The sequence below is a fragment of the Solanum lycopersicum genome, chromosome 10 (assembly GCF_036512215.1).
Source record: "Solanum lycopersicum chromosome 10, SLM_r2.1".
Lineage (NCBI taxonomy): Eukaryota > Viridiplantae > Streptophyta > Magnoliopsida > Solanales > Solanaceae > Solanum > Solanum lycopersicum.
Window position 1 is genome coordinate 6,240,387 of NC_090809.1, and position 70,535 is coordinate 6,310,921.

The following is a 70,535-nucleotide window of genomic DNA, read 5'->3' on the forward strand; positions in this document are numbered from 1 at the left end:
TATAAATTTTACACATTTTGCCATAAATATTTCAGTAAAAAATTAGTTACATTGTTCACGTCTTTACATGAAAACTCTTCATGTTTTCAAGCAAAGAGGGGCATACTGTGAACACCTAATTTTTTACCAAAATATAAAGATTTCACACCAATTTTTTTTTAAAAAAGTTATATTTAACATAAATAAAAATAAATAAATTGTGTAAATTACTTTAATAATAAAAAATTATGAATTTATGGTATTTGTTTTAAATTTTCAATTTTTAATTAGTTTAAAAATAATGGTAGAAGAAGAAAAAAAGGAGTCCTAAATATTCAAATTACCTTCCCCTTATCCTAATTATTCCCAACTTCCTAACTTATTTTACTAAAAAATCTCATCCCATTTATTTTTTTTCTCTCTCTTTGGACGTTTCTTTTGAAATTTTACACATTTTTTATTATTATTTTTATTTTGTTAATTTTCTATTATTATTATTTATTTATTTTATATCCTTATCTCAACCCCAATTTTCTCAACTAATTTTCAAATTAAAATCCTAATCCCACTCTATTACGTTCCTTTTAATTAGCACCAAACTCTCACCCAAAAAATATTATATAACCCACTTTCAGTTAAAATTGAAAAATACAGAGAGAGATGTAAAAAGAGAGGGAGGGTACAGAGGATACATAGAGAAATACAGATACAGAGAGAAATATATAGAGCAAACACAAAGAGAAGAAAAGTGAGTCATTCTTTTGAGAATTAGGTCAGAGTTAAAGTTTTTTGTCGTGGTTCCAAATTTGTGGCTCAAATCAGTAGATCATAGAAGTTATTTTTCGTGATATCCATCTTCGCAACGAGGTAATTATAAACTCTCGCATTATTTAAATGTAATGTTGTATGAAAAATTTGAATCTAATAATATGAAGTTCTTTAAAAAGTATGTTATTATTATGCAATATCAATATGTGATGCATGTTAAGATTTTTTTTATTTTTTTTCTCGATATGAAAAACGAAAAAAAATGTTTATTGCTAACAAAAATAATATAAAATAAAAAACGTATCATACATTTTTTTTTGCATTATTATTAGTGTCTGTTATTTTTTTTAGATGCAATTTATATTAGAATTTATTTTGTGATATTTAATAGCTAATGTTTTTCTGGAGCCTAATTTTCACTAAAAGATAAATAAAAAAAATTTATAAACTTGTTAGATTAGGATGTAAACTAAATTTTTTAATTGATTAAGTAATTTAAAAAACTTATATGCAATATATTTCAATATTTTAACACCTTATTTTAATTAAAAATTATCTTTAAAATAAGTATAAGATGGTTATCTAATTCGAATTATTAAAAAGTTTATCATTGAGAGAATGTGTAAATATTAATCAGAGTCATAACTAAAATTAAAAATAATGAGAAAGAATAAAAAAAAAGTATAAAACTAAAAAGAAAACAGCTAAAAAAATGGAAAATAACAGATTTTTTTTTTAAAAAAAGAAAAAACGTGAAAAAATTAAAAATCAAAAAATAAATTAAAGAGAAGCAGAATAAAAAAATAATAGAAAACATAATATTGATAAAATCAAAATGTGAAAAAAAATATTTAAAAAAAACGTGTAAAAGAAAAAAAAATGAAAAGAAAAGAAAAGAAGGAGAAATAAAAAATAAAAAGAATGAAAAAAAAGAACGTGAAAAAGAGTAACAAAAATTATTTAAAAAAAATAAAAAAGGAGAAGAAGACAAATTTTATAAAATAACAATACAATAAAAAAGTTAACAAAATAGAAAGTTAAAAAAAATAAAAGAAAAAATGAAAGGAAAGTAGAAATAAAATAATAGTAAAAAAGTTAACAGTAAGTTTTTTAAAAATAAAGTAAAAAAAAAAAAGATAAAGAGTGAGTTTAAAAGAATGTCAACCAAAATTAAAAATTATTACTTTATTATAAAAAATTTAAAAAAAATACAAAAAAAATACCAAAGATAATAATAAAAAAAAAAGAACGTGCAACATTAAAAAAAATTAAATTTTTTCCTTGTAAAACTAATAGTAAATCTCTTAAAATTTTACCTCTTATTTAAAAATGTAACTAAAAAAAAAATCCTAAAATTACTCAAACACTAAAACCTCATTCGTATATAAATTCTACTTTAAAAATATTAGATATTTAAAAATAAATGGACATACCCTGAAAGAAAAAGATCATTTCAAATAAATTAGTCACTTTCAAATAAGTTAAACAATAAATTTTGGTAAATAAAAATTTATTATTAAGTTTAAAATATATAATATCCAAAATTAAGTCAAGTCATATCAAAGTTAATAAAGCGACCGTGTTAGAACCATGGGATTCGAGGGGTGCCTAACACCTTTCCCTCGGTCAACAGAATTCCTTTCCCGAATTTCTAGTTTGCAGATCAATAAAAAATAGAGTCAAATTTCCTTTTGATTAGGGATTTAAATAAGGTGACTTGGAACACCAAAACTCAATCCAAGTGGCGACTCTGAATAATAATTATTCCTTTTCAAAATGTCACTTTAATTGGAAAAACTCTTTTTCTTTCGAAACAAATAAAAAATCAAAATATTGAGAGAGAAAAAAAAGGGCGTGACAGTTGTCTAGGTATACACAAAAGTTCGACGGTTCAAAGATATCGCATCTACCGATTGACCGAGTATATCCGACATATGTTCACTACGAAAAGTCCAAGGGAAAACCTACTTATCCAGATGCAATTAATTCTTGCTTGTAAAGTACACATACTTGTCCGTTTCTTTGTCTTCGAGTCATTCCCCATTCATGCGGGATTGTTGGATTTTGAAAATGTGTGAATGGAAAATGAAGAGTTGCGACTTTTATGAAGAGTTGTGACTTTTATGAAATATTGCGACTTTTTGAAAAGTTGTGACTTTTATGAAAAGTTGCGACTTTTATTAAAAAGTTGTGACTTTCATGGAAAGTTGTGACTTTAATGAAAGGTGACGACCTTTCTGAAAGATTGTGACTTTTCCAAAGGTTTGTAACCTTTCCGGTAAGGCACAATAAGAACCTTTTCGCACTACCCTTTGTTTTCTATAAATTGAGGGATTTCCTCTCATTTTAATATAGAATTCATGAACTTCTTCTTCAACTACTAAATCTAGTATTCTAAGTGTACTTTACTGCCATTGAGTGGTTCGCTGACACCGAAGTTTTTGGTATCTATACTCTGGTGATTGAGATCATTTTACCCTTTGAGGTCATATTCCAAATCATACCTCGGATATTAGAGGGGAATAATTTCCTTAAGGGGATATTGTGAATTCAGTGGACTTGATATTTTTTCCTATTAAAAATTTTCCAGATTCTGGTATGTGTTTTACAAATATTAGATTTGTGAATTAATTTCAGTTCTTCTATTCTTTTGTTCTTCACTGGTTCATTAAACTTGGTAACTTCGTGTTTCTGCAAAGTTTGTTGGAAACAGTAAGATTCTTTAGACACATATTAACAACAATTCTTCTTTAAAAAAATTATTTCGTATATTTTTTAAAAAAATCTGTTTCTGATTCTAGTTTCGCTACTAGTTTTAATTTTCTAGTTGTGAAAATGTTCTTAAACTTTGTTTTCTTACAAAGATGTTCAAAGTTTTGTTCTAAGTATGTTTGCAATACAAGATGAACAATAAAGAGAGGGCTCAGATGCGCTGTTTTTTATCGTCTGTTATCAGACAAGGTGAGGATCCCGAAGTTCTCATAGGCTACACAATTTATCTTCACAGCACTCGAATAATGCACCAGCCAGGAATCAAACCTGGGTTGTACCATGGCAGGGTACTACTCTACTACTAGATCACGGTGTTAGATGTTTTAAGAATTCTATTTTATATAATTAGTGACAAAGTACCAACCCTAAAATATATGATATCAATTAACTGAAACATGATATTAAGTGTAGTAGATCTCTTTTTATCAATATAATGATATTAGTAAGAAACTACTGAGGTCGATGAGGATAATGATTGCTCTTATGAGTAGTTCCCTACTTAAACTATACCGTTGTGCCATGCGACCTGAAGCAATGTCCATTTCATTTCTACGACGCCTAGTATTGTTGACTCCAGAAGTTCTCAAATCTTGAGTATTACAATCAAATTGAATGAAAAAGGTGGCAAATATGGCTCATTGCCCCATGGAAAATTGCAGTTCTAAGAGCAATACTCAATTGCAGTTTCAATTGAGTATTTTTTTTAAAAAAAACAATTAATTTGTATGAAATTTTCGTTAGATCTATAAGCATCACTATATATGAAAAATAACAAAGATGTCACATATTTTTTGAAAGATATATTCAATTGCAGTTCATGAATTTTTGGTGTTAATTTTTTTTTCCTTCATATTCTTCTTATTTTTTAATAATCAATTACTCATTTTAGGAATTTATCGAAAAAAATAAAAACTAAACAAAATTGTTGAAAATCGATCGGATAACTTATTTAAAAGTGTGTTGATTTATGCGTCGGATTAGGTGTTTATGAGTCCGAATATCTTTCCATTTCATATAAATGTCATGTGGTAATGTCAAAATGACATGACGATTCCATGTGACATTTAAAGAAATGAAAAATGAGTTGGATACGTCAAACATGATAGCTAACGCCCATAAGGGCATATTTGGACCAAAAGTTGGACGGCGTAAACATGAGTGGACCAATCTTTAAACGGAGAGTATATCTAGACCTTTTCGAATAGTTTAGGGGCATATTTAACCCTTTTCCCTAAATATAATCAGTTACACCAATTCGTCATTTTCTTTAATCGATGTAATTTTTGACATTCTTGGTAAAACTTCTGGCTACGCCATTGTCTAATAATACTTGCTTCAAAAACCACCAATGAGAATACTTTAAATCACATTTTGTCGATATTCTTTTGGTGCAAATACAAATTTATTACTGCAAAATTAATCCATCTTTGAAAATGGCTGAGGTATCAAGAATATGTTGGTAACAAGAATTACTAAATATTCAAGAATACTTTTGCTTGGTAACACGAATTACTAAATATTCAAGAAGCAAAAAAGAATTTCACAAAAACATTTTAACGAATGTTTTGATTTGTGAAATAGTTTGCTTCTCTTAAGTTGGTGTAAATAGGGTTGGAGAAGACTGAGCTAAATAAAATACTAATACTAAAAAAATATTGGGAAAAGAAAACTAGGTTCGTTTGCTTATAGTGTATTAAGCTTGTCTTAGTTATGTACAAGTTGTTTTTTATGCATTGTTTGATTATTAAAATGGAAAAATTGTATAAATTTACTAGTTTACGCCCTAAGATTTATGATATATAGTTTCAAATATTATTTCCTCTATCATATTTTGTGATTAGGATACATGAGTTTAAATTCGTGAGATATATGTATTTGCCAAATTTTAAAATCGAGATACATATGTTATTTATTTAAATTAATTGGTTGTAACGGATTTTCTTAGATTAGGAGATTTATCGATAAATTTCAAAATACATAAACGACTATTTTGAAAATTTAAATCAATTAATTTCCTTAATATAACGCGAAAATCAAGGATTATATCTATGTTTAATTAATTTCATTTTATTATATCATCAATAAAGACAAAGACGTGTTTATCTTGATCATGTAATCTGATTAGATTCATTTTATTAGTCTTAAAATAATGAATTTATTATTTTGATGTATTTATTATTAATATATAATGTATCCAACCAACTAGACACTTAGATACATGAGTACTATAAAAGTACATTCATATGTATCATAGATATCTAGTATTAATTTGGTGTATCTATTTATGTGATTTATATTAATTTCATGTATCTATTTATATGACCTAACATTATTTGATGTATCTTTATATGTATATTTTAATGTATCAAGTATCAATTTGTCTACTTTAATTTATCTATATATCAAAAGAGAGAGAAAAATGACACCTGTCAGCAACACAATTATTCTTTTTGTCCAAATCAAACATGAGAAAATTGAAAAATATTCCTTCATACAAAACACACCCTTAATCTTTATGAAATAATTAACTTAATTATACAGTAATTTATTCAGTAAAACCAAATCCTTCGAGAAAAACCTTCATATATTCTTAGAGTATACTAAAATATATATAAAAAATAAGATTATTTAAAAATAACTTGAAAAATACTATATTTTTTAAAATAAAATTCAGTATTTTAAATAAAGCGAAACTCAAAAATTAATATATATTTGTGGAGGTTTAAAATAGAATGTCAACGACACTATGTTTGTTTCCTCCGATCCGTAGATTTTCTATAAACCTTTTTAGTGGACTAAAATCTATATATCTAATGAGAAAGAACAAAAAAGAACATTCAAGGAAAATACAGTTTTTGTAGTTAAGAGTGTTTTGACGAAATTTTCTCATCCATATTGACATGAAGAATAAATGTAATGATGGCTTCTTATCATCTAAACAAGCCTTTGGTGCATGGTCAGTTAATTAACAAATTATCTCATTTGAGGTGTAATAGACCACTATAATCCTTTATATATTAAGCTTTGAAGTGATGTACCTTTGTTAGTTAAATTGTGGTCTAAAACAATTGTGAAATTATGTCTTAGGCCTAATTCACACTTTAAAAGCTAGCTCAAAGGGAGGAGGATTGTTCAAACCTTATAAGGAGTCCACACATCTCATTAATCATCGATGTGAGACTTTTGTCATTCTTTAACAACAATCTTTAATTAGATATTTGTGTGGTTGTAAATCATTTTATATAGGGAAATTTTAAAGTTAAGTTCTTACTAAGTAGAGAAATGTGTTTTTTTTAGACTGACTAAAAAGAATGTGAGTCGTGCCTAGGGGTGACAATTTCAGCCCATATTAATAAAATGAGCACATTTTGACCATATATAATGACTTGGATCGCTCATTTATAATTGGTCAAATATGGGCGTAAAACTATTTTAAAAGTCTCTTCAAATATGGTTAAAATGGATTCAATATGGGTATCCATTTGATCCACATTAGATATCTTATTTTCACTTTCACTCAATAAAAAAAATTTTTAGAGGTAGGTTGGTGGAAGTTGGGGTAGAGTGGGGGTGGGGGCAGAGAATGCCGGGGAGGAGAGGGCAACCTTTTTTTTTTTTTTCAAAAATAGATTTTTTTTTTTTTGAAAAAAATTAGAGTATGTTGGTGGAAGGTGGGGTGGGGGCAGGGGGTTGCCAGAGGGGCGGGGTAATTTTTTCTATTTTTGAAAAATAATTTTTTTTAGGGGTAGGTTGGTGAAAGGTGATTTGGGGGGGGGGGGAGGTATGTGGAGAGGGGTACATTCATGTTTTTGAAAAACAAATTCGAGTAAATGGGTTATAACCATTTTGACCAAACCATATTTGACTCAATCCATATTTGACCATATTATATTTGGATGGATTATAATCTAACCCATTTTTTCTCAAACCATATTCAGGCCATGCAAAACCAATCCAATTTGACCGTTTGACACCCTTGATCGTGCCCAACACGAGCATCGCTCATTTAGTTACCAACCAAATGAATAGTGAGAATTAATGAAATAAATGATAAGTTACTTCAACTTCTGGACAAATGTCCCAAACAACTCTTCAAGCTGAATTTTCAGGCCCTATTAACAATAAAGAAACACATAACACAAGATCTTGTGAGATAAACTTGCACAACCAATTAAATTTCGTATCTAATCAGGTAAATGTGCATGTATAAATGCACCCCTTGCTTACTCGTTGTCTCAACAAATTCTCAATATATTTCTCAAATTGCTTTTTCCTTTCTCTATACACTTTAAGCGTTTGTTTGCAACTTTCTTCCTTGTAACAATGCTGCTTTTGTCCACTGGTTTCTCTTCTTTCTTCATATTATTTAATTTTCTCATATAGTTTTATAATATTCGCTCTACGTCAAAACTTAGATCAATGGGAGAAGATTTTTCAATTTATGTTCAGAGTCTTAGTCCTCTCGTTCAAACTACTAAAAAAAGGCCAAAAAGAGACCTAGAAAAGGAGACCTCAAAAATAGGTCTATAATAACAGACCTAATGAGGTCGCTATTTGAATTAATATTTTTTAATTTTTTTTAATGTAGGAGAACCTCGTGAGGTCAATTTAATGAATTTACTTTTTCCTATACCTGAATTATTTCAAATTTTTAAATTTTTAATCTAATTCTCATAAAATTACAGACCTCACGAGGTCTGTACTTGTTAAATTAAAAATAATAATTTAATTTAATTAAAGACTGAAACAATGAGAGGCCTCATGAGGTCTCTTAAACAAAAGAAAACCCTAGCCAAATTTATCTATCTCTTTCTTCCCTCTCTCTTTCTCATCGTTCATCTCTCTCTCATCATCCCTCTCTCTCTCTCATTGTTCCTCTCCGTCAGACTTCTCAATCTCCTCTCTCCGCCGTCATCTTCTCTATCTCCAAACGCGCCTCCATCTCCAGACGTGCCTCCATCTCCGCCTTCATCTTCTTCTGATGAGAAAGTCACCCGTCTCCATCTCCGCGCCATTTGCAGTAGGGCCTCAGCAGGTGGAGGTCGCCCGCCTCCATCTCCGCCGGGCCGTGCAGCAGCAGCAGTGGTTGGCGTTCCCAACCCTTTGACTCCAGGTGAATTTTTTGAACAAACTAGTTGATTTTCGTAATTCTAAGTGCTTAAAATAATTAAACAGTAGCAAGTAGATTGAATGTTATCTTGTTGTATTAGTAATTTAATCATTCCCAATGTGGTTATCTTTGAAATTTTTAAAAGAATTTGTGTCAAATAGATATTGAAAAAGTTTCCCAATCAATAATAGGGTACATGATTTTCTTTGAAAATAAGTTAGTACATCGGATCAAATACTTGATTTTCACCATTGGAGTTCAAACTCTATTCTAGTGTTAACTTTTTTCCCCATTTTCTTGCTAGGCCACTAAGGAAGCTCAAAATCAAAAAAAGTTGATACAAGATTATACTACTTCTTTAATTTAATCAAAGTAGGAGATAAGGTATGGTAATTCTAAATTTAATAAAGTTGAAGTACAATTGTTTTCTATAATATGTGTTGTACCCATCTAATATTGATACTTAGCTTTAAATATGTGTTGACACTTAGCTTTAAATTTAGAAATAATTATTTGTTAAGCTTAAGTACCAACACTAGTTGATCCTATTGATGACAAAATTGATTTTCCTTGAAAATCAATTTGTGTCCATCTAGTGTTGACACTTACCTTTAAATTTAGAAATAATATATTGTTTAAGCATAAGTACCAACACTAGTTGATCCTATTGATGACAAAATTGATTTTTCTTTGAAAATCAATTTGTGTCCATCTAGTGTTGACACTTAGCTTTACATTTAGAAATAATTATTTGTTAAGATTAAGAACCAACACTAGTTGATCTTTTTTATGACAAAATTGATTTTCTTTCCATCTAGTGTTGACTCTTAGCTTTAAATTTTAGAAATAACTATTTGTTAAGCATAAGTATCAACACTAGTTGATCCTATTGATGACAAAATTGAAAATCAATTTGTGTCCATCTAGTGTTGACACTTAGCTTTAAATTTTAGAAATAATTATTTGTTAAATTTGTAACTATCGTGTTAGTATTAAGGTAAAACTAAACTAATTAAACTTAGAAATTTGTTAAGTTATTTGGTAAGTTAAACTTGTTACAATAGTATAAGAAATTAAGTTAAAAATAAACTAGTTAGATATAGAAAGTTGTTAAGTTGGTCAATAAGTTACATTGGGTACTATAGTCTAGGAATTAAGTCAAAACTAAACTAATTAGACTTAAAAATTTGTTAAGTTGGTTAATAAGTTAAATTTGTGACTATAGTGTTTGAATTAAGTTAAAACTAAACTAATTAGATTTAGAAATTTGTTAAGTTGGTTAATAAGTTAAACTTGTTACTATAGTATTAGAATTTAGTTAAAACTATACTAATTAGACTTAAAAATTTGTTTAGTTGGTTAATAAGTTAAATTTGTAATTATCGTGTTAGTATTAAGGTAAAACTAAACTATTTAAACTTAGAAAGTTGATAAGTTGTTTGGTAAGTTAAACTTGTTACTATAGTATAAGAAATTAAGTTAAAAATAAACTAGTTAGACTTAAAAAGTTGTTCAGTTAGTTAATAAGTTACATTGGTTACTATAGTGTTGGAATTAAGTCAAAACTAAACTAATTAGACTTAAAAATTTGTTAAGTTGGTTAACAAGTTAAATTTGTGACTTTAGTGTTTGAATTAAGTTTAAACTAAACTAATTAGATTTAGAAATTTGTTAAGTTGGTTAATAAGTTAAACTTGTTACTATAGTATTAGAATTTAGTTAAAACTAGACTAATTAGACTTAGAAACTTGTTAAGTTGGTTAATAAGTTAAATTTGTGAGTATCGTGTCAGTATTAAGGTAAAACTAAACTAATTAAACTTAGAAATTTGTTAAGTTGTTTGGTAAGTTAAACTTGTTACTATAGTATAAGAAATTAAGTTAAAAATAAACTAGTTAGTCTTCAAAAGTTGTTAACCTGGTTAATAAGTTACATTGGTTATTATAGTGTTGGAATTAAGACAAAACTAAACTAATTAGACTTAAAAATTTGTTAAGTTGGTTCATAAGTTAAATTTGTGACTACAGTGTTTGAATTAAGTTAAAACTAAACTAATTAGATTTAGAAATTTGTTAAGTTGGTTAATAAGTTAAACTTGTTACTATAGTATTAGAATTTAGTTAAAACTAGACTAATTAGACTTAGAAATTTGTTAAGTTGGTTTATACGTTAAATTTGTGACTATCGTGTTAGTATTAAGGTAAAACTAAACTAATTAAACTTAGAAATTTGTTAAGTTGTTTGGTAAGTTAAACTTGTGACTATAGTATAAGAAATTAAGTTAAAAATAAACTAGTTAGACTTAGAATGTTGTTAAGTTGGTTAATAAGTTACATTGGTTACTATAGTGTTGGAATTAAGTCAAAAGTAAACTAATTAGACTTAAAAAATTGTTAAGTTGGTTAATAAGTTAAATTTGTGACTATAGTGTTTGAATTAAGTTAAAACTAAACTAATTAGATTTAGAAATTTGTTAAGTTAAATAATAAGTTAAACTTGTTACTATAGCATTAGAATTTAGTTAAAACTAGACTAATTAGACTTAGAAACTTGTTAAGTTGGTTAATAAGTTAAATTTGTGACTATCGCGTTAGTATTAAGGTAAAACTAAACTAATTAAACTTAGAAATTTGTTAAGTTGTTTGGTAAGTTAAACTTGCTACTATAGTATAAGAAATTAAGTTAAAAATAAACTAGTTAGACTTAGAGTCTTTTTGACTTAGCTTAAAAGCTGGTCAAACTGACTTAAAAGCTGGTTTTTGACTTATTTAGGTAACGACCTGTTTAGTCGTTTTGAGCAGCAGACTTCAATTTTGGAGAAACTGGCAAAAACGACGGACCCCACGACGGACCGTCATGGGCACGACGGACCATCGCAGGGTCTCGTTTCAAAACACTTAGAAAAACTGAAAATTGGGTACTGAAATCGACTCTCTGAACTTCGTAACGGAATGGCAGGACGGACCGTCACAGGTGTGACGGACCGTCACAGATTCTTCAGAGAAATTGAGTCTCTGAACTCTCTGACGGGTAGCAGGACGGACCGTCGCAGGCGCGACGGGCCGTCACAGACTGCGAAATCCCAGTCTGGGTCGGATTTCTTGATACGTTTTAAGGGACGTTTTTGACTATTCTTGCCTTAATTATAAAGTTAGTGGGTTAATGTTAATAAGTCTAATTACTTGGGGGTTAAAAGAGGTTACCTTAAGTTAATTAGTGGGGCATTATTGCCATCTTTTATTCTTAATTATATACTAATTAGGGTAAAAGAAAGAGGGTTTGAATAAGAAAAAGAAAAGAACAGAAAGAGAGAGAAGAGAATCGATAGAGAGAGAGACGATTGAGAAGGGGAAACACAAAGCTTTGGAGAAAATTTGCTTGCTTGATCACTAATCTTCGGTGGAGGTAGGTTATGGTTTTCATGCTTTCATAGTAAACTCTTAATAGAGAATGATATGTATTGGTAGTATTGTAAAACCCTGCTATGTGCTTAATTGTATGCATGCATGAACGTGATTATATAATTGTGATTATATTAAGCATGATGAAGTTACTGAATCCCAAATCTTGATAAAAACCTAATCTCTTTTAATGATGATGCCTTGGTAAGGAAGAAGGCTTGATGAGTTGATAGAATGAGATTAGGGGATCGGGTGTCACGAACCGACACGTAGAATTAGGAGATCGGGTGTCACGAACCGACACGTAGAATTAGGGGATCGGGTGTCACGAACCGACACGTAGAATTAGGGGATCGGGTGTCACGAACCGACACGTAGAATTAGGGAATCGGGTGTCACGAACCGATACGTAGATTTAGGGGATCGGGTGTCACAAACCGACACGTAGATTTAGGGGATCGGGTGTCACGAACCGACACGTAGAATTAGGGGATCGTGTGTCACAAACCGACACGTAGATTTAGTGGATCGGAGTGTCACGTACCGACACAAGAGGATTAATGGATATGAGGGAGCAGAGTGTCACGTACCGACACAAGAGAAATAAAGATAATGAATCTTGAAAGATGTTAATATACTCAATCTAATGAACATGATTCCCAAATGAGTATGGTATTGAGGCTTGAGTCCTCATGTGTAAACTTGACGGTAATTGTTAATGATATAGTGCTTGTTGTTGCTACATGTTGAGTATCATAGTTGATTTTATGATATTACTTTGTATATATTGTTTTCTATTTTGAGTTGGCCGATGATATCTACTCAGTACCCGTGTTTTGTACTGACCCCTACTTTTATATTTTCTTCTTGTTTATTTGTGGAGTGCAGCAAACGTGCCATCGTCTTCAACTCAACAGTAATTCAAGCCAGTCTTACTACATCGGAAATTCAGGGTGAGCTAATGCTTCTAGCTTGGACTGGATCTTCTTCTTCAAGTCTTGATGCCTTCAACTTCCGGCATGGACTAGCTTCTTATGTATTTTTAGCTTTTAGAATACTCTTAGTTTAGTCATTTGATCGTAGATGTTCTTGTGATGATGACTTCCAGATTTTGGGGAATAATAGATGTTGAATTTTAGAAGTTAATGAATTGGTCTTTATTTAATGAGTTTAAGTTTTCCGCATTACTTTCTGTTGATATTATATTGAAATGTTAAGGTTAGATTGGTTGGTTCGCTCACATAGGAGGGAAAGTGTGGGTGCCAGTCGCAACCCGGTTTGGGTCGTGACAAACTTGGTATCAGAGCATTAGGTTCGTTGGTCTCATCACACAAGAACGAGTCTAGTAGAGTCTTAAGGAACGGTAGGGGGACGCCTTTACTTTTCTTTAAGAGGCTATAAGACTTTAGGAAAATTCCATTCTTTCTTTCTTTCGTGCTATTACTTGGGTCCAATTGGTATCTAGGTGATACAAATTGGTATCTGACCATCTTCACTCTATTTTGCAGATGGTTAGAACTAGAGCAACGACTACGCCAGCACTAACACCAGCACTGGCGGGACAGGGTGCGTCTGAGCCAGCCACTGGGGCTGTAGCTCGAGGAAGAGCAGCGGCAAGAGGCCGTGGTAGAGGTCGTGGGAGGACGTCCTCTAGGGGAAGAGGACGAGCACCTAGTCTATCTGATACTAGGGCAGTGACTCCTCCACCGACTGAGGAGGTAATAAGAGAAGGGGAGGATGGGGAAAATGAACAAGTGCAGAATGAGGGATTGCCACCCCAGCCTACCCCAGAGATGATAAATCAGGTGCTCGCGTATCTTAGTGGGTTGTCCGATCAGGGTCAGGCACCTCCAGTGTTTTCTGCACCAACACCTTCGGTTTCAGAGGTACAACATGCAGCCACTATGGCTCCTCGTATGGATGCCTCATTGGACATAGGCACGTTTCCACGTCTGACTACTAGGCCTATAATGACAAATGATCAGCATGAACTTTTTCAGTAAGTTCTTGAAATTGAAACCTCCAGTCTTCAAGGGTGCGGAATCTGAGGATGCTTACGATTTTCTGGTTGACTGTCATGAGCTACTACACAAGATGGGTATAGTAGAACGGTTTGGTGTTGAGTTCGTGAGTTATCAGTTTCAAGGGAACACCAAAATGTGGTGGCGGTCACATATTGAGTGTCAACCAACAGAGGCACCACCTATGACTTGGGCCTCATTCTCTAGCTTGTTTATGGAGAAGTATATCCCCCGAACTTTGAGGGACAGGAAAAGGGATGAGTTCTTGAGCCTAGAGCAAGGTAGGATGTCGGTCAATGCATATGAAGCTAAGTTTCGTGCATTATCCCGGTATGCCACCCAACTATGTTTCAGTCCACAAGAGCAGATTCGCCGTTTTGTGAAGGGGTTGAGGTCAGAGTTGCGGATTTCAGCCTTACAGGTAGCGGCTACGGCAAAATCCTTCCAAGAGGTGGTAGACTCCGTGATAGAGGTGGAAGGAGTGAAGCCAGATGACTTCACCACGACATTGACATCAAAAAGGTTTCGAAAGGGAGGTGGGTTTAATGGTTCTTACTCTAGAGGACAGGGTTCCGGAGGTTACTCAGTTCGACCCATTCAGTCTTCACTACAGACCGTAGTTGGGGGTCCACCTCAGACCGGTCAACACTTCTCTAAGAGGCCTATGCTTGACTCTAGAGAGTGTTATGGATGTGGGGAGACTGGACATATTAGGAGGAATTGTCCAAAACAGAGTTATAGACCCCCAATGGCTAGAGGTAGAGGTGGTCATGGTAGAGGCCGTTATTCTGGAGGATGTGGTGGTCGAGGTAATGGTGGTCACCAAAATGGCCGAGGTGATGGGCAAACTGGAACCACTACATCACAACATGGTAGGGGCAATGGACAGACAAACGATAGGGCCCGTTGTTACGCTTTCCCTGGGCGGTCTGAAGCGGAGGCATCTGATGCTGTCATCAGAGGTAATCTTCTGGTTTGTGATTGCATGGCTTCTGTATTGTTTGATCCTGGATCCACATTTTCTTATGTATCTTCCTCATTTGCTAATGGTCTAAATTTACATTGTGAATTACTTGATATGCCTATTCGTGTTTCTACTCCGGTGGGTGAGTCTGTGGTAGTTGAAAAGGTATATAGGTCCTGTTTGGTGAACTTTGTGGGGAGAAACACTTATGTAGATTTGGTTATCTTAGAAATGGATGATTTTGATATAATCCTGGCTATGACTTGGCTTTCTCCACAATTTGCGATCTTGGATTGTAATGCTAAAACGGTGACGTTAGCCAAGCCTGGGATAGATCCGTTAGTGTGGGAGGGTGACTACACTTCCAATCCGGTGCGTATCATCTCCTTTCTTCGTGCTAAGAAAATGGTTAGTAAAGGGTGTTTAGCTTTCTTGGCACATCTCAAGGATGACACTACCCAAGTACCTTCGATTGAGTCGGTTTCGGCGGTCCGCGAGTTTCTGGATGTGTTCCCTGCAGATCTTCCTGGTATGCCACCAGATAGGGATATTGACTTCTGTATTGATCTTGAACCGGGTACTCGCCCCATTTCTATACCCCCTTATAGAATGGCTCCCGCGGAGTTAAGAGAGTTAAAATCCCAACTTCAATAGTTGTTAAACAAAGGCTTTATTAGACCAAGTGCATCTCCTTGGGGTGCTCCGGTTTTGTTTGTGAAGAAGAAGGATGGGAGTTTTCGAATGTGTATAGACTACAGACAACTAAACAAGGTAACCATAAAGAACAAGTATCCTCTTCTTCGCATTGATGACTTGTTCGATCAGTTACAAGGTGCTTGTGTCTTCTCTAAAATTGACTTGAGATCCGGTTATCATCAATTGAAAATACGGGCAACGGATGTGCCAAAGACTGCTTTTCAAACGAGGTATGGGCATTACGAATTTGTAGTGATGTCTTTTGGTCTTACGAATGCCCCTGCTGCTTTCATGAGCTTGATGAACGGGATTTTTAAGCCATATCTACATCTATTTGTTATCGTATTTATTGATGATATACTGATATACTCTAAAAGTAAGGAGGAACATGAAGAACATTTGAGAATGGTATTGGAAATGTTGAGGGAGAAAAAGCTTTATGCCAAGTTCTCTAAGTGTGAGTTTTGGCTAGATGCAGTGTCCTTCTTGGGGCACGTGGTTTCTAAGGATGGAGTGATGGTGGATCCTTCTAAGATTGAGACAGTAAAGAATTGGGTAAGACCTACTAATGTGTCAGAAATAAGGAGCTTTGTTGGGTTAGCTAGCTACTACCGCCGATTTGTCAAGGGATTCTCTTCTATTGCTTTCCAACTGACTAACTTGACTAAGCAAAATGTCCCATTCGTATGGTCGGATGAGTGTAAGGAAAGCTTTCAGAAGCTCAAGACTCTGTTGACTACCGCACCAATTCTCACCTTGCTAGTGGAGGGTAAGAATTTCATTGTTTATTGTGATGCATCCTATTCTGGTTTGGGTGCAGTGCTAATGCAAGAGAAGAATGTGATTGCTTATGCTTCAAGGCAATTAAAAGTGCATGAATGTAACTATCCAACTCATGATTTGGAATTTGATGCGGTAGTGTTTGCATTAAAGCAATGGAGACACTATTTATATGGGGTTAAGTGTGAGGTCTATACTGATCATCGTAGCCTACAGTATGTCTTTACTCAGAAAGATTTGAACTTGAGACAGAGGAGATGGATGGAACTACTGAAGGACTACGACATCACTATTTTGTATCATCCGGGGAAGGCGAATGTTGTAGCGGATGTTTTAAGTAGAAAGGCGGGAAGCATGGGAAGTCTAGCTCACTTGCAAGCTTCTAGACGCTAATTGGCTAGAGAAGTTCAGATTCTGGCTAACGACCTTATGAGATTAGAAGTAAATGAGAAGGGAGGATTGTTGGCTTGTGTGGAGGCAAGATCTTCCTTTCTTGACAAGATTAAGGGAAAGCAGTTTAATGATGAAAAATTGATCCGGATCCGAAATAAAGTGTTGCAAGGAGAGGCTAAAGAAGCGACAATCGATGAGGAAGGTGTTTTGAGGATTAAGGGAAGGGTATGCGTACCCCGCGTCGATGATTTGATCAACACTATTCTGACAGAGGCTCATAGTTCAAGGTATTCGATACATTCGGGTGCAACCAAGATGTACCGTGACCTAAAGCAACACTTTTGGTGGAGTAGAATGAAGCGGGATATTGTGGATTTTATTGCCAACTGTCCAAACTGTCAACAAGTAAAGTATTAACATCAAAGGCCCGGAGGAACACTTCAGAGAATGCCCATTCCTGAATGGAAGTGGGAAAGGATTGCAATGGATTTCGTGGTTGGTCTTCCAAAGACATTGGAAAAATTTGATTCTATTTGGCTAATTGTTGATAGGCTAACTAAGTCTGCTCACTTCATTCCGGTCAAGGTGACTTACAATGCAGAGAAGTTAGCCAAACTTTATATCTCGGAAGTGGTGCGATTGCATGGGGTTCCACTCTCCATTATATCAGATAGAGGTACGCAGTTTACTTCTAAGTTTTGGAAAACATTGCATGCGGAATTAGGTACTAGGTTGGACCTTAGTACTGCGTTCCATCCTCAGACCGACGGTCAGTCTGAGAGAACGATTCAAGTGTTGGAGGATATGCTTCGTGCATGTGTGATACAATTTGGTGGTCATTGGGATATCTTCTTACCCTTAGCAGAGTTCTCCTACAACAATAGCTATCACTCAAGCATTGATATGGCCCCATTTGAGGCACTATATGGGAGAAGATGTAGGTCTCCCATTGGGTGGTTTGATGCATTTGAGGTTAGACCTTGGGGTACTGACCTTCTGAGGGAATCGTTAGATAAAGTGAAATCTATTCAAGAAAAGCTTCTAGCGGCGCAAAGTAGACAGAAGGAGTATGCAGATCGGAAGGTTAGAGACTTGGAGTTTATGGAGGGTGAACAAGTCTTGTTGAAGGTTTCGCTAATGAAAGGGGTGATGCGGTTTGGTAAGCGAGGTAAACTTAGCCCAAGGTATATTGGTCCATTTGAAGTACTTAAGCGAGTAGGAGAGGTGGCTTATGAGTTAGCCTTGCCTCCAGGGCTGTCCGGAGTGCATCCAGTATTCCATGTGTCGATGTTGAAAAGATACCATGGGGATGGAAACTACATCATCCGTTGGGATTCATTTTTGCTTGATGAGAACTTGTCTTATGAGGAGGAGCCTGTTGCCATTCTAGACAGAGAGATTTGCAAGTTGAGATCAAGGGAGATTGCATCCATCAAAGTTCAATGGAAGAATCGACCCGTTGAAGAAGCCACTTGGGAGAAGGAGGCGGATATGCGAGAAAGATACCCACATCTGTTTACAAATTCAGGTACTCCTTTTCGCCCTTGTTTTCCTTCTTGTGATCGTTCGGGGATGAACGATGGGTAAATTGGTATCTATTGTAACGATTTGGGTTGTGACAATTTAGTTGTTTGGCAATACTCAAAATAACTTATTTTAAGTTAAAAAAAACTTATTTTAAGCCAAAAGTTAAAAGCTGGGGTAGGGTGCTTTTTTTTAGCTTATAAGCTGTTTTAATTTGACCACATTTTTATCTTTTTGCTCTTAATATTTTTATACAATCTCCAAATTACCCATATAACCCTAACATTTCTTTCTTCCATTTTTCCCTTTTCACGTTTGACATAACAATTTCAACACTTTTATCCAAACGCATAACTGCTTATTTTAAAAATAAGTTTCAGCACTTTTAAAGGTACTTTTTTAAAGCTGCTTTTATTAAGCCCATCCAAACGGGCCCTTAGAAAGTTGTTAAGTTGGTTAATAAGTTATATTGGTGACTATAGTATTAGAATTAAGTCAAAACTAAACTAATTAGACTTAGGAAATTGTTTAGTTAGTTAATAAGTTAAATTTGTGACTATAGTGTTAGAATTAAGTTAAAATAAACTAATTAGATTTAGAAATTTGTTAAGTTGGTTGATAAGTTAAACTTGTTAATATAGTATCTAGAATTTAGTTAAAACTAGACTAATTAGACTTAGAAATTTGTTAAGTTGGCTAATAAGTTAAATTTGTGTCTATAGTGTTAGAATTAAGTTAAAACTAAACTAATTAGATTTAGAAAGTTGTTAAGTTGTTTGGTAAGTTAAACTTGTTACTATAGTATAAGAAATTAAGTTAAAAATAAACTAGTTAGACTTAGAAAGTTGTTAAGTTGGTTAATAAGTTAAATTTTTGACTATAGTGTTAGAATTAAGTTAAAACTAAACAAATTAGACTTAGAAATTTGTTAAGTGTGAGGAGGAAATTGGTGTGTATCATTTTTCTTTGTGTTTATATATTTTATGTATTAATATTTAATTACTCATTATTATAACTTTATTTTTTTATGTAGGAAAAGGAACTAGGAAGACCGGTAACTCAAGCTGAGGCATTTAAGGCAACACACATTAGAAAGAAAAAAAATCCTGAAGATCCAGACGTGTGGGTTGAACCGCGAGCTGAAGTGACCTTTGTAAGCCTCTAATTTTAAAAAATAATTACTTATTTTCTAAATTTATATTCTCATATGATACCATTCAATTTAGAATCGATATCTTCAACCTTTGAAGTATTTACAACAAACTCTACCGGAAGAAAATCGAGGTATGCCACTTACTCAAGAACAGGATGAGAGAGTTTGGTTAGACTTGACTTGTGGGCCGAGTAGATATGGGTATGCATATGGAATGTCGCATAAAACCTTTCGTGAATTTTCTTCTGAGTTTGAAGGCCTAAATAGTTCAAATCATGATGAATTGATGAAGAAAAATTTGGCTATGGAGAAAAATATTGTTGAGCTATCTAGCCAAGCCGAAGAATCACGGGCTAGGGAAAGGCGGTTGGAATTACAGTTTGCGGGTCTTAAGGCTCAATTCGATGCATTACTTGCTTCAAAAGGGATTCCCCCTTGTTCTGGTGATGTCACTTTCCCTCCTCGACCTCCTCAATCGCAACCTACTCTATATCCAATGTATGGTCAACAAAGAAATATGACACATGAGTTTAGTAGTGATGAAGAAAGTGGTGATTATGTGGCAAACACACTACCACATTAGTGAAGTTTAGACTTGTGATAGATAATCTAAGTTAACTTATGGATAATTTTGTTAACTTTATAATTTTGTGATGGGAATTCTTTGTTTTGTGAATACATGATAACATTGCAATGTATTATATAACTTATGGTTATTATGGTTTTTGTTTAATATATAATTATGTTGAAATGAGTTGCAATTGAGTTGATAAGAGAATATTTAGTAAATGTATTGCTTCAATTGATTTTTGGAAGCTCTTTGAGCTTGATTTGAGTACTGAATTAAAATGACAGGTGATGAGAAGCCGCAGAAATAATAATTAGCTGCTAGTTTTTTTTCCAGAAAAAGAGACCTCATGAGGTCTCTTTTTTGCATTAATTTTCCAGATATTTCATTATAGAGACCTCATAAGGTCTCTATTTAACATTTTATATTTTATAAATGCAGAAAAGAGACCTCATGAAGTCTTTTTTTTGCATTATATTTTCCGTAAATTTCATTATAGAGACCTCATGAGGTCCCTAATAAATAAATGCAGAAAAGAGACCTTATGAGGTCTCTCCTTTAAAATAATATAAAATTAAATTAAATAATATCTTAGCGACCTAATGAGGTCTTTTTTATTAAAATATAAAATTAAATAATATAAAAAATAGTGACCTCATGTGGTCTCTATATATTAAATAATACAATAGTGACATCATGAGGTCTCTTTTTTTAAAAAAAATCTGACAATTTGTTGCTGACCTCGTGAGGTCTCCGTTTGGTGACCTCATGAGGTGTCTTTAAAAAAGTGACCTGCATTTTACTGACCTACCGTTGAGGTCTCTTTTTCCCGAAAAAAGACCTCATGAGGTCTCTTTTTGGCCTTTCTTTAGTAGTGTCATTCAATTACCTCCAATGTGAGAGTACTCTTTTTTCATAACCCTCAACACGCTAACCCAAACACAATCTGACACTAAAGCGTGAACAGTTTATTCAAAAGCCCAATATTATATATTTTGATTCTAATATCACGCTATATCAATTTTGGACTTAACACAACCCAAATATTAGCTAAAAGCACTATAACAAAAGAGACATTACCAAACACGATTGAAGCATGGACAGTTTATTTGGAAGCCCGATATCATATGTCTTGATTCTAATATCATGATATATGAAATTTGGACTTAACACAACGCCAGATATCATATGTTTTGATTCTAATATCATGATATATATGTGAATTTTGGACTTAATTAAAACAACCTAAAATTAGCTCAAAGCACTTTAATAAAAGAGACATTACTCAAACACGATCCGATACTGAAGCATGAACACCTGATATTATATGTTTTCATTCTAATATCATGATATATAAATTTTGGACTTCAGACAGCGCAAAATTAGCTCAAAGCACTATAACAAAAGAGACATTATCCAAACATGGCCCGATACTGTAGCATGAAGAATTTATTCGAAAGCCCGATATCATATGCCTTACATTCTAATATCATGACCAGTGGCGAAGTCACCTACAATTCATCGGAAAATTAAACTGCATAACTAGATAAAATTATATTTTATGTATACATTTAACTTCTTTATATACCGACACTCCTTAGTTGAAATTCTGGCTCCGCCATTGATCAGAATATATGAATTTTGGACTTAAAACAACACAAAATTAACTCTATGCACTACACAACAAGGAGACATTTAGTCACTTACATTTTTCGCGACATTTATATAGAGTATTGATTAAAGTATACAGTTATATTAACTATCCTAGTTATCTCATCCACAATCGATGTAGGAGTCTTCTTTCATCATTTATAACATGTGTTATGGACAAAAAATGTGCCACCGTTTACCAGACTGAAGGGTTAATCGGCGGCAACTGTCGTGGCTTCCGTCGCCGTTGCTTTTGCACCAGAAACTGTTAGAACATATAATGTTTCTAAATAAAATACTCATCATCCATGATAAGTAATGATGTTATATCAATAAAAAGAGACTAGATATTCCCATATTTATTACTCCCTCCATTCCATTTTATATGAAATACTTTGACTTTTAACACTTATGGTCCAAAATGAATGATAAAAATTTGTGTGGTTGTAAATCATTTCATTAAAGGTAATAGACATTTTATAGTGAAATTGTTACTTAACATAAAAAATATTATTCTTTTTTGAAATGACTAAAAAAGAAAGTAAATCAAATAAATTGGGACAAAAGAAATATATATATGTGGTGCTTTTGTTATGATCCAAAATCGTAAGTCAGGATTGATGTCTGAGGAGTTATATAGTAAAAATCTATAACCAAATTTTAATCTTTATATCAATTAATTGATGGGTCAAATCTCTATTTCAAATTTAAGATTGGTATCATAAGCTTTCTCAGTGGAAGAATTTCAAATTGATGACATGCGTCCAACTCATATATCTACTAATAAGAATATTATTACAGAAGTGAAATGGTACATGCCTATATTTTATTTTATCCAAATAGAAAAACCTACGATTTTACAAATTAAAGTGAATAATTCAACTAGGTAGCTGGTTACTAGGTTGAATTTATGATATTACAAGTCCTAGAGGAGTAAAAAAGAAATTTAATGACTAGGTTTAATAATTACGTCCTTAAATAATTCACATTAGCAAAACCCTAGATAAACAAAGCTGTAGCTAGAATGTTGATGGGGCTATGGAAATCATGAGTCGGCTACTTTTGCGGAGTTCGAAGATTAAAGGGTATAAAATATTAACAAAAATTTTAAAAAAGTTTATGAATTTTTATTTTAACCAAAAGGGCAAAATTGCTAGAAGAGCAACTTGCTCGCTGGAAAAAGCAAAATCGCTCTAGTAGCAGCGATTTCCAAAATAATTTTTTAATGATTTTTTAATAAATCGCTGCCTAAGCAGCGATTTCTTTAACTTTTTTTTTATTTTTCATTTGAAATTTAAAAAAAAAAGAAGATAAATCAAGAGCAAATCACTACGAGTGCAACGATTTGTCTCCAATTTTTTTTTAATCAATTTTTTTTAAAGAAAATTGATTACTACTTATTTTTAAAAATCATAAAAAAAATTATTTTGGAATAGGTAGTCAATTTTTTTTTAAAAAAAAAATTATTTTAAAACTTTTAAAATAAAATTTTAAATTCTTTTTAGAAATTTTAATTATAAATTTTTTTACTACTTATTCCAAAATAATTTTTTAAATGATTTTTTTAAAATAAGTAGTAATCAAAAAAAAATTAAAAATTTGATTTAAAAATATATTTTTAAAAATTTGGAGACAAATTGCTTCACTTGCAGCGATTTGCTCTTAATTTATCTTTTTTTTTAATTTCAAATAAAAAATTAAAAAAAGAAAGTTACAGAAATCGCTGCTCAGTCAGCAATTTATTAATATATCATTAAAAAAATTATCTTGGAAATCGCTGTTATTGCAGCGATTTTGCTTTTTCCGGCGAGCAACATCGCTGCTCTTCTAACGATTTTGCCCTTTTGGTTTAAATAAAAATTCATATACCGTTTTGGAATTTTTGTTAACATTTTATATCCTTTAGCCTCCGGACTCTACTTTTGCGGTCACTTTTACGATTTAAATGTGTTTCAAAATTTTGGATGACATTGATTTTCGATCCTTACTTTAAGACAAAGCATCTCAATCATACCAGGAATGACGATAATTCCCAAAAAATTCTTGTTCACCAAGGGAACCCTTCTATGGACAAGGTCTCCTTGTATTGTTCTTCTTTACCAATAGTTCAACAAGTTGAACAAGTATAAAAACTTGATTGTCCTTCTAACAATAAACCATGCCATCACATATTATATTGTTGTTTCGATGGCTTGGCACTTATGGGGATTTATAATTATCTCTGTTGAATGCCTTGAATCGGACCCGCTACAAACAGAAAGGACGGGGGTCTTAATTTTCTGTTGATTCTGTATGTTGGGCCCAAGCCTGTTAGGGCGTAGCTTAGCACTATATATAGACGCTATGGGAAACCCTATTCTGTAATTCTGTTTTTGCCTCTCCATAATAAAACTGCTCCCTCTCTTCCCGTGGACGTAGCCAACTTATTGGTGAACCACGTAAATCTGTTGTCTTGTTTTTCGCGTTTATATTTTCTCGTATTATCTCAAATTCCGCACAACAAATTGGTATCAGAGCCTCTCGGTTAATCGGTGTTCTTGGAGAATTCGAGATGTCTGCTTTGAACCTGAAAATCGACAAATTCACAGGGAGGAACAGTTTAAGTTTATGGCAGATCAAGATGCGGGCTTTGTTGAAACAGCAAGGTTTCTGGGCGCCGTTGTCGAAAGACAAGAACGCCGTCGTTACTCCTGAGATGGCAATTCTGGAGGAAAAGGCGCACTCGACGATCATGCTGTGTCTCGCGGATGACGTCATCACGGAGGTCTCGGATGAAGAGACTGCTGCTGGTCTGTGGTTGAAGCTGGAGAGTTTGTACATGACAAAATCTCTAACCAACAAGCTGCTTCTGAAACAACATCTATTCGGTTTACGAATGGCTGAAGGTACACAACTCAGGGAACACTTAGAGCAATTGAATACTTTGCTATTAGAATTGCGTAATATCGATGTGAAGATCGAGGATGAAGATGCTGCCCTGATTCTGTTAGTATCTCTCCCAATGTCGTTTGAGAATTTTGTTCAATCGTTCATTGTTGGGAAAGATACTGTTTCACTGGAAGAAGTCAGATCGGCCCTTCATAGCAGGGAATTACGGCATAAGGCTAACGGCACAAGTACGGACATACAGCCTTCCGGTCTGTTCACCAGTAGCGGAAAGGGAAGGAAAAACGGCGAAAAGAAAAATAAGCCGATGTCGAAGGGTGCAAAGTCGGATGATGTTTGTAATTACTGCAAGGAGAAGGGACATTGGAAATTTGATTGTCCGAAGAAGAAGAAGCAATCGGAAAAACAATCAGTGTCTGCTGCTGTTGCTGAAGAAGACACCAATTCTGAAGAAGATATTGCCCTAGTTGCGGATGAGCACACTCATTATTCAGATGTGTGGGTTCTTGATTCTGGGGCATCCTATCACATCTGTCCTAGGAGAGAGTGGTTCACGACTTATGAGCAGGTAGACGGAGGCAGCATCTCGATGGCCAACAGTTCTGTCTGCAAGGTGGTTGGGACAGGCTCGATCAAGATAAGGACACATGACGGTAGCTTCTGCACATTGGACAGCAAGGGATTCAGTTGGTCGGGAAAAGATGGAGTCTTGCGGGTCTGGAAGGGTTCAAATTTGATTCTGAAAGGTGTCATGCGTGGTACTTTGTATTTTCTACAAGGTTCCACGGTTACAGGTTCAGCCCATGTTGCATCGTCAGAATTTCACCAGAAGGATATGACTAAGTTATGGCACATGAGACTTGGTCATATGGGTGAAAGAGGGATGCAAATTCTGTCAAAGGAGGATTTACTTGCTGGTCATAAGGTTAAGAGCCTAGAGTTTTGTGAACATTGTGTTTTTGGAAAACTACATCGCAACAAGTTTCCAAAGGCCATTCATAGAACAAAAGGCACACTTGATTATATCCATTCTGATTGCTGGGGTCCATGCCGTGTTGAGTCTTTGGGAGGCTGCAGATTTTTTGTGTCCATTATTGATGATTACTCAAGGATGACTTGGGTGTACATGATGAAGCATAAAAGTGAAGCCTTCCAGAAGTTCAAGGAGTGGAAAATTTTGATGGAAAATCAAACAGGGAAGAAGATCAAGAGGTTGCGAACTGATAATGGGCTGGAATTCTGTTGGTCTGAATTTGATCAATTCTGTAAGGATGAAGGGATTGCTCGACATCGTACAGTCAGAAATACACCACAGCAGAACGGTGTAGCTGAGCGGATGAATCAAACACTTCTGGAGAGAGCAAGGTGCATGCTCTCTAATGCTGGGCTAGATAGAAGATTCTGGGCAGAAGCGGTTAGTACAGCTTGCTACTTGATTAACCGCGGACCACATACAGGCATACAGTGCAAGACACCTATGGAGATGTGGTCAGGAAAAGCTGCTGATTATTCAAATCTGAAAGCTTTTGGTTGTACGGCTTACTATCACGTCAGTGAAGGTAAGTTAGAACCAAGAGCTAAAAAGGGAGTATTTGTGGGCTACGGAGATGGAGTGAAAGGTTTCAGAATCTGGTCTCCAGCAGAAAAGAGGGTTATTATGAGCAGGAACGTTGTCTTTGATGAAAGTTCTCTGCTTAGAACCATTGTGAAGCCTACAACTACGTCAGAAACTGGGAGTCTTGACAAACAGGTGGAGTTTCAAGTCATTCAGAACGAGAGAGATTTAAAGGAACCTGAAGAGGAGGATCAAGAGCCACAGACAGAAACTGATATTCCAGAATCTATGCCATCAGATATCCATCAGAGTATAGCTCAAGATCGGCCAAGGAGGGTTGGAGTTCGGCCACCTACGAGGTATGGTTTTGAGGACATGGTGGGTTATGCACTGCAGGTTGCTGAAGAGGTAGATACATCTGAGCCGTCTACTTACAAAGAAGCCATTTTAAGTTCTGATTCTGAAAAATGGTTTGCCGCTATGGGAGATGAGATGGAGTCCCTACACAAGAATCAGACATGGGACCTGGTCATACAGCCTTCGGGGAGAAAGATTATTACTTGCAAATGGGTTTTCAAGAAGAAGGAAGGGATATCACCAGCAGAAGGAGTCAAGTATAAAGCCAGGGTTGTTGCCAGAGGTTTCAACCAAAGAGAGGGAGTGGACTACAATGAGATCTTCTCACCAGTGGTCAGACATACTTCCATCCGAGTGTTACTAGCGATAGTTGCACATCAGAATCTGGAGCTTGAACAACTTGATGTGAAGACAGCGTTTCTACATGGAGAGTTGGAGGAAGAAATATACATGACTCAGTCGGATGGTTTCCAAGTTCCAGGGAAGGAAAATCACGTCTGCAAGTTGAAGAAGTCCTTATATGGACTTAAGCAGTCTCCAAGGCAGTGGTATAAAAGGTTTGACAGCTATATGGTGAAGTTGGGCTATACTCGGAGCTCATATGATTGTTGTGTCTAATACAATAGGCTCAATGATGATTCATTCATCTATCTGGTGCTTTATGTAGATGATATGTTGATAGCTGCAAAGAAGAAGTATGACATTCAGAAGCTGAAGGGTTTACTTAGTGCTGAGTTTGAGATGAAGGATCTGGGAGCCGCTCGGAAGATTTTAGGGATGGAGATCATTAGAGACAGAGAGAGAAGGAAACTTTTCTTGTCACAGAGAAGCTACATTCAGAAGGTCTTGGCGAGGTTTGGCATGTCTTCATCTAAGCCCATTGATACCCCCAGTGCTGCCAATATCCATCTCACTGCCATGTTCGCTCCACAGTCAGAAGAAGAGAAGGAGTATATGTCACGAGTCCCTTATGCCAGTGCCGTAGGAAGTTTGATGTATGCTATGGTCTGTACAAGGCCAGATTTAGCACATGCAGTCAGTGTAGTGAGCAGATTCATGGGACAACCAGGGAGAGAACATTGGCAGGCTGTGAAGAGAATTTTCCGGTACCTTAGAGGTACATCTGACGTTGGTCTCATTTATGGAGGTGATACTCAGTGCTTGGTTACTGGCTATTCTGATTCAGACTATGCTGGAGATGTTGACACAAGAAGATCGATAACTGGCTATGTGTTTACCCTTGGAGGATCTGTCGTCAGTTGGAAGGCAACTTTGCAACCTACAGTGACTTTGTCTACTACGGAAGCGGAGTACATGGCCTTGACAGAGGCTGCAAAAGAAGGGATTTGGTTGAAAGGGCTGGTTAGTGATCTTGGTCTGCATCATGATCAGGCTACGGTGTATTGTGACAGTTTGAGCGCAATTTGTCTAGCCAAGGATCAAGTCCATCATGAGAAAACCAAGCATATTGACGTAAGGTATCATTTTATAAGAAGTGAGAAGAGAATCAAGGTGAAGAAAGTAGGAACTGCTGATAATCCTGCTGATATGTTCACAAAGCCGGTTCCACAGAGCAAGTTTCAACACTGTTTGGACTTGCTCAACATCAGAAGCTGTTAATTGCTCTGCGGGGCAACTCTGAGGAAGAGGGGGAGGCTTGGCACTATCATAGTGCGTCTGAAGAATCTGTTCGGAGAATTCAAGTCAAGGTGGAGATTTGTTGAATGCCTTGAATTGGGCCCAAGCCTGTTAGGGCGTAGCTTAGCACTATATATAGACGCTATGGGAAACCCTATTCTGTAATTCTGTTTTTGCCTCTCCATAATAAAACTGCTCCCTCTCTTCCCGTGGACGTAGCCAATTTATTGGTGAATCACGTAAATCTGTTGTCTTGTTTTTCGCGTTTATATTTTCTCGTATTATCTCAAATTCCGCACAACAATCTCAATAAACACTTACGGCTTCTGCTTTGGAAACCCCTCCACGAGAGAATAAATGGTACTTCCTTTCCAAAACAATTTAAAAAAGGACTATTCTACTTGGGGATAGGGATATGGTCTATGACTATAAGATCCTTAAGATTGATCACAAATCACACAGTGAAATTCTCGCGTTGAAAAGTGATTCCTGGAGATTGGCTCAAGTGGTTGAGCATATCCATCATCAATTAGCAGGTTATTGACCAACTCGAATGGGGGTCGGGAAAAAACAAAAAGGAAAAAAAATTTACCATGTAAAGGACGTCCTATTTTACCACTAGAACACTGGAGCTTATCGATTTTATTATTCCATTTGCTTATTAATTTTTCAAGTCTGAACTATTTGATATCAATAAAATTGCAAATGTAAAGTCCCATCATTGTTGAACCATTTTCACTTTAATGTGGTTGCAAGACAAATTAAGATGCACTACATACAATAGTCACTTGAAGTTGATTTCTATGTGTATTGGTAATGTGAAAATAGAAATTTACAATATTTGATATCTAAAAGAAACTATAAAATACTCCATCTATTTCATGAATTTGTGAGGCAATGCAGATTTATTAAGAAAAAATGTTTAAAGATATAATTTAAACTATATTTTTCACTAATGTCTTTTATGAAATAAAAAATATAACTTTGTAAGTAATGCAATTTTTCTCCTATAAACTATATAACTTCATTAAGGAAATGACAAATATGAAACTAAATTCAAACAACCATCTTGAGCTTTGGTACCCCCTAAAGTTGGGATAATGTTTTACCTAGACAAAGATATTTGTCTTAGACACTTCATGTAGTAATTCGTTGTGTCATTTTGTCACCTTTTTTAATATCAGCAAAAATTAAATACTCGTGAATGATGATCGTCTTCTCCAAAGCCCCCACCCTCGATCATCTTCTCCAAACCACCCCCCTCCCCACCTCAGATCGTCTTCTCTAAATTACCCCCCCCCCCCAGCCCACAACCCCCAATCGCCTTCTCCAAATACACTTCCTCTCAACCCCCAATCACCTTCTCCAAAACCCCCAAACAAACAAATCCCCGTTCTAATTTGAATTTCTTTTTTGGGGTCTGCAAAATACCTCCGGCTCCCTCTCTTTGTTTTTTCCAAATAACTATCCCTTTTTGCATAAATTATCCCCTACCCACATCCGCATGCTACGCTTTATCGAATTCACTCCACCAGAAATTATTGAAATAAGTTTTTATCAATCTTCTCAAATTCACTTTGTCGTAAATATTGAATTCTTCCATAAAAGAATTTCACGAATGAGTTTATTCAAAAAAATTTAAAATATTTTTCATCATTTTTGTTGAAAAACCTTTATTTACAATGGGTGAAATTTAACTTGGTCATAATGGTGGCTGAAAATGAGGAAAAGATGAAACAAAATAACTAAAAAATAACCCTTTAACGCAACTATCAACGAGTTTGTCGTGCTCATTACGTCTTGTAAGCAAAAAGTATTAAAATGACACAGTTAGATTCTAGCTGAGGTGTCTACAATGAACATGTCTCGGTTAAGGTGTCTAAGTGAAATAAAACAACTTTATGGAACCACCAATGAGTAAGGTTGAACCTCCATTGAAATAACAATAACACAATATTTTTCGACTCTCCTAAATGAAACAACCTGCATATGGTACTACATCGTAGAATGATTTTCCATGATTTTTTTTTCAGTACCAAAAAACAAATTAGAGGCTCAGATGTGCTATTTTGTCGTCATATTTCAGAGACATTGTGAGGTGTCTACAATGAACATGTCTCGGTTAAGGTGTCTAAGTGAAATAAAACAACTTTATGGAACCACCAATGAGTAAGGTTGAACCTCCGTTGAAATAACAATAACACAATATTTTTCGACTCTCCTAAATGAAACAACCTGCATATGGTACTACATCATAGAATGGTTTTCCATGATTTTTTTTTCAGTACCAAAAAACAAATTAGAGGCTCAGATGTGCTATTTTGTCGTCATTTTTCAGAGACATTGTGAAGACCCAGGTTTTCACATTTGCACAATTCTCTTCATGGCACTCCCAGTCAATGCACCAGCCGGGAATCGAACCCGGGTCTGTACCGTGGCAGGGTAATATTCTACCACTAGACCACTGGTGCTTGATACTATAAATATCCAATGTTGAATATAGAATCAACATTGGCTGATTCAATTAGTGCTTCTACGAATGATGGTCCATCAAAGACTTTTCGTATATGTTACGAGTCTTAGAATGTTACAATCAGAGGTGAATTCAAAATTTGAAGGTTGTGAGTGTGATACGTTAAGTTCATCAAATTGATCAAATATTAACCTATTTTTGGCCTTGTAAATAGCAATTTGAGACGAATTTATTTTGTTATTTGTCCTTTCAGTTTATGAGATAATTAAATTCAACAAAAAAATTATAATTTTGCATAAAGAATATTTTTTTTTCAATACTATTAGTATTTACATGATATAAAAAAAGATATAATTCATTTAAATTGCACTCGGCGAGTTTTCTTATTCCAAAAAACTCAACGATGACATAATTATTTATATTTATAGAAATTTCACATTTTATGTAACAAATTAAATATAAAGAGCTCGCAAAATTTCACATACATTATTTCAATGACATAGCTGAAGTACTGACTCACACTATGACAATGTAAAAATGCCAAACAAAAATCAAATGTTATTTCAATAAGATTTTTATAAACTAAAACTTTCAAAAAGATTTAAATTATCACAGTTCAAAAACTTTTTCGTACGCATCCAAATGTTTTAGATAATAGAACAAAGAATAAGAGAAACTCATAGCTTAGTGCTTTATGAAATTTGGACGAAGAGTGACTAGATCTAGTTGGAAGAAGAAAAATATTACTCCCCATCTGAATTACAACACTTTTGAAATTTATATCCTAAAATAAATCTTAAATATTTGTATGACTATAAATTATTTCTTTAAGGTAAAATAATAATTTATAGTGTAAAATAAATCTTGAATATTTGTGCGACTATAAATTATTTCGTTAAGATAAAAATAATAATTTAAAACTTAGTTATTTTTAATAATAATAAATAATATTTTTGAAAATAGACTAAAACGAGAAATGTGTCACATAAATTCATGCTTAAAATAGAAAAGGAAGAAAAAGAAAATCAATAAAAATTACAACAAAAATGTTAGCAAATTTACGCCTATATAACATAAAAATGTAAAAGGGGATACTATGTAGATTATTTATGGGGCTACTAATACGAAAATGAGCAGTAAAATTTTAAATAAAAGATGTGCCCATTAGAATCGAATACGCAACGTTAAAGTTCAAAAAACATGACCTTTCACCACCGGCACTAGGTGCCTACTTGTTGTTGGGGTCGCAAGTTTAATATTTATTATATATTATATATACACACATAAATATACGAAGTTTCAACCAAGTTCACTGATTGGCGTGGCACCCCCTCCCTAACACATAGATCCTCCCCCGCTAACAATCGACGCTCCAACAATTTTTACACATTTTACAAATGTGGATTTAGAGTTGTCACCTTCAAGGACATTTGCACAAGTGGAGGAAGGTTTGGTTTGTCTAACATATTGCCCTGTAGATGAAATTGTTATATTTGGAACGTTGGCATAGGGATATTTCCTTCTTGGATATGATCTTGTGAACAATAAAATCTTTTTTGCCTATAGATTGCACTAGGTACTAATGTCGTTACAAGTAATTCAAATTTTATTGATCAATTCTTCATACAAGTAATTCAAATTTTATTGATCAATTCTTCATATCTTATGAATTCTTTCTATTAAATGCTTACTAATGGAGATCTTGTAGCGATCCTTTTCGAGAGATATCACAACTTGAGAAGAAATCTACTTTAATACTTGCGACATTTAAAGAGAGATTAACGAATGACAACAAAATTTTAATCTAGTTAACGTGTTAGATTCATAACGAATAATTTAGTTAAGAATGTGTATCTTGCTCACTTTAAAAATTTAATTGAAGTCAAAATATATATGGCACGAAATAACAATAGTATTACTAACTTCCATGTAGCAAATATCAACATGTTCATGCCTCACAACACTGACAAAACATATAGTAAATTATTATATATCAAGACTTGAGTTTACACTCCCCAAAAAGATTAAAAACATATAGCCATACTTATATTACAACTCATGGTGACATGACCAAATCAACCCTCAAAATCTGATGTAAATATACAAATCATAGATCGTGCACAAGTCTCAAGGTTCATACAAAATATACATATGCCTATATGCAAATGTGATCTTCCTTAAGGCTCTCAAAATCTCCATCTCCAATGGCCAGCTTCATGCATCATCTCGAATGTTCCCTACAATTAAAAAACTATCGTTAAGCATATATCTTAGTGGTACAAAAACTAAGATCCAGAGCCCTTAGACTCACCAAGTTATCATTCTCAAGTCAAGGGCAGCAAAATTGAAGTATAATCAGTAAATCAAGTAAACAATATATAAATATTATCAAGTTGGATAATTAAAGCTTCAAATGTCAATAACACTCGTAGCACCATTTCCCAAGATGTTCAATAATATGACTCGCCAAATATATACATCATGTCGTCACACCAAGCGCGAGCATAATCAAGAAGGGTCAAACCCAATAATCAAGAGAACCAAGAACCATATTAAGAATGCTTTCTTGTTCGTATTTAAAATGGACAACACCCATACTTAAGATGAACTAAAAATCAAGAGTCAAGATAGAAAATGACCCAAATCAAGAGGCATTTCAATATTGACAAAGTCACAGCCATAAAAAAAACAAATTCCTAGCAAGAATGTCAAATGATCAAACAATTCGTATAAGTGGGCGAGTTACACAAGAGTCCTTAACATCACAAATGACAACACGACAATGCAAAGTGACAAGAGGTAACCAAAGTACCAAGATAATATTTTAGATATACCATCAGATAAAAATAGTGAAAGTACAAGTTTATACAAAAATCTCAACGCTTTAGCAAAGAAACAGTCCAACACGACTTCAAAGGTTCAAACCGTTGACCAACCAATGTATAAATGTCCTCAACTTGTTCACGAGTATATATAACCTTAAAAATATAATTAATTAACTTATTTAATTCCTAGTATATCAATAATGTCGTAGTAAAACACGATAATCATCATAAGTAAGCCTAGCTTGTACATATACGACTAAGCTCCCAAAACAGTGAATTTGTCCAACAAAAGTACTTCAGGTCGCAACTTAGTTTTGAAACAGGAAACGACAAAACTGGAATTTATATCCTTCATAAAAGATGTAGGTACATCTATGAATCTTGAAAATAATGAAGAATCACCTCAAAATACGTTTTGTACAAAAAGATATAATCAAAACACTAACAGTTGAACAAACATGATTTCTAATTCTAGAAGTTGGACAGAACTTGTCCTATGTTGCGTCCCATATTTCGAATCCATAAAAGCAAAATTGGAGTTTTTCATAAGCATAAGAGTTGTATAATTACGAATTAAATTTCCAAATCATATTTATTTAATGCAAACTAAGTTCTATCGAAAGAGATATGCATAAAATACCAAACATTACCCAGTTCAGAAGCAGATATCGTCACTTACCAAAAAGGAAAGTGTGTGTGTGTAGGATTCAAGCCAAAAGGACCTAGTTTTTATTTTGATGTTGAAGAATCAATTGTTTAAATAATTTTATAATGTTCTTAGACTTGAGGGAAACAAATTCAATCAAAAGGGAGTATAAAAATATATAGCTAGAAATGTGATCCTCATCACATGTACACATGTCCTTCATAGGTGCTGCCCAAATAAAAGTAGTTTGCCCAAAAAACACACATATATAACAATATGTATATACCTGATTCCATAACTTCCAATTCATATGTAATTTTAATTAGTCAATTTACATAAATACCCCTATACAATACTTTAAACTACGATAACAATTTATGTTAAGCACATTTTCAATTATCATAAAATTTCAAATTCCCAAAATAAGATAAAACACATTATAATAATTAAGAATGATGTATTGACATAAAATTCTTGTTCTAGCATATTAGGGTGTTACAGATCTAATCTTTTTATTATGTTGAAAATGTAAGGAAAATAAAATCAAGAAGTTACAATTACAAAGTCCTAACATATTCTTGATCTAGTTCCGCAATTTTTTGTTCCGTATATTGATATTTGTTTCTTTGTTTGTTTGTATTATCGAGACACACGAAGAGTTAGTCATATTGTGCGATTCAAATTTAAAAGACTTGATAAGAGAGTTTTACTGAATAACAAACTCTACACAACATTTATAAAATAAAAGAATAACAGATAACAAAATCGAATAAGGCATAGATGCCAGAATTGTCAAACTACTTTTGATATGAAAAAGAGATTTTGAATAGTGATAGACTTGAACTGGATATCAACAAGAATGATACCTCTCTACTTTTTGTTTAAGAAGAAAACTCATGAATAGTGACAGTCTTGTGGGGATATCAACAAGATCTTACACAATTATGTATTAATTTTGTTTTCCTTCTATTTTTAAAGATTAAAGTCGTAATGATATGTGTATTGTATTATTTCTTTCTTTTTCATTTCTTTCTTTCTTGTATGTCTTTATGATGTCTCTTAAGTTTAATTTTATACCAACTTCTGATTGGTGTAAGTTTATAATTTCTTTTAGTTCAAACTAGTATTTTAAAATGCTAGAGTATCTCCTAAAGAGATACCACTTTCTCACGAATTTATCTTCATTATGGCGCAGTTCTGCTGAAGTATAAATCAAATTTAAATTTGTAATTATTATCTCTTTGTTCAAATTAGTAACTTAATTATGTTGAAAAATCTGCTAATTACTAATCAAATTTTAAAATTTATAATTGATTGCTTAAAAGATATAAATCTTAATACTTAATATATTTTCTTTATTGGTGTTTGTTGTAACATCTCGTATCTAGAACTAAATAAGTTTATCCAAGAAAAAAAAGAATAATCAAATTTAGAAATAATTAAGGAAATCTGGAAAAAATTTCTGATTTCAAAAGTGAGTTTTTGGTCATTTTCAAACGACCATTACTTTCAGCTCAGGAAGATTTTGAGTGAGTTCTTTATATGGATGGAAATCTCGTCAGAAGATCTCTCCAACGACGCCAAGTTTGTGAAATTTTGAGGTCTTATGAGGGAGATATGACTTCTGGAAGTTGGATTATTGGGAAGAGGAAATCCCAAATCCGAATTTATTAAGGGTGTTTTGGTATTTTCCTAAATCAATTATTAATTTGTTTTAAGGGTAATAAGTTGGGGTCTAAGATGAATCCAATCAGTTTTCACAATTAGAAAATAAGTCAGGGCTTCGAAAGAAAGGAGAAAAGAGGAGAAGGAAGAAGAAGACGCAAGAACACCAAGACTTCGTTGCGTGGATTTCGTCGAGGGTGATCCCTTTGATGTATGTGAGATTTTTTTTGTTGGGTTACATCACCCACACATCAATTTTTTCAGTTCAGTGAAATTGAGGATTTATTTCATGTTAGGAGTTAAGTTCTTGGAAGAACATTATATTTCTTGTTGATTGGATTGTTGGTTGTCATTGTTGTTTAGATACTTGTTAATTCGAGTTATTTTGAGTTGTAGTCAGTATTTATTGATAGTACCAATGGTACTAATCATTCAGTGAAAGATCTAGAAAGTTTTGGAGAGTTTAGAGATGGAAAACGAGTTCAAAAATTCGTCAGACGTACCTGGGTAAGGGCAGGTGCGCCGCGCCTGCAGTGCACCAGAAATTGGCCACAGTCAACCAAGGCCTGGCGCGACACACCACCAATGCGCCAGAATCAGGCCTAAGTCAACTTAGGATGGCGCAGCGCGCCACCAGTACGCCTGACCCGACGATTTTCAACTAATTTTCATAATTTAGCCATTTAAAGTCCTTTCAAGGTACATTAACAATTTCTAATGAATTCTAATCACTTCAAATGATATCTAAATACCTAGAAATCATCTAGTACTCAAATTAAAACATTGATCCATAATGCATTCAATGAAAGTTAAGATCAATGTCAAGGAATATAAGAGTCAAGTCTAAGGTTAATAAGTAAGTTAAAATTAAGTTATTATAGGTTTTCAAGAGTCTTAATTAATCATTTTAACTTTGTTTTAAGAATTAAGTTTCAAGTCAAGAAAGAGTAAAGAGTTGATTTAAATTCTTAAAAACTACAAGGGAACTAAGTATTACCTAAGAGTAAAGTTTCAAGTAAGCAAAGAGTATCAAGTTGAGTTCAGTTCTCAAGAGTTATATGAGAACTAAGTAGTCTCTCAGAGCTTAAACTAAAATGTTTTTTAACTTTTGAGAAAGAAAGGAAGCTAGACTTCCACAGAGCCTATCACTAGTTTTAATAGAAGAAAGAGGAAACTATGCTTTCCAAGAGAGTTTCTTAAAAGCTAAATTTTGAGCACTTATCTCAAATCACAGAATTAGTATGTTTTAAAAATATAAGAGCCAATATATATATATATATATATATATATATATATATATATATATATATATATTGGGAGTAGTATTGAGCACCAATGTGGAGATACGAGTTTAGATTAACTCAAGTCTCCATGTAAACTGTGTAGTCATCATGGGTACAAAAGGGTTATAATTTTTAGATGAACCCTCTTCATAGTTTACTAGTGGATCCATTAGGTAGTTTAGGTCCTATACTCTGACAAAGTTTGGATGACCACACATCATGGGCCGAGTAACGCTGTACCATCACTATAGATCTTAAGTGATGATTGTCGGTTAGAGAAGCTCCAATATAAGTATTGTATTTTCATATACATTAGTTATTTGTATTTTTAAATAGATCTCAGATATTTTTTGTATACTAGTATACATTCAGAGTTTACAATATGCTTTCAGTAAGTATTTCTTTATATTGCAATCACTTTTTCAATTGTTTATATTGAATAAGAGTAAGTAAATCTTAGTTGAGCAGAGTCAAGGTAAGTGTTCTCTTACTCCTTTTCAAGTCTAAGTGTTGTTTAGCTTTCCAACTCACATACTCGTACATTCAATGTACTGATGTCAGTTAGTCTGCATCATTTCATGATGCAAAGCAGGTAACCAGGATCAACATGCAACGCACCGTTGATCCAGTTGAGCACTCCACAGTCACTTGGTGAGCCTCCTTGCATTCCGGAGGACATCCCTTTAATTTATTTTCTAGCTTAGTCCATTAGGATGTTGTGGGTTCAGTCCTAACATCCCTCTTCAGTCATTTTAGAGGCTTCATAGACTGTTAGTAATTCAGTTTGGAGTTAATTTACTTGTTGAGACTCAAGTCCTTGTTGGCCAGATTAATTTATGAAGTATTTGTTTTAAATATGCTTAATTCTTATTTTAGTTGAATTTATTCTTCCTATGAGTTAAGTAAGTCAGGCCAATGGTTCGTTTGGGGGCAAGAAATGGTCTCCTAATGCCAGTCTCGCCCAGGGTCTAAGCTCGGGCATGACATTTATTATATAAGTTATAAAAACTATCGAGAAAATTCATGTAAATATTATATACACAAAAAAGAAATATTTATATTATTTAAAATTATTGAGACATGATTATTGTTATAGATATTGTAAATAAATGATATAACTTACTTTTTCATCATAAGATCAAGTTGTATTTAATCTCATATGACTCCATAATAATTGTTTATTATATTTCTACAAAATTAAATTCATTACTCATAAGTACAATTCATATTATTTTTTAGAGAAGGGTGAAAAAGATTGAAATGAATAAAGTCAATTTAATTACGCAAATAAATGATATAAAGTATTAACTAATATTAGATTATTTTTTATACTGAGGGAATTATGAATTACTCGCTATTTAATTGTTATAACATGCATTACTTATTTACAATAAAAATATATATTAATTTTAATAAACAAACTTAGTATATCTAATCTGTTATAAAACTATAGAATAAGAAGAAGAAACTACAGAGAAATAAAAAGAAGACCCGTTATTTCTCTTGATGAATCAATTTACAATGAAGAGGAGCACTCTATTTATAGGATAAATCTAACTTGGTCCCCAAGTAGGACTCTTTAACCATATCCTAAAAAGGACTCCACGTGATAGACATTCACTATAATAGAAATACTTTATAACACTCCCCATGAATGTCTAATTCATAGATGATGTGTCTCGTCAAAAACCTTACTAAAAAAAACTTTAAGAAAAGAAAAACTCTAGTAAAGGAAAAGAGTACACATATCTATTAATACGCATCTAGGCTGCCTCATTAAAAACCTTATAAGGAAAACCCAGTGGGACAAAACATCGTAAGGGAAAAAGAGTACAGCGTGTATTAACTCCCCCTAATGAGAACATCAATCCAGAGACTTGAATCTTCGCATTCCAAGCTTGTGCACCATCTTCTTGAAAGTTGCAGTTGGTAGAGACTTGGTGAATAGATCAGCCACATTGTCACTTGAACGAATCTATTGCACAGTTATATCACCATTCTTTTGAAGTTCATATGTATAGAAAAGCTTCGGTGAAATATGCTTTGTTCTATCTCCTTTTATGAATCCTCCCTTAAGTTGTGCTATGCATGCTGCATTATCTTTATATAAAGTGGTGGGTACTTTAGCACATTCCAAACCACATTTCTCTCGAATGAGATGTATCATAGACCTTAACCACACACATTCTCTACTTGCGTCATGAATAGCTAGTATTTTAGCATGATTAGATTAAGTGGCTACGATAGACTACTTTGTAGATCTCCAAGATATGGCAGCCCCCCCACATATAAACATATAGCCTGTTTGTGATCGAGCTTTGTGTGGATCACATAAATATCCTGCATCAGCATAACCAACAAGATTTGGGCTACAATTAACAGAATAAAATAAGCTCATATCAGTTGTCCTTTTAAGATATCGCAAAATGTGTTTGATCCCTTTCCAATATCTCCTAGTAGGAGCAGAACTATACCTTGCTAACAAGTTAACATCAAAAGCTATATCAGGCCTTGTATTATTAGTAAGATACATTAGTGCACAATTGCACTAAGATATGGTACTTTAAAACCAAGAATTTCTTCATCCTTTACTTGAGGTCGGAATGGATCCTTATTCACATCAAGTGAACGAACAACCATCGGAGTACTTAATGGATGCACTTCATCCATACATAATCTTTTCAACACTTTTTCTGTGTGGGCATATTGATGAACAAAAATACCATTTGTCAAATGCTAAATTTGCAAACCAAGACATAATTTTGTCCTTCCTAGATCTTTCATCTCAAATTCATTCTTTAAATAATCAATTGCCTTTTGAAGCTCTATTGGAGTTCCAATAAGATTTATGTCATCAACATAAATAGCAAGTATAACAAATTCCGATATTGTTTTCTTTATATACATGGACAAATTGCATCATTTGTATAACCTTCCTTAATTAAATACTCACTAAGATGGTTATACCACATGCACCTAGATTGCTTCAAACCATATAATGATCTTTGCAATTTAATTGAATACATTTCTCGAGATTTTGAATTACATGATTTAGGCATCGCAAATCCTTCAGGAATTTTCATGTATACCTCATTATCAAGTGACCCATAAAGGTAGGCTGTAACCACATCCATTAAATGCATTTCAAGTTGCTCATGGACTGTGAAACTAATGAGATAACGCAATGTTATTGCATCCATAACGGGTGAGTATGTCTCTTCATAGTCGACGCCAGGCTTTTGAGAAAATACTTGTGACACAAGGCATGCTTTATACCTTTGTATTTCATTTTTCTTATTTCTTTTTCGCACAAAAATCCATTTGTAACCAACTGATTTAATACCATTAGGTGTTTGAACTATAGGTCCAAAAATTTCATGCTTGGTAAGTGAATTCAACTCTGATTGAATTGCTTCTTGTTATTTTGGCCAATCATTTCGTTGTCGACATTCTATAACAGATTGAGGTTCATGATCCTCATTATCTTGCATGATATTTGTGCAACATTATATGCACAGACATAATCAATCACTATTTCTGAGCGATTCATATTAATTTCAACATCTCTTAAATTTATGGATAGTTCATTATTTCCTTGAGTTTCAAGTTCATTGATTCTTTCATGAATATCATACTTATTCAAATTTTGAACATCCATATAAGATTCTTTCATAGTGTCATCTTGACATTTAATCTTTCTTTTTCTAGGATTTTGATCCTTAGACCCCAATGGTCTACCACGCAGTGTTTTTTTGACTCATTAGCTATGACACTAGTGGATGGTCCTTTAGGGACATCAATTTGAATTGGGACATTCTCTGCAGGAAGATGTGATTTAGTAATCCTTTTCAAATCGGTAAATGTGTCTGGCATTTGATTTGCAATTTTATGCAGATGAAAAATCTTTTGTACTTCTTGTTCGCAAGTAGAAGAATATGGATCAAGATGAGACAATGATAAATTTTTCCACAAAATTTCTCATTTTATTTCACTATTCTCTCCCCCTAATTTTGGGAAAACTGTCTCATCAAACCGACAATCTGCAAATCTAGCAGTAAACATGTCTCCAGCAATGATTCAAGATAGCGGATAATGGAGGGTGACTCAAACCCAACATATATTCCTAACCTTCTTTGAGAGCCCATCTTAGTGCGGTTTGGTGGTGCCACAAGCACATGTACAACACTTCCAAAAATTCTTAGATGGGATATATTAGGTTCTTGACCCATGACCAATTGCAATAGAGAAACCTTATAATAACTTGTCGATCTGAGACGAATAAGTGTTGCAGCGTGCAAAATTGCATGTCCCCACACAAAAGTGGGCAACTTAGTTTTCATAAGCAATGGTCTTGCTATTAATTACAAACGTTTAATTAATGACTTAGCGAGACCATTCTGAGTATGAAAATGAGCAACGGAGTGTTCAACTCTTATCCCAATTGCTAAACAATAATCATTAAATGATTGGGATGAAAACTCTGCAGCATTATCAAGACGAATGGACTTAATCTGATTATTTGAAAAGTGTGCCCTTAACCTTATTATTTGTGCTAATAATTTTGCAAATGTCAAGTTACGAGATGACAATAGGCACACATGAGACCATCTAGAGAAGCATCTTTTAGAACCATAAAATATCTAAATGACCTACTAGGTGGGTGAATAGGTCCACAAATATCCCCATTTATACGTTCCAAGAACGCAAGGGACTCAATCTTTACTTTCATAGGTGATGTTCTCACAATTAACTTGCCGTGATAACAAGTAGTACAAGAAAATTCACCATTTAAAAGAATTTTTTAGATCTTTTAGTGGATGTCCATTCGAATTTTCATAATTCGTCTCATGATTATTGACCTAGGATGTCCTAGACGATCATGCCAAAGTACAAATGTATTGGAATCAGTAAACTTCTTATTTACTATAAAATGTGCCTCAATTGCACTGATTTTTGTCCAATACAAGCCAGAAGATAAAGCAGGGAACTTTTCTATAACGCATGTCTTCCCAGAGACATTATTGGTGATACCAAGATATTCAAGATTTATTTCATCCATTGATTGGATATGATAACCATTTTCACGGATATCTTTAAAACTCAATAAGTTTCTCTTAAATTTTGGAGAAAACATAGCATTATTAATGAGGAGTTTAGTTCCCTTGGGCAAAATTACAATGGCTCTTCCAAAACCCTCAATCATATTAGTACTACCAAAAATTGTAGTAAGATTTAGTTTATCCATACTTAAATGAGAAAAATATTTCTTATTTTTGAATATCGTATGTGTTGTACGAGAATCAATCAAACAAATATCTTCATATTTCGATAATATATTCTTACAATTATCCATATCTTCACATGAAATGACATAAACAAAATAAATATATATTAAATATTAGTGTTGTAAAAAAGGTACTACATATTCAAAGGAATAAATTAATAATTAAATATTAGAAATTAAGCTTTAATTTATTGTTCCCTCTAAGTCAAAAATGAGTTGTTAGGAAAATAAAATAAAATCATTATTGAATCCTAGTTAATAACAGACTGCATGTTTTTAACATTAGATCAAATTAAAGACCTAATATAATACAAACACATGATAAATCCTAGTTAATATTAGAATTTATGTTTTTTTTAACATTAGACCAAGTTAAAGACCTAATATAATACAAACACGTGATAAAATTTAGTATTTGACTAACTCTATCATATTAGAATCATATAAATAAATTAATGAAAAATATATATTATTTAATTAAGGATTAAGGAACAAGCTAATAAACGACTAAACTAATTTAAAATACTAATACTCATGCAAACAACTATCATTACATGAAATTTATTAATAAATACTACCAAAAAAAATATCACTCTTCCATGTTCACAGAACCATCACCAATTAAGTGATCTATTTTTCCTTCAGGATGTGCGAAGAAATCTGTTACATCCAAGTGTGTGATGTCAACTTGATTTTCAAAGATAAAATTTGCCTCAGGATTTTTCTCTTTCTTCTTTAGTGATTCTTGATAAAGCTCAACCAAGTGTTTGGGAGTACGACAATCACGTGCATAATGACCTCTTCCACCACATATAAAACAACCTTCCCTAGTTGCTTCACGTTTCTCATCCTTTCTTTTTCTTTTTTATTTGATGAATGATTAATGTCAGGAATAGAATTACGTTCTTGACCATAATCACGACCACGTCCATGTCCACGACCACATCTACGACAACGATTAGGACCGCGACCTTTCCCACGCCTAGCATGGTGCGCGTACGCCTCATTCACTTCAGGAAGTGGTTCAAATCCAGTAGGTCGATTCTCATGATTTTTCAATAATAAATCATTATTTTGTTTGGCCACAAGAAGATGAGAAATAAGTTCAGAATACTTTTTTAAACCTTTCTCTCGATATTGTTGCTGCAAGAGCACGTTTGAGGCATGGAAAGTAGACCGTTTCTCCACATAATTTCAATTGCAAAGTGATTCTGAACATGGCAGAAATGTACTCATGTATAGACTTAAAGTCTTGTAGCCTTAGATGCATCCAATCATATCGTGCCTTTGGATGTGTGACCATCTTCAAGTGGTCAAATCTTTATTTTAGGTTTTTTCACAAAAGAAGTGGATCCTTAACTGTCAGATATTTGATTTTCAAAATCTCGTCAAGATGATGACGCAAGAATATCATTGCTCGTGCACAGTTTTGATTTGATGCCTTATTTTCTTCTTTTATGGTGTCTCCAAGACCCATTGCATCAAGGTGGATTTCAGCATCCAACACCCATAGGAGGTAGTTCCTGCCCGAACTTTGAAGGGTAGTGAACTCTAGTTTTGTAAGATTGGTCATTAAAATTAAAAATAAAAGAATAAATAATACCTTTATTAATTCTTCAAATCTAACCTTAACTTTTGAGAAATTAGAGTCTCGTACTGATTACGTGTTGAAAAACTATAGAATAAGAAGAAGAAACTAGAGAGAAAAGAAGAGAAGACTTGTTATTTCTCTTGATGAATCAATTTACAATGAAGAAAAGCACTCTATTTATAGGAGAAATCAAACTTGGTCCCCAAGTAGGACTCTTTAACAATATCCTAAAAAGGACTCCACATGATAGACATTCACTATAATACAAATACTTTATAACATAATCTTTTTCCAAAGTATATTTATTTATTTCTTCTTCTTCTGTTGATTTTTTTTTATTTGAAAATTGTATATTTATGTTATTAATTCATTTTGAAATCATTATAAATTACAAGAATGTTCCTTCACTTCTAAAAAAGATAACTACATGTAAAAAGATAATGTTTTTTCCTATGGAACCAAATTATACATCTACACATTTATAGGAAGGTAATCATGTATAATATAATTATTTTATTTTATATTATTTTCATATAAGAAGAAACCCTAAAAAAGTATTTAAAATATTCAATTAAAATTCACACACACATGCATGCACATGCATATGCACACAAACGCACACGCACACCCACAAAATATAAGATAAAGACATTATTATATATATAATACCTCTATTTTAATAATATTTAGTGTATTATTTATATTTTGCATGATCTCGCGAAGCGGGGATGAGTTCACTTGTGTAAAACTAAAGAACAAATATTATTATCATTTTAAGTGTTAAAGTAACTTTTTTTAGCACTAGTATTGATTTGATTTTAATTTGAGTTTTGTTAGAGTTACTAATATCTATGGACTATAATCTTGATTGGACCATTCAAAATTAAAGTCTCAAAAAGTAGAAATAATATGATAAAAGATAAAAAAAAAACTATGAAAATATATAAGAAATATTTTAAAAATTAAAAGAAATAAATACTTTTATGTATAACAAATTATAATTGTAAAAATCATATATATAATGTCGGGTTGGTTTGATCTCGAAGGTGAAACAAAACAAATCAAGTATAGTTGTCGAATGGACCGAAAACCATAATTGACATGGAAAACTACCAATATCTTCCTTTTTAAGTTTGAGCTTGGACTCATGGTTCATTATATTTAATAAAAGAATGGGCACCTAAACAGGTCCACATATAAATATACAAAAAAAAAAGAGCTGGTCGGCCCAAAAGTGGTCAGACCAATTGAATATAAAAGAATTCTCCTTGTCATCATCGCCTCTACGGAGATATTCTATCTTGTGCTCCCTAACTGTAGCTTCTCCCCCCTTTGGTTATGAGGGATTAACATCCCCTACCTTGATGTTGGTGCTATTGTTATTGCTGTTGAGATTAACTTTCAAAAGTTCTTTTTTTTAGCAATCTAACTTCTTCATTGAATAGTTTCTCAATCGACTGTGAAAGATTCATTTTTAGCCATCTGGCTTTTTCATTATTTCATTTCTTAATTGACTCTACTTTTTGTTTGAAGGCGTACTACAATTATTAAGTATTGGGAAATATGGCGGAGATGAAACATAATTAATGTTGAGATTTTATATGCAAAATCCAACTAATTCCAGATTCAGGTATTATTGCAGTTGTTGAATTCCTATTTCAATTTTATTACTATACTACATTTTCTTAGAAAGGATTAAAAGGATAATGTACTAGCTAGGCTAATCTTATTTGCATCAATTTCAGGATCCCAAATAGAGTAGAAAATCCTAAAACTGCGAGCAGCATTACATGTGAAAAAGAATTCAGACTCCATTGTTCTTGGCTGACCTCAAGTTTGGAATCTTCTATTTCAAGAGACAGTTGCAACTCTTTGGATAACTACAAAAGTTTAACTACTGATGGTAATAATACTAATACTTAGTTTCATTCTATTTTTTTCTCCTGTTTAAGAGTGTGATGATATATGTTTAATTCGTTCGGTTAAGTGTCCACTCTTTCGTCAAATTTGTTTCTACGCTTATATTGACTACTTGTTTTATGCCTTTATAGTCATTGTTCTCTAAATTTGTTGTATAGGGTTTCTTCAATTAATTAATTATAGGAAGAAGGTAGTCGAATTTGCAAAATAGAAATGTTAAAGAAAGGGCATTTCATAAGGTTTGTTTAACTCAAAATTATAAGAGATTCATAAAAATTAGGTGATACACTTCCTCATAAGATCAGTGTAGTAATTGCTTATGGACTTTAAAGTTGTCAAGTCATTACATTGAATGAAGAACTGAATGTTGTCATTATCAATATACTTCAGTTTCCCCTGAAAATATATCAATTAAATCTCGAGTAATGAAATTTAAGATTCAGCGATCAAGTATCATCTATTTGTTTGGTGAATCTCACGAAATTATAAATTGAAAAGCCTACATGATTACCTATTTGGTGGAAGGTGATTCGGGGTTGTGAAATACAACCTCTTCCGTTTCTCTTGTTAATCCTAATGAAAATGATTTAACTACTACATTGGCTCGCATAAATTTCAATTAATCACCTTATTGAAATTTTAGATATATTAGAAGCTTAAATTTGTAATGGCAGGATTTGTGTTGAGTGAGGCTCAGAGTATTATTGCTCTTGATCTCTTTTACCACTTAGAGAATGAGAAGGCTTGAATTAATAAGAATAAAAAAGAGCAAGTGAAATATGGAGAAAAATGTTGTTTAATTAGGAGGTTGAATGTCTAGCATTCAGATGTAAACATAGTTTTGACAGAGGTTTTGAAGCTTGGCCAAAATGGACTACATTGATCAAAAGGAAGAAGTGGTTGTCCACTTTGTCCAAGCTTCAAAACCTCTGCCAAAACTCAATTTACAATCAACTGAACTCTAGACATTCAACTACCGAGTTAAACAATACTGTTCTCCTAATCTTCACCTTTTCTTCTGCATGATTAGTTCGAGCCTTCTGATTCTCCAACTGGTCAAAGAGATCAAGGAGAATAACACTATGAGTCTCACTCAACATAAATCTTCCCGTTACCAAGTCTAGGCTTCTAATTATATCTCTAATATATCTAAACTTCCAGTAAGGTGATTCATTGAAATTTGTGAAAGTCGATTTAGTAGTTGAATCCTTTTCACAAGCATCAACAAGAGAAACGGAAGAGGCCGAGTCCAACTCCAACAACTTGTCTTCACATTCTACCAAATGGGTCCTCATGTAGGTTTTTCAATTCATGATTTCGTGAGATTCATTAGAAAAATGATATTGCTACCTTAATAATAAGTTCCATCAATTAAGATTAAATTAATATTTTTTTAAGGAAAAAATGAAAGTATACTGATATCATCACAATCTGAAATGGCAAAGAAAAAAGAGAAAAAGGAATAAGCTAAATATCTGTATTATTATCATTAGTAGTTAAACTTCTTTAGCTATCTAAAAATTTGTAACCAATGTTTTCAAAACTTCATGTCGCAAATTAAATGGCATATAAAATAGCCCAACGAATCACATAGAAAATCATACATTTCTCGCTTTTTTGACTAAGATCAAGTATAGTATTTATTCTTATCAGTTTAATATATGAATGTGAGTCATTGACTCACCCAATATTAACTCTATTTTTTAAGGGGAGAGGTTCACCACGGTAGCTTGCTAACATGACCTTCAAGAGTCGCCTTGATGTTGCACTATTGTCTTGGCCTAGCTCTCCCCACCAAGTCTAACTCTAAAAACTTTTGTTTCATAATAGTACACAATTTGTCCCTTCTAATATTGGGAAATTTGATCCACCAAGTCGCCTTCTCTATTTCTCATTCCAAGTAACATTTTTTTAACTAAAATCAATTACTTAACTAAATGGTGACCCTATATATAGTTTTACCACATTCAGTATGATGATCCGATATATAATCGGACCGAATTTGATTTTTCATCTTGTAATCTCCAACAACATTAAAAATAATAACGGAAAAAGAGGAAAGATAGAGGCTCAACTCTAAAAACTTTTGTTTCATAATAGTACACAATTTGTCCCTTCTAATATTGGGAAATTTGATCCACCATGTCGCCTTCTCTATTTCTCATTCCAAGTAACATTTTTTAAACTAAAATCAGTTACTTAACTAAATGGTGACCCTATATATAGTTTTACCACATTCAGTATGATGATCCAATATAAAATAATTTGATTTTCCATCTTATAATCTCCAACAACATTAAAAATAATAATGGAAAAACAACAATTTTGTCATCTATTATCAGACAAGGTAAGGACCCTGTGCAATTTATCTTCACAGCACTCAGACAATTCATCAGCCGGGAATCGAACCCGGGTCTGTACTGTGGCAGGGTACTATTCTACCACTAGACCACTGGTACTTGATGTTTTGAAAATACCATTTTACCTACGTACTCGCAAAGTAACACCTCTAATATAAGATCAAGTATAATATCTGTTCATCTCAATATAATACGTTAACTCTATTTTTTAGAAGATGTCCATACATTAGCTTGCTATTGGGATTCGGGACCTTCAAGCGTCCTTTGTCATTGCACTACTGTAAATTTAATTGTAAAGATTACTTTACATTCTCACTTTTCAATTTTTTGGGAACTATAAAAGGTCATCCTCAAAAGATTCAATTAGTGTTATTAATTGACAAATCTTCAAAGATTTATGAAAAATAATTTGTGTTTCTTAAACATCTGTTCACAACAAAGGAATATGAGGGAAAGGTCTACCACGGTAGCTTTCTATCAGGACATTTAAACGTCGCCTAGGTGTTGCATTACTTGCCTTGGATTGGCGCACCCCACCAATTCTAATTATAAAACCTTTCTTTCAATTGTTTGTTGAAGGAGTCTCTTCGAGATCTAGGACAAAGATATTAGTACTTAGGATTTTTGTAAAGTTATTATTAACTAACCTTTAACATTTTTGGACCAAGATTGATACATTGTGGTGGAAAATGTTATGTCAACAAATTGAAATTTACATTTCTTGTTTTCTATTTTATTTTGGAGTATGAACCTTAGGTAAACTTGTTCTATCCAGAAGACTTTTATAAGCCATATTTATAGTTGATACTTAGAAAATTTCAGCAACATTGTTGAAACTATTTTGCAGCCAACAAAACGTAAATTGTTTCATTCACTTCTCTTTGATCGATGGAATTATAGATGATTAATGGAATTGAATTAGTTTAATCTATAAAATCAGAGAAGATGGTTACTATTTAGTATTAGAAGCTCTTCTAGTCCCATACTGACTGGAAAGATAGATTTTATGTAACAAGTAACATATAAAATAGCGCTGCATAACACATGGAAAACCATACCTTTCTCGGTCTTTTGACCAAGATCAAGTGTTGTATCTGTTCTTATCAGCTTAATATCTGATATGTGAGTCATCGACTCACACGATATTAACTCTATTTTTAAGGGGAGGTTCACCATGGTAGCTTGTTATTGGGGCCTTCATGAATGACCTTGGTGTTGCACTACTGCCTCGGCCTGACTCATCTCACCAATTCTAGTTCTAAAAACCTTTGATTTGATAGCAGTACATAATTTTGGGAAGTTTGATACATAAGAGCTCTCTATGCCATTCCAAGTTGCACATTTTAATTAAGATCATATACGAACTAATATTAGCTATAACTTGTAAAATCTTGAGAGTTAGACTAACGTTTCAACCTAGCATTTGGCACCTTTTTTTTTCAGTAAGATATACTGTACTACTACTGAAGATAATGGTTACCTATAACGTGTAATACTAGTGAGTTCAATCTCCCATCTTGTAATCTCTAACGACATTTAAAAATAATAGTGGAAAAAGAGAGGGCTCAGATGCACTGTTTTTTATCGTCTGTTATCAAACAAGGTGAGGACCCCAAAGTTCTCATAGGCTACGCAATTTATATTTACAGCACTCGAATAATGCACGATCCAGGAAACAAACCTAGGCTGTACCGTGGCAGGGTACTATTCTACTACTAGATCTCTAGTGTTTGATGTTATAAGAATTCTATTTTATATAATTAGTGGCAAAGTACCAACCCTAAAATATATGATATCAATAAATTGAAACATAAGATTAAGTGTAGTAGATCTCTTTTTATCAATATAATGATATTAGTAAGAAACTACTGAGGTCGATGGGAATAACGATTGCTCTTATGAGTAGATCCCTACTTAAACTACACCGTTGTGCCATGCGACCTGAAGCAATATCCATTTCATTTCTACGACGCCTAGTATTGTTGACTCCAGAATTTCTCAAATCTTGAGTATTACAATCAAATTGAATGAAAAAGGTGGCACATATGACTCATTGCCCAATGGAAAATTGCAGTTCGAAGAGCAATACTCAATTGCAGTTTCAATTGAGTATTGTTTTTAAAAAAAAAAACAATTAATTTGTATGAATTTTTCGTTAGATCTATAAGTGTAACTATATATGAAAAATAACAAAGATCTCACATATTTTTTAAAACATATATTCAATTGCAGTTCATGAACTAAGCCACAATTTTGTAACAAAAATTTATTAGGTCTGTCTGAAATGAGGCAAACTCAAATCTTTTTTTTTAAAAAAAAATGTTGTGATTCGTTGAGTTATGAGCGTACTGTAATTGTTTTAACAGAAAAAACTTGGTCCTACTAAGGCAAAACAGAACGTCTACATTTCTTTTTTATGAACATGTTTTCTGCTCACCAAAAATAATTGCACCCATGATTTTCCTGAAATCACAAAACAAAAAGCAACCGAATACCAAATAATTTTGAAGTGAACAACTTAATTTTTTTCATTTGAACGTGCACAACTCCAAAACTTACAATCAAGATTTCTTGGGAGTCCTCGATGTTTTCATTTTACAATACTCAATATTTTATAAAGTAGAAGATGAATGAGAAAATGTGGAGTGAATAACACATATTTATTGTTGAAGAAGAAGATATAGCTTCATGTGAGGAAGAAAGAGACATATATTCATGTGAGGAGCTAATAAACTGATACCTTTAAAGTTTGTGTAGTATTGTTTCGGATGATTTTGGAGTTAACGTGGATGACGCTGTTAAAAGGATGGTCGTTATAGTTCACCCATTAATGAACGAACTATCTGTTTTGGTGTGGTGTGTCTTTTTAGAGAGAGTCCCTTTTGGTGTTTAGAGTTGTAAAAGTGTCCTGTGATGTCAGACCGATCAAAAAATAGCTTTTAGATCACATGCATAAATCCTGTAACTTATGTGACAACATTCCTGATTCAATCACTTATAACATAATTTTAGATTTTTAGCAAAAGGTAGGTAAATTGATGAAATAATATTTGGGAAGCTCTCTGAGTCTCAAAGAATTAAACTAACATGACAACTAATCAACAGTTGATTTCACCATAGTTCTTCTTAAGTTTTAATAGTGCTCAATTCTCGAAAAACATCTAATAAAATACCGAAAGAAAAATTGTTGAAACTATTTTGCAACCAACAAAAGGTAAATTGTTTCACTCACTGCGCTTTGGTTAATATTATATTATAGACGATTAATAGAATTGAGTTAGCTTTATACATTAACCAGAGAAGATGATTACTAGTTGAACATATAGAAGCTCTTCTACTCCCACACTGACTAGAAAGAAAGATTTTATGCAACAAGTGACATATAAAATAGCCCGTCATAACGCATAAAAAAGCATACTTTTCTCGGCCTTTTAGCAAAGATCAAGTGTAGTATATGTTCTTATTAGTTTAATATTTGATATGTAAGTCATTGATTCACACGATATTAACTGACTCCACCAACTAATTCTAGTGATAAAAGCCTTTTTGTGCCATAACAGAAAACAATTTGTCCTTTGTATGTTCCTTTCCGATACATATTTTAATTAAAATCAGATTTTGTTCTATATATTAGCTATAACTCATAAAATCTTTAGATCCAATGTTTCAACTGAGTTCGCTAGGTGGCGTGGTACCCCCTCCATAACATGTAGATCCGCCCTTGGTCACAATCGGTGCTCCAACAATTTTTTGCACATTTTACAAATGAGGATTTAGAGTCGTCACCTTCAAGGACATTTGCACAAGTGGAGGAAGGTTTGGTTTGTCTTACATATTGCCTTGTAGATGAATTGTTTTATTTGGAAAGTTGGCATAGAGATATTTCCAAATTGGATATGATCTTGTGGAAAGTAAAGTCTTTTTTGCCTATAGATTGCACTAGGTACTAATATTGTTACAAGTCAAATTTTATTGATCAATTCTTGATATATTATGTATTCTTTCTATGTAATGCTTACTAATGGAGATCTCATGTTTTTATTATGTGTTGAATGTAAGGAAAATGAAATCAAGAAGTTACATTTACAAAGTCCCAATGTTTCTTCCCGTATATTGATCTTTGTTTCTTCTTTTCTTTGTTTGTATTATCGAGACACAATAAGAGTTAGTCATGTGTGTGATTCAAATTTAAAAGACTTGATAAGAGAGCTTTAGTTAATAACAAACACTACACAATATTCATAACATGAAAGAATGACAGATAACAAAAACGAATAAGGCATAGATGCCAGAATTATCAAACTACTTTTGATATGGTTTTTTTTTCAATAGTGATAGACTTGAAGTGGATATCAACAAGAGTGATGCCTCTCTACTTTTGTTTAAGAAGAAAGGTCATGAATATTGACAGTCTATTGAAGGGGATATCAACAAGATCTTACACAATTATGTATTAATTTTGTTTTTTCCTTCTATTTTTAACGATTAAAGTCGTAATAATATGTATATTGTATTATTTCTTTCTTTTTCCTTTCTTTCTTTCTTGTCTGTCTTTATGATGTCTCTTAAGTTTAATTTTATACCAACTTTTGATTAGAGTAGAAAATCCTAAAATTGTGAGTAGCATTACATATGAAACAGAATTCAAACTCAATTGTTTTAGGCTGACCTCAAGTTTGGGAACTTCTATTTCAGGAGACAGTTGCAACTCTTTGGATGGCTACAAAAGTTTAACTACTGATGGTAATAATACTAATACTTAGTTTCATTCTATTTTTTTCTCCTGTTTAAGAGTATGATGATATATGTTTAATTCGTTCGGTTTAGTGTCCATTCTTTCATCAAATTTCTTTCTACACCTATATTGACTAATTGTTTTATGCCTTTTAGTCATTGTTCTCTAATTTGGTTGTATAGCGTTGCTTCAATAAATTAATTATAGGAAGAAGGTAGTTGAATTTTCTTAATAGAAATGTTAAATAAAAGGCATTTCATAAGATTTGTGTTACTCCAAATTATAAGAGATTTATAAAAATTAGTTGATACACTTTCTCATAAGATCAGTGTAATAATTGCTTGTGGACTTTAAAGATGTTGTTAACTCATTACATTGAATGAAGAACTGAATGTTGTCAATACCAATATACTTCCATTTCCCCATGAAGATATATCAATTAAAACTTGACTAATGAAATTTAAGATTCAGGGAGCAAGTATCATGTATTTGTTTAGTGAATCTCGCGAAATTATAAAATGGAAAACCTACATTAGTACCTATTTGGTAGAAGGTGATTCAGAGTTGTGAGACACAACCTCTTCCGTTTCTCTTGTTAATCCTGGTGAAAATGATCTAACAACTACACCGACTCGCAAAAATTTTAATTAATCACCTTATTGAATTTTAGATATGTTATAAGCTTAAATTTGATAATGACAGAACTTGTGTTGAGTGAGGATCAGAAGCTCAGAATATTATTGCTATTGATCTATTTTACCACTTAGAGAATCAGAAGACTTGAATTAATAAAATACAAATGAACGAGTGAAGATTAAGAGAAAAGTGTTGTTTGATTAGGAGGTTGAATGTCTGTAATTCAGATGTAAACATAGTTTGGACATAGGTTTTGAAGCTTGGCCAAAATGGACAACTTGATCAAAAGGAAGAAAGGGTTGTCCACTTTGCCAAAGCTTCAAAATCTCTGTCAAAATTCTTTTACCTATCAACTGAACTCCCGACGTTCAACTACCGAGTCAAACAATTCTCTTCTCCTAATCTTCACCCGCTCTTTTACATTATTAATTTGAGCCTTCTGATTCTCCAACTAATCAAAGAGATCAAGAACAATAATTCTATGAGTTTCACTCAACATAAATCGTCCCGTTACCAAGTATGGGCTCCTAATTGTACCTCTAATATAGGGATAATGCACAGTACCCCTCAATCTATGCCCGAAATCTCAGAAACACGCTTATACTACTAAGGTCCTATTACCCCACCTGAACTTATTTTACTAATAATTTTCTACCCTTTTCGACCTAAGTGACACTATCTTGTTGCCCAATGATGTTCCATTCCAATGCACATTTGAATTAAAATTAGATACTGAACTAATATTATTACCTATAACTCATAAAATGTTGAACCCTATACAATGTCAATTATAGTATGACCAAATATATAATAATTTGATTCTCATATTTTAATCTCTAACAACATTAAAAAATAATAATGGACCCTATACAGTGTCAATTATATAGTATGACCAAATATATAATAATTTGATTCTCATATTTTAACTCTAACAACATTAAAAAATAATAATGGAAAACGAAATGGTTGTGGCTCAGATGTGCTATTTTTGTCGACGTATTTCAGAGACATGGTGAAGAGACCCAAGTTTTCACATTTGCACAATAATCTTCATGGCACTTCCAACTAATGAACCAGCCGGGAATCGAACCCGGGTCTGTACCGTGGCAGGGTATTATTCTACCACTAGACCACTGGTGCTTTGGTGCTATAATATTTCCTTCATTTTTATTTATATGTGATTGTTTTAGATTTACGTGCATTAAGAAACTAACCAAGTTTATTATTCTATCCTTATTCACCCCATATTCGTTTTCTATGTTGGTCAAATGAATATTTTCAAGGCTATTAACTCATATGGGTAAAATAGAAAGAATTTTATATTATTTATGCATTGATTTTATGATATGACAAGTATTACGAATCAACTAATCATAGAAATGATGACATATAAAAAGATATGAGGGAATAAATTTCATCTTCTCTACTTAGCAGCAAGGTACCACCCCTAGAATATTTTATATCGATAAATTGAAAATGCATGATTAAGTGTAGTATCTGCTCTTACCAGTATAATATCTTATACTAAATTTTCCAAAAAAATATTTATAGTAATAAATGTGTGCATTGGTCGATTCAGTTTGGTTTTATGTATTATCAAAGTTCAATTTTTTAGTTTTTAGATTTTTAATTACGCTAAACCAATAACAATCCAATAAGATATTTTGTGCCAAGACTGTGATACAAGCAAATCAATTGTAATGTTTTGAAATAGTGAAACAAGAAATATAATGAGAAATTACATCAATAAAAGTATATGTAGACTAAAAGTATCATGACGTCTAAAGTAGTTAGACTGTAGTATAGTAATGATACACTGTCTAGTTATGTTAACTTATTAATATTTTATATTTATGAAAGGTATAGTAGTAACTTACTATCGTCTTAATAGGTTATCGATTTACCTAATAGTAAAATCAAACCAACCCGATAAGTTTATTTTATATTACCATTACAAATTTGTTTACTCAATAACCCAATACAATAAAATTGATCAGTTCGATTTTGACACATCCCTTATTCATATTATATACTTGCAGCGAGGTACCACCCCAAAAATATTTTATATCAATAAATTGAAAAAGTAATTCCTTATAAGTATAATATCTTATATTAAACTTTAATTAGACTTTCAAAAAAAAAAAACTATTCTTAGTAACTCGACACAATATAGTCACTATTAAAAAATAATTATTTTCTCCACTAGAAAATATTCAACTGCAGATATTTTGATTAACTCAGTAATAAGAGAAAAAATATATTTTAACATAAAAAAATTTGGAAACTTCATTATTTCAAAGAAATTTTATTTTCCATCACCCTGTATTGTTTCATTAAGTTGATTAAGTGAAAAATGAATAGAAAAATAATATCCAGAGCGCTTTGGTTCTTCTTACAGAGACTATCCTTTGTATAAGTTATGATCCATCCAAGGAATGAGCTTCCCCAGAGTAAAATCCCGTGGACTACAAGGAAAAGATAGAATCTCGCCCGGCAACAGCAGCTGATTCAATAGTAGATGGTCTTGGAAAGAATATTACATTAATTTTTCATTGAGTCATGATTAAAAAGAAAAATTGCTTCTAATAGTTATCCAAACCCACGCAAATAAAATTTAGCCATGAAAAAACTAAACCAATTGAACATGGTTTCCCAAACCCAAAGCGAAACGAATCGGGTTGTATTTTGACCCGACTCGATCCACAACTAAGTATCTATCCCTTCTAGTTCTAGTCTACTCATAAAATTCTCAAATTATATCTTATTTCTCCCTTCTCTCTCTAAAACTACCCCTCCCTCTCTCTCTATATAGGAAACTCCCTACGTTTGTTTGAAACTTTCTTCCTTGTAGCTATGTTGTTTTTGGCCACTGGTTTGACTTTCTTTTTTTATCAACTTAGTTGTACTTTTTACCAATAAAAGTTTAAATATATTATCGAACTATGAGAAAAGATTCATTTATATTTTTATTTTTTTTGAAAGAAAATTTATTTATGCATATTGTTATTTGTTAACTTAAACGATATAAATGAGAATTTTTTGAACAAATGATATATATGAGTTTTTCTTTAAAGTGCGATGACATATTTGAATTTTTTTAATTAAAGAATTTACTTAATTAATGACGTGGTTGAATCATAATTGATTACGTGTATAAATTAAATAGTTTTTGTAAAGTTGAAATTGTTTACGGTTAACAATCCGTTCTCAAATGAAAATACATAAATAAGTCAATTTTTTAACAAAATGCATAGATGACCTTGCGTTGTCTTGCCTCGCCTCTCGCCATAAAATTAAGGAGTTAGAGTATTCAACACATATGAAGTTTAGAGAAACAACGTACATGTGTGCTTTCCATAGAATGTATAAGGAATTCAAGATTTCCAACTAATGCAAAATTGGAAATTTGAATTACGCCGAAAAGATACTAACCGGTTGGGAGCAGATCAAGAAGAAGACCAGGATCAACAATTCGAGTAACATTATCAAAAATCTAGAACTCCCAATCCTCAAATCAACAGAACAATGTTGCTTATGTTGAACCCTATACAGTGTCAATTATGGTATGACCAAATATATAATAACAACATTAAAAAAAAAAATGGAAAACGAAGTGGCTGTGGCTCAGATGTGCTGTTTTTTGTCGACATATTTCAGACATGGTGAAGACCCAAGTTTTCATATTTGCACACAATTATCTTCATAGCACTCCCAACTAATCGGGAATCGAACACGGGTCTGTACCGTGGCAGGGTTCTATTCTACCACTAGACCACTGGTGCTTGATATTGTAAATATCCAATGTTGAATATGGAATCAACACTGGCTGATTCAACTAGTGCTTAGAATGATGATCCATCAAAGACTTTTCGTATATGTTACGAGTGTTAGAATGTCACAATCAAAAGCGGATTCAAAATTTGAAGGTTGTGGGTGTCATTCGTTAAGTTCATCGAATTGATCAAATATTAACTTATTTTTGGCCTTGTAAATAGTAATTTGAGACGAATTTTTTTTGTTATTCGTTCTTTCAGTTTATGAGATAAATAAATTCAATAAAAAAATTACGATTTTGCACAAAGAATATTTTTTTTCAATACTATTAGTATTTATATGATATAAAAAAAGATATAATTCATTTAAATTGCACTCGACGAGTTTTCTTATTCCAAAAAAACTCAATGATGACATAATTATTTATATTTATAAAAATTTCACGTTTTATGTAACAAACTAAATATAAAGAGCTCGCAAAATTTCACATACATCATTTCAATGACATAGACGAAGTACTGACTCACACTATGACAATGTAAAAATGCCAAACAAAAATCAAATGTGATTTCAATAAGATTTTTATGTTGTCATTTATTGCAACACACATTTTATTTTATAAACTAAAACTTTCAAAAAGATTTAAATTATCACAGTTCAAAAAAAAATTTCGTACGCATCCAAATGTTTTAGATAATAGAACAAAGAATAAAAGAAAATCATAGTCGAGTACTTAATGAAATTTGGACGAAGAGTGACTATATCTAGTTGGTAGAAGAAAAATATTACTCCACATCTGAATTACAACACTTTTGAAATTTATATCCTAAAATAAATCTTAAATATTTGTGTGACTATAAATTATTTCTTTAAGGTAAAATAATAATTTATAGTGTTAAATAAATCTTGAATATTTGTGCGACTATAAATTATTTTGTTAAGATAAAAACAGTAATTTAAAACTTAGTTATTTTTAATAATAATAAATAATATTTTTGAAAATAGACTAAAACGAAAAACGTGTCACATAAATTCATGCTTAAAATAGAAAAGGAAGAAAAGAAAATCAATAAAAATTAAAACAAAAATGTCAGCAAATTTACGCCTATATAACATAAAAATGTAAAAGGGGATACTATGTAGATTATTTATGGGGCTACTAATACGGAAATGAGCAGTAAAATTTTAAATAAAAGATGTGCCCATTAGAATCGAATACGCAACATTAAAGTTCAAAAAACATGACCTTTGGCACTAGGTGCCTACTTGTTGTTGGGTCGCAATTTTAATATTTATTATATATTATATAGACACACATAAATATACGAAGTTTCAACCAAGTTCGCTGATTGGCGTGGCACACCCTTCGTTACACATAGATCCTCCCCCGGTAACAATCGACGCTCCAACATTTTTTACACATTTTACAAATGTGGATTTAGAGTTGTCACCTTCAAGGACATTTGCACAAGTGGAGGAAGGTTTGGTTTGTCTTACATATTGCCCTGTAGATGAAATTGTTATATTTGGAAAGTTGGCATAGGGATATTTCCTTCTTGGAATATTTCCTTCTTGGATATGATCTTGTGGACAATAAAGTTTTTTTTGCCTATAGATTGCACTAGGTACTAATGTTAGTTACAAGTAATTCAAATTTTATTGATCAATTCTTGATATCTTATAAATTCTTTCTATTAAATGCTTACTAATGGATATCTTGTAGCGATTCTTTTCGAGATATCACAATTTGACAAGAAACGCACTTTAATACTTGTGATATTTAAAAGAGATTAACGAAATGACAACAAAATTTTAATCTAGTTGATATGTTAGGTTCGTAATGATTAATTTAGTTAAGGATGTGTATCTTTCCCACTTTGAAAATGTAATTGAAGTCAAAATATATATGACACAAAATAACAATAGTATTACCAACTTCCATGTAGCAAATATCAACATGTTTATGCCTCACAACACTTACAAAACATATAGTAAATTATTATATCTCAAGACTTGAGTTTACACTCTCCAAAAAGATTAAAAACGTATAGCCATACTTATATTACAACTCATGGTGACATGACCAAATCAACCCTCAAAATCTCATGTAAATATACAATCATAGATCGTGCACAAGTCTCAAGGTTCATACAAAATATACATATGCCTATATGCAAATGTGATCTTCCTTAAGGCTCTCAAAATCTCCATCTCCAATGGTCAGCTTCATGCATCATCTCGAATGTTCCCTACGATTAAAAAACTATCGCTAAGCATATAGCTTAGTGGTGCAAAAACTAAGATCCACAGCCCTTAGACTCACCAAGTTATCATTCTCAAATCAAGGGCAGCAAAACTGAAATATAATAAGTAAATCAAGTAAACAATATACAAATAGTATCAAGTTGGATAATTAAAGCTTCAAATGTCAATAATACGACTCGCCCAATATATAAATCATGTCTTCACACCAAGAGCGAGCATAATCAAGAAGGGTCAAAGCCCAATAATCAAGAGAACCAAGAACCATATTAAAAATGCTTTCTTGTTCGTACTTAAAATGGACAACTCTCATACTTAAGATGAACTAAAAATTCAGAGTCAAGATAGAAAATGACCCGAATCAAGAGGCATTTCAATATTGACAAAGTCACAGCCATAAGAAGGACAAAGTCCTAGCAAGAATGTCAAATGATCAAACAATCCGTATAAGTAGACGAGTTACACAAGAGTCCTTAACATCACAAATGACAACAACACGACAATGCAAAGTGACAAGAGGTAACCAAAGTACCAAGATAATATTTTAGATATACCATCACATAAAAATAGTACAAGTACAAGTTTATACAAAAATCTCAACGCTTTAGCAAAGAAACAGTCCAACACGACTTCAAGAGTTCAAACCGTTGACCAACCAATGTATGAAGGTCCTCAACTTGTTCACGAGTATATATAACCTTAAAAATACAATTAAATAACTTATTTAATTCCTAGTATATCAATAATGTCGAAGTAAAATAGGATAATCATCATAAGTAAGCCTAGCCTGTACAAGTAGGACTACGCTCCCAAAACAGTGTATCTGTCCAACAAAAGTACTTCAGGTCGCAACTTAGTTTTGAAACAGGAAATGACAAAAGTGGACTTTATATCCTTCATAAAAGATGTAGGTACATCTACTAATCTTGAAAATAATCTAGAATCACCTCAAAATACGTTTAAAAAAAGATATAATCAAAACACTAACAGTTGAACAAACATGATTTCTAATTCTAGAAGTTGGACATAACTTATCCTATGTTGCGTCCCGTATTTCGAATCCATAAAAGCAAAATTAGAGTTTTTCATAAGCATAAGAGTTGTAGAATTACGAATTAGATTTCCAAATCATATTTATTTGATGCAAACTAAGTTCTATCGAAAGAGATATGCATAAAATACCAAACATTATGCAGTTCGAAAGTAGATTTCGTCACTTACCAAAAAGGAAGTGTGTATGTGTTAGATTCAAGCCAAAAGGACCTAGTTTTTATTTTGATGTTGAAGAATAACCTGTTTAGATAATGTTATAATGTTCTTAGACTTGAGGGAAACAAATTCAATCAAAAGGGAGTATAAAAATATATAGCTAGAAATGTGATCCTCATCACATGTACATATGTCCTTCATAGGTGCTGCCCAAATAAAAGTAGGTTGCCCAAAACATACATATATAACTATATGTATATGCCTGATTCCATAACTTCTAATTCATATGTAATTCTAATTATTCAATTTACATAAATACCACTATACAATACTTTAAACTACAATAACAATTTATGTTAAGCACATTTTCAATTATCATAAAATTTTAAATTCCCAAAATAAGAATAAAACACATGATAGTAATTAAGAAATGATGACATAAAATTCTTTTTCTATCATATTGGGGTGTTATAGATCTCATCTTTTTATTATGTTGAAAATGTAAGGAAAATGAAATCAAGAAGTTACAATTACAAAGTCCTAACATATTCTTGATCTAGTTCCCCAATTTTTTTTCCGTATATTGATCTTTGTTTCTTTTTTTTTTATTTGTATTATCGAGACACATTAAGAGTTAGTCATATTGTGTGATTCAAATTTAAAAGACTTGATAAGAGAGTTTTAGTGAATAACAAACACTACACAACATTTATAACATAAAAGAATGACAGATAACAAAATCAAATAAGGCATAGATGCCAGAATTGTCAAACTACTTTTGATATGAAAAAAAAAAAGATTTTGAATAGTGATAGACTTGAAGTGGATATCAACAAGAATGATACCTCTCTACTTTTGTTTAAGAAGAAAACTCATGAATATTGATAGTCTTGTGGGGATATCTACAAGATCTTACAAAATTATGTATTAATTTTGTTTCCCTTCTATTTTTAAAGATTAAAGTCGTAATGATATGTGTATTGTATTATTTCTTTCTTTTTCATTTCTTTCTTTCTTTTCTGTCTTTATGATGTCTCTTAAGTTTAATTTTATACCAACTTCTGATTGCTGTAAGTTTATAATTTCTTTTAGTTCAAACTAATATTTTAAAATGCTAGAGTATCTCCTAAAGCGATACCACTTTCTCACGAATTTATCTTCATTATGGTGAAGTTCTGCTGAAGTATAAATCAAATTTAAATTTATAATTATTATCTCTTTGTTCAAATTAATAACTTAATTATGTTGAGAAATCTGCTAATTACTAATCAAATTTTAAAATTTATAATTGATTGCTTAAAAGATATAAATCTTAATGATTAATATATATTCTTTATTGGTGTTTGTTGTAACATCTCGTATCTAGAGTTAACCAAGTTTATCTAAGAAAAATAAGAATAATCAAATTTAGAAATAATTAAGGAAATCTGGAAAAAATTTCAGATTTCAAAAGTGAGTTTTTGGTCATTTTCAAACGACCATAACTTCCAGCTCAGGAAGAGTTTGAGTGAGTTCTTTATATGGATGGAAATCTCGTCAGAAGATCTTTTCAACGACGCCAAGTTTGTGAAATTTTGAGGTCTTATGAGGAAGATATGACTTCTTGAAGTTGGATTATGGGGAAGAGGAAATCCCAAATCCGAATTTATTAAGGGTGTTTTGGTCTTTTCCTAAATTAATTATTAATTTGTTTTAAGGGTGATAATTTGGGGTCTAAGATGAAGCCAATCAGTTTTCACAATTAGAAAATAAGTTAGGGCTTCGAAAGAAAGGAGAAAAGAGGAGAAGGGAGAAGAAGACGCAAGAACACCAAGAGTTCGTTGCGTGAATTTCATCGAGGGTGATCCCTTTGAGGTATGTGAGATCTTTTTTGTTGGTTTACATCAACCACACATCAATTTTTCAGTTCAGTGAAATTGAGGATTATTTCATGTTAGAAGTTAAGTTCTTGGAAGAACGTTATATTTCTTGTTGATTGGATTGTTGATTGTCATTGTTGTTAAGTTACTTGTTAATTCGATTTATTTTGAGTTGTATTCAGTAGTTATTGATAGTACCAATGGTCCTAATCATTTAGTGAAAGATATAGGAAGTTTTGGATAGTTTAAAGATGGAAAACGAGTTAAAAAATTTGTCAGACGTACCTGGGTAGGGCAGGCGCGCCGCGCCTGCAGTGCACCAGAAATTGGCCTCAATCAACCAAGGCCTGGCGCGGCGCACCACCAATGCGCCAGAATCAGGCCTAAGTCAACTTAGGCTGGCGCAGCGCGCCACCAGTACGCCAGACCCGACGTTTTTCATCTAGTTTTCATAATTTATCCCTTTAAAGTCCTTTCAAGGTACATTAACATCCTCCAATTAATTCTAATAACTTCAAATGATATCTAAATACCTAGAAATCATCTATAACTCAAATTAAAACCTTGAATCCATAATCCATTCAATGAAACTTAAGATCAATGTCAAGGAAGTTAAAAGTCATGTCTAAGGTTAATAAGTGAGTTAAAGTTAAGTTATTAAAGGATTTCAAGAGTCTTAATTAAAAATTTTAACTTTGTTTTAAGAATCAAGTTTCAAGTCAAGAAAGAGTAAAGAGTTGAGTTATTCCCTAAGAGTCATGTAAGCAAAGAATATCAAGTTGAGTTCAGTTCTCAAGAGTTATAAGAGAACTTAGTAGTCTCTTAGAGCTTAAACTAAAATGTTTTCAAACTAACGAAGCTAGAATTCCGATAGAGCCTATCACTAGTTTTAATAGAAGAAAGAGGAAATTATGCTTTCCAAGAGAGTATTTTAAAAACTTAATTTTGAGCATTTATCTCAAATCAAAGAATTAGTATGTTTTAAAAATATAAGAGCCAATATATATATATATATATATATATATGGAGTAGTATTGAGCACCGATGTAGAGATACGAGTTTAGATTAACTCAAGTCTCCATGTAAACTATGTAGCCATCATGGGTACAAAAGGGTCATACTTTTTAGATGAACCCTCTTCATAGTTTACTAGTGGATCCATTAGGCAGTTCAGGTCCTATACTCTGACAAAGTTTGGATGACCACACATTATGGGCCGAGTAACGCTGTATCATCACTATAGCTCTTAAGTAATGGTTGTCGGTTAGAGAAGCTCCCATGTAAGTATTGTATTTTCATATACATTAGTTATTTGTATTTTTAAATAAATCTCAGATATTTTTTGTATACTTGTATATATTCAGAGTTTACAATACACTTTGACTAAGTATTTCTTTATATTACAATTACTTTTAAATTGTTTATATTGAATAAGAGTAAGTAGATCATGAGTTGAGAAGAGCCAAGGTAAGTGTTCTTTCTTACTCCTTTTCAAGTCAAAGTGTTGTTTAGCTTTCCGAATCGCATACTCGTACATTCAATGTACTGATGCCAGTTGGTGTGCATCATTTCATGATGCAAAGTAGGTAACCAGGATCAAAACGCAATGCACCGTTGATCCAGTTGAGCACTCCACAGTCACTTGGTGAGCCTCCTTGCATTTTGGAGGACATCCCTTTTATTTCTTTTCTAGCTTAGTCCATTAGGATGTTGCGGGTTCTGTCCCAACATCCATCTTTAGTCAGTTTAGAGGCTTCGTAGACTGTTAGTAATTCAGTTTGGAGTTAATTTACTTGTTGAGACTCAGTCCTTGTTGGCCAGATAAATTTATGAAGTATTTGTTTAAATATGCTTAATTCTTATTTAACTTGAGTTTATTCTTCCTCTGAGTTAAGTAAGTCAGGCCAAGGATTCGCTTGGGGGCAAGAAATGGTCTCCGAGTGCCGGTCTCGCGCTAGGGTCTAAGCTCGGGCGTGACATTTATTATGTAAGTTACAAAAACTATTGAGAAAATGCATGTAAAAATTATATACACAAAAAAGAAATATTTATATTATTTAAAATAATTGAGACATGATTATTGTTATAGATATTATAAATAAAGGATATACTTACTTTTTCATCATAAGATCAAGTTGTATTTAATTTCATATGACTCCATAATAATTGTTTATTATATTTCTAAAAGATTCAATTCATTAAACAGAAGTACAATTCATATTATGTTGGAGAAGGGTGAAAAAGATTGAAATGAATAAAGTCAATTTAATTACGCAAATAAATGATATAAAGTATTAACTAATATTAGTTTATTTTTTATACTGAGGGAATTATAAATTACTCGCTATTTAATTGTTATAACATGCATTACAGATTTACAATAAAAATATATATTAATTTTAATAAACAAACTCAGTATATCTAATCTTTTTTCAAAGTATATTTATTTATTTCTTCTTCTTCTGTTGCTTTTTTTTTTTACTTTGAAAATTGTATATTTATGTTATTAATTCATTTTGAAATCGTTATAAATTACAAGAATGTTCCTTCACTTCTAAAAAAGATAATTACATGTAAAAAAATAATGTTTTTTCCTATGGAACCAAATTATACATCTACACATTTATAGGAAGGTAATCATGTATAATATAATTATTTTATTTTATATTATTTTCATGTAAGAAGAAACCCTCAAAGAGTATTTAAAATTTTCAATTAAAATTTACACACACGCACACACATGCACAAAAACGCACACGCACACCCACAAAAGATAAGATAAAGACATTACATATATATAATACCTCTATTTAAATAATATTTACTGTATTATTTATATTTTGCATGATCTCGCGAAGCGGGAATGAGTTCACTTGTGTAAAACTAAAGAACAAATATTATTATCATTCTTAGTGTTGAAGTAACTCTTTTTAGCACTAGTATTGATTTGATTTTAATTTGAGTTTTGTTAGAGTTACTAATATCTATAGACTATAACCTTGATTGGACCATTCAAAATTGAAGTCTCAAAAAGTAGAAATAATATGATAAAAGATAAAAAAAATATGAAAACGTATAAGAAATATTTTAAAAATTAAAACAAATAAATACTTTTATGTATAACAAATATAATTGTAAAAATCATATATATAATGTCGGATTGGTTTGATCTCGAAGGTGAAACAAAACAAATCAAGTATAGTTGTCGAATGGACCGAAAACCATAATTGACATTGAAAACTACCAATATCTTCCTTTTTAAGTGTAAGCCTGGACTCTATTCTCTATTTTAGGCTTTCCTATTTATTCTCTGTAACCAAAAATACTCTGATTTATTAATACAAATATACCTCACCGCCGTGGAAGTTTACTCACGGGGTGTTACCACGAAATATTGGGTTTTCTCTTTCTCTCTCTAGATCTCTCATCTCTTTCTCTTGAAAGTTCATGTGTTCTTCATTTATCTAGTGTGTGTGCGTGAATTCGATCCTAACACATCAATCATTACATGAAGGAAACCATTACGGCTAACCACTTCATGATTCATAACCTTACCACTTGGTTCAAGGTTCCACATAAATAACCTTCATATCATCATGCAAGGTCTCACTTATATTCATTTATTCAAGACTAAGACCCTTTAGGTTCCTAAGTCAAGACATCACATATTCGCATAAGCATCAAGTAAGGGACACAAGTCAACCAAAACAAGACACCACATACTACACCTTAACACATATTACTAGTCATTCTATAAGCACATAGGAATAACCATTATCGTCTTTAAGTCATCCTACACACTAACATATCATCATCAACATAACTATTATAGACTCATTAGCCAAGTAGGAACAACCATGCATCAACCCTAAGACTACACTTAGAAGCACATAGTCACAGTTTACATGATTTTCTAACATCATAACAAGAACACATACTTTCATATTCCTTCACATATAGATAGATATACTCATACGTCACATAAACAACTATACAACACATTTTAGTATTTCAAGTAGTGCCGACAAGGTCATGATCATCATATTGCATAAAGTAACACCGACAAGGCCACGTCAATTGCAAGAAAAACACATAACACCGCCACCATAAGTGGACCATACCAATCACAATATAATTGAAGTCTAATTAACATCAAAATAAAGGAATTAGAGCAGTATACCCCACTCCATCTTACCACTTCGATTTCAAGGCTAAATCATCCAATTCGATATTACAAGGCCCTTACCTAAGGCCATAACCAACAACTCAATACAATTATATCGATAATCAATGAAAACTAGCTCAATTCATTACATACTTATCAATCTAATACAACCTATATATCAATTGAATATAATTATTGCATCATTAGAAAGCCCATATAAAATTAAATTAGAAATCATAAGCCTTAAGTCAATATCAATTCAATAAGCTTAGCATGTAATAGATCTAAGAGTATCCATTACTCAATTAATCAAATTGAAGAAGCCTATACATCATACATACATAAATCTATACATGAATCAAAATGCCATAACAATTTATACATGAATTCATGAATATCAAAACATAATCAATTCACCCATATTTTAGTGAAATTTAGAGATTTGAGAAGATCAAGGGTTCATGGAGAATTTTATTGGAAAACATCAATTAAACATCAATAACATCATATCTTAAGTTTGGAAACCATTTATTCAAGAACCCAAGACTTAAAGTAGAAATTAGACTTTTTCATCTTTTTGAAATCTTTGAAAATCATCTTTGAATTGTCTATAAGATGATAGCAAGTCTTAGATAAAGAACTCTCATACCTTATTTTAAGAATCCAAAGCTAATTGAAGAATAAACTCCATTGAATACCCATCTTCAAGCTCCATCTTCAATTTGAACTCACATGGAGGTTATTGGAGAAAATTTAGGAGGGAAGGAGTTTTGATTTAGATGTGAGGGTTATAATGAGAGTTTAATGATTTATATACTCTTAAAATACCCATAAACATCTAAAATAATCGTCCTCCTATTTTTAAAAGACATAAGTGAAATCCCAACTTCACCCCTAACATTACAGAAAGCAGACAGAAAACTGCCTCACAGACGACTTGCCCATCGACGGGGCGTCACCACCACGATAGGCCGTCACTAGCCACCTTCGGTGGTTACAGTAGCCTGCCAAGGTTTCCCTCTTAACCCATGGAAAAGTCCCCCACGATGAAACCCTCCGACGAGGCATCAACGGGCCTACGAGCCATCGACTGCTCCGTCGTCTAGGGCATGCCTGGGACTGTTTTGGCAACAGTTTTGGGGGCCTTCCTCAAGGACCCTTAGATGGTCCTTGGGGATAATTTCCCAAACTTTTCCAACCCAAATATGTTCATATACGAGTTTAGGACCTACCACATGAGTTTCATCAAAAACGAACACGTAAAACTCGATAAAATATACATAGACACACAAGGTCGTTTCAAGGCAAAGCTTTCGAACGTCATGGACGTTCTTGGACATTTGAACTCCAAACTTCACAAAACTTGACACACTTACTTTAAACACCATATAAACTTTTAAGAACCATATCAGCTCATGCATCACACATAAACACATAAAATCACATATGAGGCAATTAGGTGACTTAGTCGTCGAACGATTGGTCGTTCCTTGACGTTTGACTTTCAATGCACCTAAACTCTTAGCTACTACCTCTATATCACATTATAGACCAAATTAGGACCTTATATCACCATTTCAACCATGTTAGTATCTAACTTTACCTAAATCATTTTCGGGATCTTACATTTAGGTTATACCGTTGGGCGATTTAACTTTTAACTTTTGGCAAAAATTTGATTTTGCTTATTATTTTTTATAAACGTTCTTTGATGAAAATTTTATTAGTTCGATTAGCTTCGAAAGGTCATTTTTATATCTAGCAAGATGGTTGTTTCAGACTTTGAGACTTCTATTTTCAGTTTGTGTTGTTATGCGTTTTAACTTTTGGTCAAAATTTAGACTTGGTCAATATTTTTGGTAAACTTGCTCAAATTAAATTTTTTGATATAATAATATGTATCATATTGAGATGAATTTAACTTGTTATCGTAGATTTTGCATTATTTCATTCAAATATGATTTATAAAATTGATTAATATTTTTGAATTTATATTTGTGTTCTTTGAATCTTAAATACAATTAATTGATAAATATTTTACTATTGAATAATCATTCAGTAAATAATATTTTGAACATATTGTCAATCAATTCCTAAGCTAACATTCAACTTGAATGATATATTACCAATAAACTAAATTAGTAAATTTATTAGAAAAATAAATAATCATACTAAAGTATTTAAATTTATTGCAAATAAGGGTTGTGGTGTAGTGGTAAGTACTCCTGCATCTTTAACCAAGAGGTCTCAGGTTCGATTCCTGTTAAGTACATAATCATCTTTGTGAGAGAGTGTTTTACCACCTAATATGGGACTTTCCAGCGTGAATCTAGATTTAGTCGGGATCGAATGTGGGTACCGAACACCGAATGAAAAATAAAAAAAATAAAAAATGTATTTAAAATTTATTGACAAATTATCAACACAAATTTTTGTTACTAAAATTACCAACCAATTACCAATGTATGAATCGAAAAATGAAGAAAAATATTAAGTAACTCCTTTTCAATTCGTTAGTAAAGGTATTAACAATATACTAACCAAAAATTAGTTGATAAATTTACCAACGGAAATTTTAGGGCCATATTTCAGAATTTTGTAACAACATCTTTGGGTGTTTACCAACTTATTTTTGGTTAGTAAATTTACCAACGAACTAAAATCTGAGCTTTTTAACAACGGATTAATGTAAGTTGGAATCGGGTTGGTAACTCAATTTGCCAACCGATTTGATCAATTTACCAACAAATTATTTTATTGGTAATTGAGGTTCTTTTTGTAGTATTTTAAGTTTAAATCTGGACTCATGGTTCATTTATTTAATAAAAAATGGGCTCCTAAACGGATCCACACATAAATATACCAAAAAAGGAGCTGGTTGGCGCAAAAGTGGTCACACCAAGTGAATATAAAAGAACCCTAAATGATAGGGTTTTCTGATTTGTGTTCTCCGCCTCTTCTTCTCCTTGTTATCATCGCCTTTGCTGAGAGGTTCTATCTTGTAGTCCCCTATTGTAGCTTCTTCCACCTTTGGTTATGGGGGTTAACATTTCCTACCTTGATGTTGTTGCTATTGTTGTTGCTGTTGAGATCAGCTTTAAAAGGTTCATTTTTTTAGCCGTCATATCTGGCTTCTTCATTGTTTCGTTTCTCAATTGACTCTGAAAGGTTCATTTTTTTAGCCATCTGGCTTCTTCATTAATTCATTTTTTAACTAACTCTGTTTTTATTATTTGAAGGTGTACTACAAATTATTAAGTATTATAAAACATGGTGGAGATGAAATAAAATTGATGTTGAGATTTTATATGCAAAATTAATCTAATTCAATATTGAGGTATTATTGCAGTTGTTGAATTCCTATTTATGTATTATTACTATACTACATTATCTTAGAAAGGAAAAAAAGGATAATGTACTAGCTAGGCTAAACTTATTTGCATCAATTTCAGGATCCAAAATAGAGTAGAAAATCCTAAAATTGTGAGTAGCATTACATATGAAGCAGAATTTAAACTCAATTATTTTAGGTTGACCTCAAGTTTGGGATCTTCTATTTCAGGTGACAGTTGCAACTCTTTGGATGGCTACAAAAGGTTAACTACTGATGGTAATAATACTAATACTTAGTTT

General features: G+C 32.5%; 1 long non-coding RNA gene, 3 other non-coding genes and 1 pseudogene across 4 annotated transcripts; 3 read left to right on the plus strand and 2 right to left on the minus strand.

Moving 5' to 3' along the window:
- Positions 1–30,615: 30,615 nt before the first annotated feature.
- Positions 30,616–30,686, minus strand: TRNAG-GCC (transfer RNA glycine (anticodon GCC)). The gene has a single exon. It is a non-coding gene; the product is annotated as a tRNA-Gly (tRNA).
- Positions 30,687–32,662: 1,976 nt separating this feature from the next.
- Positions 32,663–34,290, minus strand: LOC138339112 (uncharacterized). Its single transcript, XR_011212167.1, has 2 exons — positions 34,193–34,290; positions 32,663–32,925 (listed from the first exon to the last, which is right to left on the minus strand). It is a non-coding gene; the product is annotated as an uncharacterized lncRNA (long non-coding RNA).
- Positions 34,291–47,502: 13,212 nt separating this feature from the next.
- LOC112940209 (U2 spliceosomal RNA) lies at positions 47,503–47,697 on the plus strand. Its single transcript, XR_003244166.1, has one exon. It is a non-coding gene; the product is annotated as a U2 spliceosomal RNA (small nuclear RNA).
- Positions 47,698–49,316: 1,619 nt separating this feature from the next.
- On the plus strand, positions 49,317–49,509 carry LOC112940207 (U2 spliceosomal RNA). The gene has a single exon (XR_003244164.1). It is a non-coding gene; the product is annotated as a U2 spliceosomal RNA (small nuclear RNA).
- A 2,167-nt stretch (positions 49,510–51,676) lies between these two features.
- LOC112940210 (U2 spliceosomal RNA) lies at positions 51,677–51,786 on the plus strand (annotated as a pseudogene).
- Positions 51,787–70,535: the final 18,749 nt, after the last annotated feature.